Source organism: Lytechinus variegatus, chromosome 11, assembly GCF_018143015.1.
Source record: "Lytechinus variegatus isolate NC3 chromosome 11, Lvar_3.0, whole genome shotgun sequence".
Taxonomy (NCBI): Eukaryota; Metazoa; Echinodermata; class Echinoidea; order Temnopleuroida; family Toxopneustidae; genus Lytechinus; species Lytechinus variegatus.
Window position 1 is genome coordinate 6927944 of NC_054750.1, and position 72089 is coordinate 7000032.

A 72089-nucleotide genomic window follows, 5' to 3' on the forward strand; every position below is an offset into this window, starting at 1 on the left:
AAATAACAAAAAAAATCAAATAGTCTTAGCTTTCACGATTCAGAAAAATTAAAGCAAAAACAAAATTGGATGACAAAAATCCCCATGGACTTTTTGACAGCGCCCACTTTAGCAGCTTAAAAAAAAACCTACCCAATTCTAGAAAATCTTAACTATTTTTACTTCTCAATTCCCCTCAACGCTTTCTACATAATCAATTAAAACGGTGATTTAATTGAGTTCTGCATTCTTGTGCTTGCAAGTGTTTATTAAAATCAATTATGTTCAAACGTCACCAAAGGTCAAAAGGTTATGAAATTTGACATTAAATTAATCTAAACAGATAAAATACATTCTTAATGGCCGACATGATTATATACACATAAGTGTATATATTATCGTGATTGTTGTTATTTTTTATTAATACTTAGTTGATATGTTGTTGGAAAAATTGGTAGATTAAGTTTTTACTTAACCGGTGACGTAACTACGAGGGCACGTCCCCCTTAACGGCTGGCCAAACAAAAAAAAAACGTTGGGGGGTAGGGGAAAAAGAGGGAGAAAGAAAGAGAAACGAGGTAGAGGGAGAAGAAAGTAGTGTACATTGTATTATATTATGTTGTATTATTATACCATATTACATAAATATTTTTACATAACTCTATGAAGCATTATTTACTGAGGGCCTATGTGTCCATCGTTCCCGGTGCTCGCAATATCTGTTTGATGAGATATATAATCCTCTTGTACTAAAACATCCCGTTTTCAAGTCAATACACACCAAATATATTTCCTCGCACTTGGAGTTACATTATTTTATGTAGTGAAGTGCTTTTTTTATGACTACCCCTTTTATAGTATGAATATAAAATATTTCCAGTCAGTGCTCACGTTGAGGATTGGTGAGATATGTCTGCTCTTCATAAATGGTTAAAAACTGTCTAATAAAATGTCATCTTTTCTGGTCTGAATACTGTATCAAAAATTTTACTATCAAATTACTTTGAAACCAAACATGATGCCTAGTTTTGGATTGAGGAATAACACAACCCTGCGTGAATTCGAACCTTAGACCTCTAGGTCGAGAAAACAAAATATCCATTAATTTAAGCCATAATGCCTCCGACAATAAATGGAAATAGAAATTCTCTTTGATGTTCCGTTTTCGTGATAATTAATATTTGTTGGAAGCAAACAATAATTTATTGGGTGACGTATGATTTAATTCTTTCTTTTTTTTATTAGGGATTTTTTTTGTTGAATGTAGTTAACCCAACAATGTCTTTTCTGTAATGCACTTTTTCAGAAGAAAAAAAATGACCCCAAAGAAGAACGTATTTCATACAAATACAAGTAAAATAAAGGAGAATCATATTCAGGGGAAAACTAAAAAAAAAACATTTCATTTGAAAAGGGCATTTTCCTAAGAGAAAATGCCCCTCCCCCCTTTCCGTCGCCCTTGATAGATTTTATAAATACTTGCAAGTATAAAGAACTCAAACCATTTCAAGTGATCAAGTTGAATGTATTGATAAGGAATTGCAAAGTTCGTAAAGCGGTTACGGCTATCAAGGTGTCACGAGCCTAATTACATCAGGAGGCCTTCGTTCGACCCAATTACCCATTCGATTTTTTTCAATTTGATACTGCTGATTGACAAAAATGCATGAATATGATTCAAAATCTAACACTGATTCTAGAAATGGTAACCATTGAACTTCCTTCGCCCAAATTGGGAAGATTTGACTGGCGAAATAATTAGGGCTATTTTACTGTTTCAGGTGATGAATTCGATCCAATTATAGTTACCTTCATAAATGGCGATTTATTTTTAAAATAAGCTGGCTGCGGGACCCTTTCCTGGTCAGATTTGGAATTTCAGATGTATATCCTATGGTAGTAAACATTCCACCCTCTAATTTCACATTTATTATTATTATTTTTTTTTTAATGGGGAATGTTTTACGCGCGTGACACCTATCAAAGCTTCATTTTCTACTTCCGGTTTTACACGTGGGCGTGGTCAAAAAGTCTACATGGATATTTTTCATCAATTTCTTTTTACTAGGAACATTAACATTCTGATTTTTTTCGAGGCCTGTTCTAAATTGATTCGTTCTTTTTTAATCTGCTTTATGTCATTAAATTACGAAAAGTCTATTTTGCTCTGTAATATGGTTGAAGGCCTTCCTTTGATGGCCTTGATGCACATACATTTTAAACTAAACGCTTGCTCAAATAGTAGAACTTATCTAAACTGACAATTTGAGTTGCCGTATAGATACGTTGGTGCAAAGTTGCAAGGTGAAACAGTTTAAACCATCCATAGTTCTAATTTTGTGCCTCCAGTTGGAAAAGTGGGCGTGGTCAAAAAGTTCCTGGGGAGTAACAGCCACCACAATTTTTTTCTTGGCAACATCATTTTTCTGAAATGTTAGACCAAGGGCTAAAAGGAAATACCCATTACGTAGGTCACGCAGGGGGGGGGTGCACCATGACCCCCTCTACACTGTTAGAAAAAATAAAAGAAGTTCCTGCAGCAGAGTCTCGAGAACACCTGTAATCTTACCGAATTGCGTAATAATCATTCTGTAAATTCATAAAACAAGTATTTTTCTGCAATTTAACAGAACAGGTCTGTTTAAAAAGAGGGAAAAGGGTGTTTTATTCAAGGAAATTTGTAAGATTCCATACATCAAATACCAATTTCCTGTAAGATTACGCAATTCGGTAAGATTACAGGTGTTCTCGAGACTCTGCTGCAGGAACTTCTTCTATTTTTTCTAACAGTGTAGCCTATGACCGACATGATTTAATTTTATTCCTTGAATATGTTAAAGACATGCTTTAAGAAAATATGGAGAAATAACATGAAATGAAGTATTACACCACGCGGATGATTTCATACCTCATACCATTTATAGCTATATAACTTTCATAGTCTTTAGATCCAGCTTACACAAACCTCAAAAAATATAATTTCCAAGGGTTAACACTTTTTTAGCAACATCACTGTGATGTACCAAATTTAATAATAATAATTATTATACTTGCTTATATAGCGCATAATACTTACTTTGTCAGAAGTCTCTATAAGCGCTCCACAGTATATGCAGCATAATTACCCTGGCTTTAGCAGTGCAGCTGTTATGCCCGCTGCGTTTCAAGGAATAAATTCCTGCCAGGTACCCATTTACCTCACCTGGGTTGAGTGCAGCACATTGTGGATCAATTTCTTACTGAAGGAAATTACGCCATGGCTGGGATTCGAAAACACTACCCTCTTTTTCAGAGTCCGGAGACTAATCCACTGGGCTACAACGCTCCACAAATTTAGTATCATGGACTAAAGTAGAATGATGAAAAAGTTACAGCACAGTGAGCTCGTTATTGCCCTCTCTTCTAGTTCAAAGAGTGAAAAAAAATCAGCATTTGTGTGCAATCCAATTTCTGCGAGTTTTAGAAAAGGTGGTAGTGCACACCAAAGAGTAATATTGGGTGATTTCAAGTCCAGTGTTCGCATTGGTGATTGCTTCCCCTAGCTCCAAAACCTATTCTGAGTTTGTAAAACTAATCTAGATCACATTATTAACAACTCAACAACTAGTAAGTGACTTTTTAGGACCATTTTAATGGTAAGTTTTGGTGTTATACTCGTGTAAAAATTGTCTTAACACCAACACCAAAAGGTCAACACTGAACTTGAAATAACCCATTATGATAAGTATCATATTGCCAGGATTTTTAATAAACTCTTTATTTTTAAGTTAATTGTCTTACTTTTTTTAAGAAAGACTTTAATTAATAATTTCTCCACATATCATATCATATCATAAAAAATGCATTTAATACGTATTTTCATAGATTAACAAAATTAGTATTACAAAGTTTAATGTGCCTGGATCCATCAATATCTACAAAAAACTTAATTTCTTGCGTAGTGATATCTTAATGATGAAAACGGTGAAATTTTATTACCTTTGAAACATCAAGTTGAAAACTTATACGACTATTGACATGTATTTTCCCATAAAAATTGATTTGTGGAGGATTATTTTCCTTTTTCTGTTTCTTGATGTAGATGGTTAGACAGAGGCCAGAAAGAGAATACAGTAATATCTCTAGACGTTGCCTTTCCCAGACAGGGGGGCCTCGAGAGAGGAGGTGTAAAAAAAAGACAACTCACCTGAGTCATAGATGTTGGACTCATCTAAAGAATTTGACAGACTTGGAGTAAGTATCCTTATTCCCTTATTTTCCTTTGATTTCATTACTTGGATTTCATGTATTCCTTTTCTTATGTATTGACCACAGAGATATGTACTTTTTATGTTTTATTAGGAAATCACTATCAAATCACAAAATTTACAATTAGTCTGATTGGCGAATGTTAAAGTTAAAAAATCAAAGAATTACTTAAAAAGCAGCACTGAGAGTTATACATACAAATTTAAAAGTACATGAGACCAGGGGACCGTTTCATCAACATTTTTGTCCGACAAGTTGTCAGATCTGACATCTTTCCTTGATTGTGATTGGCTGAGAGGTACTGTTACTATACTGTAACTGTCGGATAAAACGTCCGACTAGTCCCTCAATGATACGCTCCCCTGAATAAATATAATTTTTATATGAACAATGTTTGCATATTGTAAATAGGCGGCGGAAGCGTGCATGGGGGAGGGGCGATGGGACGCGTCCCCCTAAATTTCAAATCGGAGGACAGTCCCCCCCTAAATTTCAAATTGGAGGACAGTCCCCCCTAATAAAGAAACAGAGAAAAAAAGGAAGGAAAAAAGAAAGAAGAAAAAAAAGAAAAGTGGAAAGGAAAAGAATTATAACAAGTGCAGGCCTACTGAACAGCTGAAACAATAAAAATTGAAACCTATATCATAGAATAGCGAAAAAATACATTTTTTACTTTGGAAAATAGTACACATATAGCTTAAACTCAGTTCTTGATTTTGTTCAGAAAAAAATTGACCTAAATGAAATTATTCAATTCAATTCAATTCAATCTTTATTTCGCAAAATAGGATAACATACAAAGAAACATCAAATAATGTGATTAGATAATAAAATACATTGCGTGGCTTTCCATGAAGGTTATCACACAATAAATTGAGTTTTGTAGTTTACATAATGATTTACATAATGTTTGTGAAATTTATTTTGGGTAAAAATTACATAAAAGTTACGGAGTTCCAATTTAACATCACTTTTTACATAATTTCTGTAAAACATTTAAATTAGGTAACATTTACACAATAAATTGGGTTTTATAGTTTACATAATGATTTACATAATATTTGTGAACTTTACTGTTAGGTAAAAATTACACAGAAGTTATATGGAGTTCCTATTTTAATCACTTTTTACATTATTTTTGTAAACATTTCTCTGTGTGCAGAAACCTGTAAGACTGGATCGCCAAAACATAGTGAAAAGACAATAGTATTAATAAAAAAAGAAAAACCAGAATATCATATCATTATAGTAAATACAATGTAGGAAAAAGGAGAGAGAGAAAAAAAACACAAAGAATACAAAAAGACACGAATCAAAGGGGGGGGGGTAGATAGGGTACAAATAATGCATTAATATCAACTGCAAAAATTAATAATCCTTCACTAGAAAATTTTTGTACTGTTTTCTAAAGGAAGATATAAATTGTGAATTAGTTATTATTTGAGGAATCTCAGTCCATTGTTTGGGACCTACATAACTTAATGATTTAGCTTCGTGACAAGACTTGATAGACCACAGATGAAATTCATTGGAAGAACGAGTATTATGGTTATGAATTTGATTATTATATTGAAAAGATCTGAAAAAAGAGTGGGTAACAACCTTTTCTTTTACTTATACATAAATATTGCGAGTTCTTGCTTATTAATATCATATGCAGTGCGTAAAAAAGTTTACAATTTGAAAAGACCTGGGAATCAAAAAATAAACAACATGTTAGTAATTTTTTCACATATAATCTTGGGTTTGGGTCTCATCTATCCAATGAAAGTTAAAATTTGACAGAATATTACACTAGAGTGAGCAATGTCCATTTTTGTAAAGCTCGCAGAAATCTGTTTGCGCGAAAATGCTTATTTTCACGCTGTGTCAAGGGGAAAGGGCGAAGTCAAACTTACCCTGCAAAACATTTCTCATACATTTCCCTTGCACTTTTAGTCAGTTGAAATAAAACGAATACGTTCAAGCATTTTGTAACAATTTTGGCACCGAAATTGAAATTTCAACACTTAGTAAGCACAACATTATTTTACCCTTTTTGTGCCAGCTGGATCTGAGGACATAACTGAATCTGAACAAAAGTTTATTTCAGACATCTGCATTTTTTTCACTAAGTTTTTATCACTTACAGGGGGTTTACGTTTCATTTTTAATTCAATACTTGTTTCTCCACACTTTTTCTCAAGCTTGATAATGATTAACAAAATGCAAATCAAGCCTTAGCCATTTCATGTAAATTACAGCTCAGTGTAAAGCAAATATCGTCACGATGGCCTCAGAGTGTGGGGGAGTGGGGTGGGGTGCAATGCCCTCTTCGAAGTGTTTTTGACAAGTTAAAAGGGTAAAGGATATCTTCAAATCAATTTTAATAGCTAAATTCCACGTGTTTTTCATGATGAAGGTCTACTTTTATTCGCATAACTATTTAAAAGTTCTGCGCAAATCATTTTTCACTAACTTTACAAAAGTAAGTGGTGCTCACTCAAGATGAAATATTTTTCGACAGTTATATCGTCATTTGCTTAAATGGATCTGTACCAATGATAAAATGTGAAAAAATGTTCAGGATATTACAAATGTATAATTTTACAAAGTTTTTCTAAGTGTAAACTTTTTTTGATACGCACTGTATATTAAGTAAAGACAATTTCTTAAATAAAGGTGCAGATGGTGCTAGGTAATGGGAATTAGTAATTATTCTTAAAAATTTCTTTTGAATATTGAGTCCAATTCATATTAGGTTACATTGTAGACCAGACAATATTGCAATATTTTAAATAAGGGAATGGTATAGAGTTATCAGATTTTTATGAAGCAAACTATGCTTAAGTTTGTAAATTAAACCAGTATTCCTACTTATGTAATACATTTATCATATGGTACTTAAACTCAAAAGATTATCCAATGTGACACCTAAAAAGTCAATGGAATTAATTCGATACGTTTATTGTCGATATAAATGTGAATAGGATCGTTGTCAATTGGATTATAATTATTAGATTTGTCAGTATGGGTTCGCGTAAAAGATTTTATTTTTTTATGTAATTCGGGAATTTGTTTATTACCCTTCATAATGCTGCAATGTTATAAGAAATATAACGAATAAGTAGTGAACAGACTGGAAACACAAAAATATGGAAAGAAATAGATAAGCTTCTGAAAATGCGCGCAACATTCCAAGCTCACTCTTTGTGCTAGGCTAAACTCGCATTTCCTCACTCCCCCCCCCCCCCCCCCATTTCCCACATTCATATTCGATTTGCTTAATTGCATACAAATTTCACAGAAATTCAATATAGAAAAATACATGGAATGAATACATAGACCTACTTGCGATTTAATAAAATGTAATCGAATAAAAACTATCAAAATTATTACAGACCAAGATTAAAGAGATGGTCCTGGCTGAAAATATTCATATCTGAATTAAAAGAGTAAAATTCACAAAGCAAAATTCTGAAAAATCTCATCAAAATCGGATAACAAACATGAAGTTATTGAATTTTAAAGTTTATCAATATATTTTGAAAACTGTCATAATATGTACATCATCGTAAATATTCATTAGGTGGGCTGATGATGTCACGTCCCAACTTTCCATTTTCTTATGCTTTTACAAGAACTCATAACTGTTTCAATTTTTCATACATGACCTTGAGTAAATGATTTGTCTCCAATGTGATGAAATAAGTTGCGGCGATAAATAATGCACTTGATCAGTTGTCAATCAAATTGTTTTAGTTCTTTGTAGAAAAATCTTGAAAAAACCTAATTTCATATAATAGAATACAAAAGAACAAGTGGTGATGGGACATCATCAGCCCACCTAATGAATATTCATAAGGACTTGCCGAGAACTGTTTTTGATGAAATTTTCAGCATTTTGCTCTGTGAAAATCACTCTGTTTATTGAGATATAAATATCTCCAGCATGGACCATCCATTTAATTATTGCACTTTAGGTTTATACAGCACATCATCAGTAATAAATATATATTTTTTTTAATTTTATATACATGTATGAGCATGGTTATTTGATGTTGCCTGGGTCCTGTCACACAAAGGTTAGCAATTAATCCTACGCTTGATTTTCACAATTGATTGAACATTGTAGTCAATGCAATCAATCGTAGAAAAATGTTCTACGACCATTGCTAAGCTTTAGTTGTGTTACGGGCCCTGCTCTTATATCTTTAAAAAATATCAGAATTCTGAAGCAGCCAGAGGCTTAGTTCCCTGCACCCAACCCGCAGTGGGCCTCGCGCTATGCGCAGAATACAAAAATGGAAAAAAAGGAAGAAGAGAAAAGTTAGAGCAAGATAAAAAAAAAGAAATGTGAATAAAATAAGGGGAAATGTAATAATATGAACAAAAAAAGTCACGCCCATAAAAATACACCAAAGCTATGTAATCAATTGCCTATCCAATTACACCGAATTTAATCAACAGAAACATTCGAGTCCCAGTTAAAAATAACAGCTTAATATTGAGTTTATTCACGAGAATCCAAGCTCTATTCTTTTTTGTTTTCTATTGTAGTTGTGTTTTGTGTTTATTTACCTTGAAGCGCCATAATAATAATAATAATAATAGGCATTTATATAGCGCCATCTATCTAGAAATATTCTATTCCGAGGCGCGTTGTTATTATTATTATTACCCCGGCTTTAGCTCGAGCCATGAGCACCGAAAGGTGAGCTATATAAGTTGCCACCATTATTATCATTTAAAAAATGCGACAACAGTTCCCCCGATAATTGCTCCACCGAAAATTGCTCCACTTATAGCTGTTTTGATTGAACGACATTTGCTCCGCATAATGCGACAATTGCTCCGCCGACATTTGCTCCGCATAATGCAACAATTGCTCCACCGACATTTAATCCGCATAATGTGACAATTGCTCAAAATCAATCTCAAAGTTAGATTCTCGTGAAAAGCTCGTTCTTTTTTCTCGCTTGCTCGGTACTTATATTATAAGCAACTTTTATGCTGTGCCCCTCTTTTTTTTGTTGGGGGGTACTTATCATGCATTGGGCTTCGCCCTAATGCTCGGGGCACAATCATAAAAAACCTTGTTCATACCATGATATCAGGGGCGGATCCAGGAGGGGGCCGGGCCGGCCCCCCCCCCCTATTTTTTGACAACCTGCAGAAAAAGTGTACTCTTTACCTTGATAGAAACTACGAAAAACAGAAAGAAAAGTAAGAAAGAGGTATTTTACCCATGATGTGTAATTTACAGCCTCGTAAGGGCCGGCCCGACCCCGAAAGGAAACCAAAAAAAGGTGAGGGGAAGAATTGGAAAATAGACTTGATATAAAATTTTTCGCTCGCGCTTCGCGCTCGCATTGCCTGTGTAATGAATCCCATTCAAGAGGGTTAAATGACACTAATATATAACAAATATATATACATGTACAATATACAATATATCCAGTTCTGATATCAATTTGCACACATTTTTTTAGCTCGCACATCAAGCTTTCATTATTTTGTTTGATTTACACAAATTGTTGATGACATTGTGTATCAAAAGGTTCAGCTCGCGCTGCGCGCTCGTATTTGATTTGTGAGAAACCTATGCTCTTTGGAAATTCTTACCAAAATTTGTCAAAATGCTCCTTTATCTCGCATTTAATTGTTTGAGACACACAGCTTGTTTATTTAAATAAAAACGCGCTAAGACTGTTCATTTTTTTCAGGTCGGAATATCAGAAATTTTGAACTCGCGCTTCGCACTCTCATTATTTGATTGGTGATACTTGTGTCCTCTTCATTAATCACTAAACAGTTCCTAATTGAGTCACTTTTCACGTTATACCATGGTCACATTTGTTCTACGGCGGCCGTACGGCGAGTCGAAAACAGCCGTTTTATCAATTTTGATTCAAACCACCTATATGTAGTTGGACAAAAAATGTTAAAACGGCTGTTTTCGACTCGCCGTACGGCCGCCGTAGAACAAATGTAACCATGGCATTACTATATGATAAAATTTCGGCTCGCGCTTCGCGCTCGCATTGTTTAGTTGGATACTTATCTTTGTTCATGATTATAAAAACTGCTCTGAATATTCAGTTCTAAGGATATAAAATATCAAAGATTTTTAGCTCGCGCTTCGCGCTCGCATTATATATTAAGACCACATGAGATACCGTATATTGTTTATAGCAATGAAAATTAACATATAATTAAAACTTCAGTCTTTAGTTAGTACTACCCCCTGAAAAACCAACAAAAAAAGCCAGATTGTAGCGGCCAATCGAGAAATATGTTGATCAAAATATTTTTCGGCCCCCCCTATTGGCGAAAGCTGGATCCGCCCCTGGATATGACCGGGAATTTGTTTGCCCCCCCCCGGCCACTGACCCCTGTTACGCCACTATCTATTCCGTAAAATGCGACAAATGCTTTACAGGCATAACCGATGAAATTTGGATCTGGAACATCTTTGTTATTCATATAAGAGCTGGTTTTCACTCTTTCTTTATCAATCATTTTTTGTAGCTTAATGCATGCACTGACGGACAATGTTTATTAGCATTATTATTGTCTGAAATATAATATAACTGCACAACGGACCCGTGTGTATTCTCCATACAATAGATTCATTTAATAGCACGAAACGAATTCGAATGCAATAACCCATTGATTTGTTTTCTAAACGAACTAAACAAAGTTCATCTTTCCAAACTAAGAAAATAAAATTTAGAATTTCGTTTGGATTCAATGCAATTTAAAGACAATCACAGATTTTGTTGTGAAAAATGTACACATCTCTGTTCTATTTTACATGCTAAACAACCATGCTTGATTTATTGAAGATTGAATATGTTTTACCATCGTTATTTAAGAGTTTAAACACTTCTTTAAAATGTACTGAATATATTTAACAGTGTTGTATCAAAATATTACAGTGTTTTAGATTAAGAAAAAAAACCAGTGTTATTGGGTAAAGATGTAAATAAGAATAACCTGAAAACAAAAATCAAATTATTGCATGTCGAGATTTTTCTCCAGATAAATTGAAGGTAATGCTTGGAATGAAATGGAACCCTGCGAAAATATCAAATTTGAAACGGGGTAGATGAAGTCAACTTGACGATTTCTTAGGTTCCACCGGCTAATTTATTATAACAGTTTGAAAAGTCTAAATTACATTCTATGGCGATTTTGGGGTGCGGATAAAATGCTGATGAAAATGGCAAGTTTAGTAGTATATACACCTCTTAACATGAAATAAGCCATTTCGTAGTTCCTTTCTGCGCATGATCAAAAGATTCTACGCATGATCAGAAGAAGGTCATTTGTACTAAAGTGATATGGCGTTTTAAAATCTAATCAGAGAAGCACCAACTTTGATGTCTTGATTATTTCTATATTCTTTTGAATTGTCGTTTTCATTTACATCCACAAAAAACGACAATACTTCCACGAACGACTGGTATTTCACAGTTTGCAAAGTACATTGTGCAACATGCTAAGGTATGCATTCAAAGAAGTTATGCAACAAATGCTTTCATTAAGTGTTCATTTGTGTGCTATTCTAGTCACCTGGTCTATTCAATTTCTTCATCCTGCTATGTAAGGCAAACTTACGTAATATCTTGCTTTGAAATCTGCCTATCATGATGAAAGAAATGAAAGGTCATTTGACCAAAATTGTCCATGAAGTAACTACGAACTGCATGGTCTATTCATATAACCTTTATCCCTGAATATCCTGCTCATCATTGTCTATTTTCAAGGAAACACCACACTGAAAACGTCCGTTCTTTTAAAGGCACTCGGAGTTTGTTTAATTAAAAAAAAAGTTTGCTACACAACAGTATTCATCCTCATTTTTATTTTGGTACCATCAATTGGATAAAACACAATTGTACAAATAACACAATGTCATTATTATACATCCCTTAAAACTGCAAATACCTCAAAACAGAGTACTAATAAATGTTTATTCACCTTTTCAATCGATTTTCCGGGTTTTTCTATGACGTAAAAATAAATTGTCTATTAAGATATTTATTAATAAATAATTTCCCCCTGACGTTTTGAGCAAAAAAAAGAGAAAATGCTGTAACCAATCATCCTTCATCAGGGGCGATCCTGGGGACAGGGGGAACAACGCCTCAACATTTCAAGCGTCAAAATGTAACCCTTATTTTTACTCAAGAAAAAAACATGGCAAACATGTTCAGTGCCCTTTCCATCTTAGAATGATACATTTCATGAGTTAACAAGTGCCCCTTCCTTCTAAGATAGTACCTTTTCTCATATGAGATAAGCTGTCTTTATTTCGCTCTTTTCATGTCCGATCAGCACCCGTTGTTCTTTTTAGCGTTCTGAAAATACATCTATCAGATAGATAATCGCTTTCAAAATATTTCTATTGTCCCTTTAGCATGTTAAACTCCCTTTGTCATAGTTTTCATGAGTAATTGGTTATGATGAAATTTATGATGAAAATGTCGATCAGAATTATTTTCTAAATCTCAGTAATCCTACCGGGTACCCATTCATTTCACCTGGGTCGAGTGCAGCACTATGTGGATAAAATTGCTGAAGGAATGCTTTATGTTGTCATGGTTGTTGTATGCTCTTTTTGTAATTGCCTAATCTTCGTAGGCAAATGCTACAACAATACTGTTATTATATTTTGATATGTTTGATTTACCCATGGATTGTAATTGTCCATATATCATGCAAGCTAAATGTTTGCAATACCAGGGGTGGATCCAACCTTCGCTAATAGGGGTACGGAATTTGTTTTCAGCCATATTTCCCCTACTGGCCGCTCGAAGTTGATTTTTGATTGTGTCTGCTAAGGGGTAGTCCTAACAGTCACTTTTTTGCTTTATTCTTATAGATCAACATAAATATCTTACAATCTCATAAACCTTATTTAAATACTCCGGACGCGAAGAGAATTTTCTTTTCAAATATCATGTATTTTGTCCTTAAATTATGGGCAAATATGTTAGTAGTCTTGAGCAGATGTGTATGCAACTAAGAAATTACTGCAAGCGCGAAACACTGGCAGAATTTTTTTGATAAACGTTTTGATCTGATCGAAAAGCGACCTGTTAAAGGACTGCTTGTAGTTAGACATAAAGACGTTACATATTTCAATGATCAAATAATGCGAGCGCAAAGCGGGAGCTGAAAATTTGTTACAATTCTACCCCAAAAAAGAGAAAATTCCAAGCATTTTTTGTAATCATGAACAGGATAGGGAGGTTTTATTACTAAACAATGGGTGCGAGCTCGAAGCGCGAGCGGAAAAAATCTAGATTTCGACTTTAAAACGGGTCACTCAATTAAAAATTCATGTTTTGTACATTAAATCATGAAAAGGATAAGTAATTCTGGATCTTCCTACCTTAAAGGGGAATGAAACCTTTGGAACAAATAGGCTTGTGTAGAAACAGAAAAATCAAAGAATAAGAATAAAAAAGTTTGAGAAAAAATGAGAAAGTTATGAGCATTTGAATATTGCAATCACTAGTGATATGGAGATCCTCCCATTGGCAATGCGACAAGGATGTGTGATGTCACTGATGAACAACTTTCCTTTTGGTGGATAAAATACCCTTAAATGTCTCTTTTTGCTTTTTCTTATGATGATGCAAACTCTTTATCCATGATGTATTCTTAAAAAATATGTATTACATGCCCTCATGTAGAAAGAACACATAATCTATGGATAGATGTGATAAAAGAGGCAATTCAAGTGAAATATATACTAAAGTAATGGGGAGAGTTGTTCATCAGTGACTTCACACATCTTTGTCGCGTTGCCAATTTGCTATCTCCATAGCATTAGTGATCGCAATATTCAAATATTCAATATTCACTTTCTCATTATTTGTCCGATTTTTCTCAAACTTTTGTTGATCTGTTTCTTTGATTTTTCAGTTTTCACACATTAAGCTATCTTGTTCCAATGGTTTCATTCTCCTTTAATTAATAATGCGAGCTAGTCCAGGATAGAAGAGGCGTAACCTTGTTCTTTAATATATATATATATATATATATACAATATTTTTTTATTGTTTCCTGTCAATTCGTGGGTGCTGATTACGAATCTGAATGATGCCACTCGTGTAACCTTGAGTATTTTCCGCAAATTGGCAAAATCCAATATGGCCGCTAAAATATGCAAATTACCCATAAAAATCCTAAAATTGTCCGCACATTATAGCTAGAAAATGCACGAAATTGTGTGGCAGGAGTGAGATACTCTCTGAAAAAATATTTTCAAATATATTCATATTCAAAATGGCCGCCATAGTCCATTGTATACTCTGCTATGTTCAATATGAATAGGGAAAACTAGCTTTCACAAAAGTGAGCGCTAAACTGCAAAAAATCGCGATGTATGAACGAAGTGATATATGCAAATCTTTATTACTAACGAGATATATCATTTATTATATCACAAATGGGAAGATTTCTGTATTTTGATATCTAAAATGGCCGACACTGGCCCAAACAGTATTGCGTACAATGGCAATGGGGGCCAAAAATTCACAAGAGTGATCACTAAAATGCATATTATTAAGATTAAACGAGTGGAATATTGGCTAAAAACATAATTGTTAACGAAATATAATTATTAATATGTCATGTATGTATGTGATGAATGTTGTATTTTGATTCAAAATGACTGCCAAAGGCCCTAAAAGTATTATGAACAATGAGAAAGAGGGGCATAGAAATTACAAGAGTGATCACTAAACTGCATGTGATAAATTAATGAAATATTATTTAAAAACATATTTTCTATAACGAAATGTATCATTCAGGTTTAAAGTTTGTGTTAAATACTGTATTTTTACTTTCAAAATGGCCACCATAGACATTCACAGTATTATGCATAATGCAAAGTTGGAAACCAATATCAGCACCATAAATGCAAGAATTAGTGATCTATAAAATATTGTCTGAAAGCATAGTTTCTATTAAGAGATATCATTTATTCTGCCAGTTATGTGATAAATACTGTTATTGGGAAGTCAAAATGGCCGCTACAGGCCCTTACGATATTATGCACAATGTGAATGGGAACAAATTATTTCAACGGAATTTGGCTTTGCTTGGCCAAATAGTGATGTATGAGTAAAATATCGTCTGAAAACATGATTTATAACAAAATATATCATCTTTTATGTAATTTAGGTGATAAATACTATACTCAACATTCAAAATGACTGCCATATGCCCTTTTTGTGAACATTTGTTTTCACTCAAATTGTATTTTATACCATAAGGGCCTATGGTGGCCATTTTCAATTTAAAAATGCAGTGTTTATTATGATATATCTCGTTGGAAACCATGGTTTTAGACAATATTTCACCCTTGCATCAGAATTCACAATATTATAGGCAATAATTATTTAGAGTCAAACAAAGCCAAATTCTGTCAAAATTATATGTCCAATGTTACAATGTACATAATACTTTCAGGACATATGGCAGCCATTTTGGACTTCAAAGTACAGCATTTATTACCTCCACAACCAATGTGATGTATTTAGTTAGAAATCATGTTTAAGACAATATTTTTACTTGTATTTCACAGTCATATGTATTTTATGATTCTCACTCTTGTGAAAATTAGTTTCTCCATTCGCATTGTACATGATAAATATAGGGATTACTGCAGCCATTTCGAATGTCAAAATACAGCATTTATCACATAAATGGCATATTAACAATGATTTTTTAGTCAGTATTCCACTCGTTTATCTTAATAATATGCAGTTTAGTGCTCACTCTTGTCACCTTTTTTGCTCCGTCCATTGTACATAATACTCTTTATGCCACTGGTGGCCATTTTGAATGTTGAAATACAGTATTTATCACCCAAATTACATAAGATATGATAATATATTTTGTTATAAATCATGTTTTCAGACGATATTTCACTCATAAATCACCATTTGGCCAAACAAAGCCGAATTCTGCTGAAAAAGTTTGTTCCCATTCACATTGTGCATAATATCGTAAGGGCCTGTAGCGGCGGCCATTTTGACTTTCCAATAACAGTATTTATCACCTAACTGGCAGAATATATCATATCTCTTAAAGGACAAGTCCAGCCCAACAAAAACTTGATATGAATAAAAAGATAAAAAATTCAACAAGCATAACACTGAAAATTTCATCAAAATCGGATGTAAAATAAGAAAGTTATGGCATTTTAAAGTTTCGCTTCATTTCACAAAAGAGTACATCTTGGTCGGTATGCAAATTAGGAACCGATGACGGTGACATCACTCACTATTTCTTTTGTATCTTATTATATGAAATATGAAATATTTTTTATTTTCTCGTCATTGTCATGTGAAATGAGGTTTCATTCCTTCCTGAACACGTGGAATTCCATTATTTTAACATTTTGTGCTTTTTGAGGCAAGGAGGTCCTAATCGTCAAATTGGTAAAAATTGAAATAAATAGTGAGAGAATGACATCATCGACTCTCTCATTTGGATGTAACCATGGCTCGTTCATATAACTATTCTGTTACAAATAAGCGAAACTTTGAAATGTCATAACTTTCTTATTTTACATCCGATGTTGATGAAATTTTCAGCATTGTGCTTGTCTGATTTTTCTCTATTGATTCAAATCAACATTTTTCTGAGGTGGACTTGACCTTTAATAGCAATTATGCTTTCAGACAATATCTTACTCATAGATCACTAATACCTGCATTTATGGTGCTCACTCCTGTGAATATTGGATTCCCACTTGCATTGTGCATAATACTGTTCATGTTTCTGGCGGCCATTTTGAAAGTAAAAATACAATATTTAACACAAACTTTAAACAGTATCCCATTAATTTATCACATATATATGCATTTTAAGAATCACTCTTGTGATTTCTTTTCCCCACTTTCTCATTGTGGATACTACTTTTAGGATCTTTGGCAGCCATTTTGAATATCAAAATACAACATTCATCACATACATGGCATATTAATACTTCGTTAACAATTATGTTTGTATTCATTATTCCACTCGTTTAATCTTAATAATATGCATTTCTGTGATCAGTCTTGTGAATTTTTTGGCCCCTATTGCCATTGTACGCAATACTGTTTGGGCTAGTGGCGGCCATTTTAGATATCAAAATACAGAAATCTTCCCATTTATGACATAATAAATATCTCCTTATTGATGATGATTTGCATACATTGCTTCGTTCATACACTGGGTTTAGTGCTCATTTTTGTAAAAATTAGTTTTCCCTATTCATATTGTTCATAAAAGAGTATACAATAGACTATGGCGGTCATTTTGAATATCAGGAAAATAAATATTTTGTCAAAATTATTTTTTCAGAGGGTATTTTACTCCTGCAAGAACAAGCTGCTTATCTGAATAATCATGCGCACGTGTGTTTCAGATTTAGACCAAGAACCTTGCCTTTCTGAATGCATTTTGTATCATGAAAATAGATAAAGCAAGCGCGAAGTGTGAGCTTAAATATTCCGATTTTAAAAAGGGTTTAATTTAAGCTCTTTTTTCACGCACTTTGTAGAAATATGGATCGCACTTTTTTTAATCATATAGAGCTGATATTTTTTTATTTTATTGCTTTTAGTTTTGATATATGAACGTGATATATATGCTAAGGACATTTTGTCATCATACGAAAATGATGAATAATTCCTGTTCCTCTTCCTTAGCACGAGATGAAACTTTTGAAACTTGACACTTTTTGATATTCCATAATTAAAAAAGGACAATTTAATTATTGAATTGATATCTTATTGACCGGCTTATTGCTTAATCTAATAAGCCTATATGGAAGCTCGAAATCTTTTATCATATGGCCTGAAAACTTAACATTTTAAGTACTTTTGAAATTATCAGTCCTTATGAATAGGATGCATGAGTTGATATATTTTTGACAAATAAGGCAGGCGCAAGTATCGAACCTAAATTTTTTATAAACTGTCATGACAAATCAAATTTTCCTAGCGCACAGCGCGAACAGAAAATATTTATATTCAGACCGTGAAACTGACATTTTTACAAAGCACTTTTTGAAACTCTATTTGTAAATGAAACAAAATAATGAAAGTTCGATTTCCGGGCAGAAATATGTTTTTGCATGTTGCAAAATATGCAAATCACCCGATAGGCAATGCGAGCGCGAAGCGCGACCGAAAATTTTATATAGTGACATGTTTTTCCCCCAAGTCTTCATTTTACTCGTCTTATTCCTCCTTATTTTTCCTCCTTTTCTCTCCTCTGTTTTCCCTTCTTTTTTTTCCTTTTTTTCTTTCTTTTCCCTTTTTTGCTAAGGCAATACGGGGAGGGGGGATGGCCCCTCGCCCCCTAGATCCGCCTATGCAATAGGCAATACTCCTCTTTTTTGTTAAAATTAACTAAACACGAACATAATCGAGTCCTTATTATAATTTCTTACCTTACAGGATTAGACGAGCGATTCGCGAGAATCGTGATCAGCCACCGAGGGCAGCGAGGCGGGCCCCTTTACCTAGGGCACGATGTGTGGCAAATACTCTGAGAAATGAAAGGTGCAAGAGGTTCGGGAAACCTGATCAAGAGAATATGTGCAGCCAGCACTGTAAGTAGTCTTTTTATAATTCTACTGCCCGGGGGGGGGGGGGGGGGGCCACTTACATTGGCGAGTGGATACCATGCGCGACCAAAAAACACTTAAAAAGGGTGTCTTTTTCACGATAGGGCACGTTACGTACGTAACGTGATAAGGGTGTCAAAAACACAAAAATAATGAAAAAAGGGTATCTATTTCGCGAGGCCAAATTACGTGTTTAGGGTCGAATATACGGGGATGATAAAACAAAATTAAAATGTTTTATAAAGGATGTCCTTTTTGCCCCAAAACTTCGTGTTTAGAGTCCGATTTGGGCGAGGACGACCGAAGAACCAGTAACAATAAAACATTCCTGTACTTGTTTAGGGGTTCATTTCAGGGAATACCAATAAGAGTATCGATTTGTTTCCAATACTTGTTAAGGGTAGGGTTTCACACGCCAATACTTGTTAAGGGGTGCATTTTCAGAAAATAGAAATTACGTGTTTAGGGTGCTTTTCGAGACCCCATGGTCGCGCATGGTATCCACTCGTGAATGGAAGTGGCCCCCCGGGCATTAGATCATTCACAAGGGGGAGGGGGGGGGGGACATCCGGCCATATTGGCTGAAAATGATTATATTTTCTTTATGATGAAAAGGGTAAAGGAAAAACTCAAGTAAACAAATTATGAGAATTTGGGGGAATTTTTATGATATGAAACACATATCTAACATAATATAGCAAATAGAATTTTGCTCGATTATCACAAGGTAAAAAATGAAGAAATTGACTTACATACCTTGAAGAGCCAGTTCTGGTAAATCCAAAATATGATCATCCAAAATAGCTGGCAATGAGTTAAGTCCACAATGCCTGGCGATGATGAAATTGATGTTGAAATGTGATGGATACCCTACTTTGGCAAAAGGAAGTCACGGGCGGAAGCAAGTTATAAAAGTATAATTTGTGTAAATGAGCAATGTGTGTTCGTCATTTACATAACGTTAATGCAATTGAACAACATATTTTCTTCAATATCTTTCCATAGAACGATCATTTCCTCCCCAAATTTTGCCTGAACGTGCAAAATGCAAAGGGAGTTTCAGAAACAACAATAACTCAAATTTGACTGATGTGTCACTTGCTTCCTTTTGTCAACTGAAAGTTGGGCAGATAAGTTGAATTGTCCGTAAAGACGAAGTTGATGATGACGATAAACAGTCGATTTCAGCGGACAAGCTGACTGATAATCGCGACGAGAAGTGAGAATTTCTCTCTCAAAATAATTTCGAACAGTTCATTGATGGTTTGCAAATAATTCCACAGAAGTTAATGTTGTTTTCAACATAGAGGTGAACTGTGCACTGATAAAGACTGGCTTGGAATTCTGAGTTCTGCTCTGACATCCTTGAAGCATTTTCTATATTTATAATACACTGGAAGCTTAATGTTATCTTTACAAAAGAACATATTCTGCCCCTTTTTTAACAGTCCAAGTTTACATGTTTACTGACATGTCCCTATTGTCCTTTTTTCCTCGCCAGCAATCTCTATTGTGTGCCAAGATCGTTTAAAAAATACCATTCTGTCACGCTCCTTTTACATACCAAAGTTTAACTGAGACATTCTGGGATAATCCTCAATCATAATTACGCAATGAATATCCTTAGAGAGAAAAAAATAACTAAAATGAACGAATGTAATTTCTCTTACAATTCAAGATACAGTATTTGATTGAAACCGGGATGTACATTACACAATAATTTTTTATTTTGGCATTATATGCACTGGCGTAAATTCCAGGGGATGGGGGGTATATCCCCCACACTTTTCGAGGAGGGGGATGTCCTGTATAAACATCCCCCACTTTTTACGAAAGAAATGAAAGAAAAAAAATCACAAGAGATAATTGTTTTATTGGTGAAAATTCTTCCTGAAATACCGCTTAACAAATAAAACAATAATATTGAATCATAAATGCAAATAAAGAGCCAGTTCACCATTTCCAAACGAAATACTTATGTCCTTATTATCAGGGGCGGAAATCTATCTTAAAAGGTAGGGGATCACAGCGGCGGATCCGGCCTTCGTCAATGGGGGGGGGGGCGGAAATTTGTTTCAGTCCTATTTTACCCGATTGCCAAGCTCCAAGATGATTTTTGTTTGTTTCTTTGAAGGGGTAGTCCTCATTAGTCACTTCTTTATTCTTTATTTTTATATATTAATATATAATATCATAATCCTTATTGATATGATGCGAGCGCGAAGCACGAACTAATTTTTGAAAATTTTATGTATTTTTTCCTAAAATTGAACATTCTGAACTATGTTTGTTATCCTGAAAATATGTGTATGCAACTTAATACTTACTACAAACGTGGCAAGCGCGAGCAGAAATGAACTGATGGAAAAGATACCTGGGGGCTGTTTCATAAAGCTGTTCGTAAGTTAAGAGCGACTTTAAGAACGACTTATGAACCTTTCTTACGCGCTAAACCATCGCAAATGATGTATACCATTTACCAAAATAAAGGATCACCAGTCGTTCTTAAAGTCGCTCTCACTTACGAAGAGATTTATGAAAGACCCACCTGTTAAAGAAGCATTTAACAATCAAATAATGTGAGCGCGAAGTGCGAGCTATTTTTTTTTACATTTTCTTCTAAAGAATGGAAATTCTAACCACTTTTTTAACTCAAGCAGAATAGGTATATAAGTACAAAATTGATGCGAGCGCGTAGCGCGAGCGGAAAATTCCGAGATTTAGTCCTTTAATATTTACTAAACGAGACACTCAATTCGTGTTTTTGAAAAGGATTAGTATTAATAATGCGAGCGCAAAGCGCGAGCAGAGAACTTGATAAGGTAACTGTTAAGGACTGCTTGCACTTAGCCATGAAGGCGTTACATATTTCAACAATTAAAAAATGCGAGCGCGAAGCGCGAGTTGAAAAATTGTGAACTTTCTAAAGAAAGAATGGAAAATTTTAACCAGTTTTTGTAATCGTGAACAGGATAGCTATATAATTTAATTGATGCGAGCGCGAAGCGCGAGCAGAAAAATATCGAGATTTAGACCTAAAAATGGGCCACTCTGTTCATGTTTAGTAAATCATGAAAAGGATGAGTAATATGGGGTCTTCCTACATTAATAATACGAGCACAAAGCACGAGCAGAAAAACATTGATATTGTGATCTGAAACAGGATAATGATTTAGATAGAAAACAATTTGAGTACTAGTATCTAAATAAACATGCGCGCGCGTGTTTCACATTTAGACCTAGAATCTAGATATTCAATAGATCTTTAATCATGAAACTTTGATATTAAAGGGAAATCCAACCCAAATAAAAAATTGTTTTTATAAGGAAAAGAAAAATCAGACAAGTTGTTAGGTGAAAGTTTGAACAATATCGGACAAACAAAAAGAAAGATATGAATTTTTAAAAGTTGTAAATATTGGGAAGCACTATACCCATGGAGTTTTCAAATTGGCCGCATATGGGATGTCATAGTGATGTAAGGCAAGGACTACTCTTCCATGTACTCCAATACATATTATGGCTAAAATGTCATTTTTCCCAAAAGTTTTATATAAAATTATATTTTTCTTTCATGAGGGCATAAAACAATATACTACATGGGTTATATTTAGATTACTGCCCCAGGGAAATGGGTACTTAGGAGAAAACCACAAATCCCTGCTAATAAAGTACATGGCATATGGGAAAGTTGTCCTTGTCCCTTGTCATAATTTACTTACCCAGTTGCCAATTTGAAATCTACATAGTATTAGTGATCTCAATTTTAAAGCAGCTATAACTTTCATATTGCTTGTCCAATTTCTATCAAACTTTCACCATTTTGTTCAATTTATTTTTCTCCTTCCCAACACAACATTTTATGGCCAAGGCTGGATTCCCCTTTAAGATCTGAAAAAGAGTCAAATCCATTTTTTTAAGCACTTTGTAGAAAAATTGTAAGGTGGATATGGATCGCACTTGAAAAAGAGCTGATATTTTCATTGTTATTACTAAGTTTTGACATAGGACCGGGACATCCTTACGACATGCCATCATATAAAAATGATGACTATCTTCCTATTCCTCTTGCTAAGCGAGATGAAACAAACGGGACAATTTGATTATTAAATTAATATATTTATTAATGCCTAATGAGGGTGCGAAATCTGATGATATTATGGCATAAAAACTGGACATTTAACTTTTGTCATTATGAATAGGATGTATAAGTTAATATATTTTTAACCATTAATGCGAGCGCAAATCGCGAGCTAAAATTTTTGATAAGCAGTCATGAACAGGAGATTTTAAGTAGTTTGTTGTATAATCGATATTGAAACATATATAACTTGGCAATCAAAATGCGAGCCTGCAGCGCGCTAGCTGATACCTCTGAACAGTATTAGACCTGAAAAGGATATTTTGAAAACTTTATGAAATACACGAAAATAATAAGTATACCTGATAAATCAAAATTTGCGAGCGCGTAGCGCAAGCAGCAAATGTTAATATTCAGACCATAAAACTGACATTTTACAGAGCACTTTTTAATAATCAATTTGTAAATCACACAAAATAATGAAAGTTCGATTCTTTGTTTTCTTTTCACCTTTTCAGGCTCTTTCCCTTTCCCTTTCTTTCGATCCCTCCCTTTTCTTTTTCCCGTTCTTTTGTTGTTTATTTTCCCATTCACGGGGGAAGGGTGATTTACGGCTACAATTTGGTCATTTTTATCTGGGGCGGATCCATGCACCTAACAAGGGGCGTGATATAGGGTGGGGTATTAAATGTAAATGTATATCATGTATTTCTGCAGACCTGTAGACCTGGGGAGCGTTTCATGAAAGGACTTGTCAGACGTTTTATCCGACAAGTCCTATGTTATCCGACAGTTACTATAGTAAAAGTGCTTCTCAACCAATCAGAATCCAGGAAAGTTGTCAGATCTGACAACTTGTCGGACGAAAATATTGATGAAACGCCCCCCCCCCCTAGTGATTAATATTCTAAGCAGTTGTAGTAATCAGGGGCGGATCCAGCTTTCGCCAATAGGGGGGGGGGCGAAAGATATTTTGATCAACATTTTTCTCGATTGGCGGCTACTATCTGGCTTTTTTTGTTGGTTTTTCAGGGGGTAGTCCTAAATAAAGACTGGAGTTTTAAGTATATGTTAGTTTTTAGTGCTATCAACAATATAAGGTAAATCTCACGTGATCTTGATTTATAATGCGAGCGCGAAGCGCGAGCTAAAAATCTTTGATATTTTATGTCGTTAGAACTGAAGATTCAGAGCAGTTTTTATAATCATGAATAAAGATATGTATCCAACTAAAGAATGCGAGCGCGAAGCGCGAGCCGAAATTTTATCATAGTAACGTGAAAAGTGACTCAATTAGGACTGTTTTTAGCGATTAATGAAGAAGATACAAGTATCACCAAATAAATAATGAGAGTGCGAAGCGCGAGCTCAAAATTTCTGATCTTCCGACCTGAAAAAATGGACAGTCTAAGCGCGTTTTTATTTCAATAAACAAGCTGTGTGTCTCAAACAATTAAATGCGAGCGCGAATTAGAACGAGCTTAATTTTTTTATATACTGACATGATAAAGGAGCATTTTGACAAATTTTGGTAAGAATTTCCAAAGAGGATAGGTATCTCACACATCAAACAATGCAAGCGCGCAACGCGAGCTGAACATTTTGATATACATTAACAATTTATGTACATCAAACAAAATAATGAAAGCTTGATGTGCGAGCTGGAAACATTGTGTGCAAATTGCAAAACTGGATATATTTTATATATATACTGGATATGTATTAGTGTCATTTAACCCTCTTGAATGGGATTCATTACACAGGCAATGCGAGCGCGAAGCGCGAGCGAAAATTTTTTATACAAAGTCTATTTTCCAATTCTTCCCCTCACCTTTTTCTTGTTTCCTTTCGGGATCGGGCCGGCCGTTACGAGGCTGTGAATTACACATCATGGGTATGATACCTCTTTCTTACTTTTCTTTCTTTTTTTTCGTAGTTTCTATCAAGGTAAAGAGTACACTTTTTCTGCAGGTTGTCAAAAAAATAGGGGGGGGGGGCGGGACCGGCTCGGCCCCCTCCTGGATCCGCGCCTGGTAATCATGATGAAGAAGAAACATAGGGCCCTGCATTGGAAAGAGTTGCAATTGATCCAATCAATCGTAACTATGGAAAGCCAGCAAAGGAAAAATAATTATAAAATGCTTGTTTTTTTTTAATTGTAGATGATGATTATTCATAAATTCGTCGATTTCTTAACAAAATTTGACGTGTTCTCCTCGGGGGGAGGGGCATGCGGGGATGTGTCGCTGGAATGGGTCGCATTTTGGGAAGAAATCCCGAAACATGGGGTATGGTTTTATACTGGAAAATAAATGGCCCAATTTTTAGATACTGGCCTTAAACATGGGTCCATAATTATCCTCCAATTTTGGGTGGTAACCTTTTTTTTGCTTGTCAAATTTTAATAAATCATTAATAATGTGTGCCATTAGCCAAAATGGCCCCTAAATGTGGGTTTGCTATTATGTTAGCTCCAATTACCAAATGTTTTGTTTATATGTGATGTATTCCTTGTAATTGTAATTGACAGTCATATTTGGTAATAAATTCAATTCAATCTTCAGCCGCACATCCCGGTCTAACCAGATCTACGGTACCCCCTCCCGGGGTTCTAGGGATATCCCCCACCCCGCCGCAATTTCGGTGAGAGAGTATAGCATGTATAGAATCACCCCGTTTCACTTTTCAACCTTGATGCTCTGCAACATTTGCTCCGGTCTAAGTTATTGGGGTTCCCGTACGTGCACCATCATGATGTGTGTGTGCCGGAGGGGGGGGGGGGGTCTTGACGAGTTGATATACCATGCGTGATCCCCAAAACACGAAAAAGGATCTCATTTTCAAGTTAATTATATAGGGCCCGCGTTACGTAAATTAGGGTGTCAAAACACTAGAATAATGGTGAGAGGATAATTTCGCGAGGAAAGCAAACTTGCGATGATATGACTGAAATACTTGATAAATTATATTCTCTTTGCACCAATAGGTCCTACTATTGTTAAAAATCTGTTAACCCATTCATGATGCATCCTATTCTTCATAATTTTCAGTTTTCAGGCCTTCTTTCGCACTCTCATTAGGCTTAAGTAGATAAGATAACATAGTTAAGGAATTCAATTAAAGTGTCCCCTTTTCACATTTCAGTTTCGACAAGTTCCATCTCATACTTATAAGAAGAGGAATAGGGAGATACTCGTTTTCATATATGTGCGATTTGATCTGTAAGGTTTTAAATGGCTTTCTATCAAATGGTTAATGAGGCTCCGCCCGGAACCCCACCCGCATAAGAGTCGGATAGGATAGCATCAGGGTTAGACCATGGCCCTCAAATGTCCTTCAACCAAGAACAACAAAAAAAAAAGAAGAAAAGTTATATGCTGAATGTCATAAAATATCTCAAACTTAGATTCTCATGAAAAGTTTTTTTTTTGCTCACTTCGCTCACTCGGGACTTATATCAAGCAGCTTTTTGGCACATAGGTCACACTGTGCCCCTCTTTTGTTTTTTTACTCCTAGCGCTTCTGCCATGCAGACACCCCCCTGAGATAAAAGGATCGACTGTACATAGAAAGAATTTCGAAATATGCCAAAATCAATTACAAAATTTGATTTTTGTCATGAAAATGTCAAAAATTTTGCTCAATACACCACTGAAATCATGACTCATATATGACCGGGAAATTAAATTCGGTTCTTGCTTGTGCATGCCATCATTCCAGGAAGTGAGAAATTCCAAGAAGTTTTCCAGGAAGTAATATTTTTCTGAATATTACATCAAAATCTATCACAATGAATTGGACCTCTTTATTAAACTGTCAAAATTTTATATCGTATACTCGCTTCGCTCGTTCGCAACTCTTTATAAACTTTGCACGTTATCACGTTATATATAACGTGATATGTGCAAAGTTTATGAATATACATCCGGGATATATATATATATATATATATATATATATATATATATCATGTTATATTATATGTCAATTTCGCCCCCTATTGCCCCTAATTCATTATTGGGGCCCTATATTGGACCTATATTCCATTTTTTTTGGTGTGAAAGAAGAGAATTATAATTTATGGAAGACTGGATCGGTGACTGGATTCAGAAATTCCAGGATATTTTGATAAATTCCCTGGAAAATTCCAGGAACTTGAAATCACTCAGTCAGAGCTTAATTCCGTACGTAGGTAGGTAAACTCCGTCCGATCCGCTGCGCTGCGCCGATCCGCTATCTGCGCTGCTGTAGTCCAGATTGGACCTTGTTGTTTGGAAGTGCCCTTTCCCAAAAGCTAACATAGAGGGCACATGTCTCCCAATCTCTAATCAGCGACAATCCACTCATCTTCGCTCCCCACCAAGTTTTGTACTGGACCTTGGTGGGGAGCGAAGATGAGTGGATTGTCGCTGATTAGAGATTGGGAGACATGTGCCCTCTATGTTAGCTTTTGGGAAAGGGCACTTCCAAACAACAAGGTCCAATCTGGACTAGCGCTGCTGCCGTGCTGGAGTCGAGTTTAAACCCAGGGAGCTCCCTGGGTTACTAGTCGGAGATAATTTGAATTCCAGTGTCACTTTTAACCAAAATGGTGAGTTCACCATTACAGGATAAGGCCGACCTAATGTTGATAATGAAAATTATTTAGAATAAGTACGGTACCGGTACCAAAACAGTGATAATTTAGACTTACTCGCACGGGACAGTAGCAAAAGTTACAGCTCAGTCGTGTCGACTGTTGCTTGGGCGGGGCTGCCGCAGCTCAGGCGCAGAACCAGACCCACAGCACAGTCATGCCAGCAGTTGTGCGACCGGACGATCAATTTTAGAAAGTCATTGACATTTGGAAAAATTTACAAGCGAAGTTTCATCATATTTTAGTACACAGGGCTGCCAACTTTTGAGAAGAGTGATGGTGTGTACTGTAAGGGGGGTGTACCCCCTTCCACGGTAGGGAGCTTTTACAAGTTTGCAATTTAAATGGTGCAATCTGGCACTTTAACTCTGATTCCATAGGCATAACTTCATAAGTAAGGCAGGATTCAAATAGGTTGATTATTTTTAATGAAGTTCACTTACCTTAAAAAAATTCACATTTTTAAGTGCATTATTCCATATCAACTCTCCTTATATAATAGCAGTGAAACCTCAACCTGTGATTATCTGCTGACTTAATTTAGGCTTAATTGTTTCCTGCACTCCCCCCTAAATTTTGTTGCTTCCGCTAGTGCCACTACTATTCATCATCTGGTCATTATTATTGTCAATTATTCACTAGAATTGAGTTTAAGATACCAATTTACGAAAATATAGGTTCTTGAATTATACAGAATACACCCAACATGCACAGTCACACAGCTAGACTAAATAAAAATTCAAATACTTTAACATCTAACGCAGATCGTCAGCCACACCGTCGAGCTAAGTTAGGTCGGCGCTCGTATAGTACAGAGACAGTCAGTGTCACCCTCAATCACACTCGTTTTAGAGAAAATCAAAATTTCGTTCTCAATAGAATACACACAACATAGTTCATAGCACTATATCAATTTATACAAGCATTGGCGGCGGAAGCCAAAAAATTTAGGGGGTATCCAACTATCCACCTGAAATTTTGGGATGAACACATGTAAAAAATTGGACAAGCGCCCCAAAAATTTTTGACAAGCAAAAAAAGGTCATCAACCTAAATTTTAGGGGGGGACAACACACATTTCAGGGGGGGTCTATGTAAATTTAGGGGGGACCCAGGAAAAAAATTGACAAGCAAAAAAAAAAAGAAAGGTTATCGAAAAAAATTTAGGGGGGACCATCCCCCCACCTAAAATTTAGGGGGGGACACATCCCCCCCCGCTTGCGCCGCCTATGTATACAAGCATCCTTCCAAAGTCAGTCTTACTATCATAATAATGGCATATAAAGGATCTGATCAAAACATTTTCAAGACAAGAGACAACTTACATACCGGCTGAAATCTGAAGTAGAAGTATACTGAGTTGCGCGGGCACCGGCGCAGCATCTCAGCGCGGTGCTGGCCGGGCTGGCGGGCTATCGCATGGCATGGCTGCTGGCATTGCATTGACACTCGATCGCTCGTTGTGCCTCGTGCGCACAAAACCCCCGCTTCATAGTAAAATTTTGACGCCATCCGCACTCACACGCGGAATGCAGTAAGCCAATTATCGCAACTCAATATCTTGTCTTTGCGCGGCAAACCGAAACCAATTTGCATTGATGGTATATTAGCTTTGCACTTGTGTGGTTAAAAACTTTGAAACTTTCGCCTGGCCAGGTTATAATGTTATTGAATATCCGATATAGGCTAATAAACTTTTTTTCTCTCTATTTTCGGGGTTCAGCGTGAGAATAGAGTGTGAGAATCGGGTGAAATGCGTTAGTTGGCAGCCCTGAGTACAAAATTTTAGAAATATTATAAAGAACAAAATAGAAGATGATTTGAATTTAGATTTTTAGTGTACCGTACCGGGGGTAATCCAAAGTCAAAAAACAAAAAAGGAGGCTTCAAATTTCAATTTCAAAAAGATAGTGTCCGGATACCCGACCCCCCATGCACTCGTAGACAATCAAAATGCAAATTCTACTAAAGTTACAACTTCACGTTAGCATGGTTAATCAGGCCTAACGTTAATGCCTACTCTCCCAAGTTTGCAGCAATTCTCTCAATCACGTAAGTTTAGTTTAGGGCCTAGCTTGATGTAGATCTAGCTAGGGCTAGTGTCTAATGTGAATTTATATTGTTGGCAAATACCACTGTCTGTATACGGTAGGCCTACCCAGTTGTGTGTCTGGCTTATCAATTTTAGAAAGTCATTTGGAAAAATTTACAAGCGATGTTTCATCAATCAAGTTTAATATTACTATTAGGAAATATAAAGAACAAAATAGAAGATGATTACAACTATTATTGAATTCATGCTGTTATATACAAAGACAAAAAAAGAAAGCTTCAAAAATATAAAGAAGGTTTCCAGACACCCAACCTCTCATCCTACTAACGTTAGGCCCTAGATCTAGTCACTCTAACTTAGGCCTACTCAATGAATTCTCAATGTAAGTAAAAACTGCTGCTATATGCTATCTCACCCAGATGTAAAACTATTAAGTTCCCCCAAGTCTGCGCAGTCCCCCTTGTCTGCGCACACGCGTATCTGCGTGATCTATTAAAAGAAGATATGCAACGAGCACAAGCTTTACACATGCAATACATTGACAGATATTCATTGAAAAAATCTGACTCAAAATGGTAGGAAATAATTTTAGGGCATTTCTATGTGACGGCCTCAAAATACCTTTCTCATCAAAATCCTGAATAGTGTGCAAAGTGAATGAGTGCGCACAAATGGGGTACCTTTTTTTTCAATCTGAAAATGACTGCCCAAGGTTTCTTCAAGAAAATCCTATATTTTCTTTCATTGTTTTTGAATGAGAAATTTGGTACACTAATACTCTTAATAATATAAGGAACATTATTAACTAAAAGATTTTGTGAAATAAGAAATTCATGTTAAATCTTAACTCAAATTGTTAGGTGCGCAGACTTGGGGTCCATCCCGGGGGGGGGGAGGCACTTCCATTGATGAGTGGATACCATGCGTGACCAAAAAAGCATGTAAATAAATAATGCTAAATTCTTGTATAGCGCATCACACATAGCATAGGATGTTCCTATGCGCTTAAAGAAGAAATAGTGTAAGGTATTAAGAATAAAGTAATCAAGATATTTTTATTGGACCATTAGTTCAAAGTTGGCATTTTATGCATTGAATAGATATGTTTTAAGGGATCTCCTGAACCTACATAAATCACTTTCTCATTGAATTAGGTAAAGCATTCCAGAAGACAGCATAGGCATGAGTAAAAGCACGCTCACTCGCTCAGCATATGACTTTGGAAAGACAGAGGGAACAATGAATAGTGCTTTTGAGCTTGATCTAAGATTTCGGGATGGCTGGTAATATGATACTAAATCAAGTAAATAGGATGGGCAATTTTATGAAAACAGTTGTGTGCAAAAACTAGAAGCTTGAATACAATTTGGGAATGGACAGGGAGCAAATGTAATTCTCTGGGAACTGGAGTAATTGCTTCATACTTGCGGGTATGTGTTACTAATCTCGCAGCTGAATTTTGAATGATTTTCAATTTTTTAATTTGTTTAAGAGGTAATCCTGAAAGGAGACTATTGCAGAAATCAATGTGACATAAAATAAAAGCATGTACCTATTTTTCAGTGGTGGGTTTGTTCAAGAATTCACGAAGTTTACCAATTTTGTATAAGGCATATGATGCAGAGCGACATTTTTGGGATATAAATTCATCGAATGTCAATTTCTCATCAAATATAACTCCTAGATTTCTACAAGAAGTACTTGCGCGTATGTCCATTCCACCAAGTTTTAATATCTGGATTGATTCTGTTTCTCGAAAACGTGAGGAAATGTGTAAAAACTGTTTTTTCACTGATTAGTTTGAGGTTATTCATCTGTAAATGTAAAAAGGATGTCTTATTCAAGATAGGGCACGTTACGTATGTAACGTAATAAGGGTGTCAAAAACACTAAAATAATGAAAAAGGTATCTATTTCACCAGGAAAGCTATGTGTTTTGAGTCAAATTTGTGAAGGTATAAAAATCAAGACTAGGATATACTCTAGAGTCTAGGCAAGGCTCCACACTAACCCATTTTTGCTGCTGGTCCAACCTATTCATGTCGGACCAGTAGATACCCAATTTTTCAAATTTTTACTGGTCCGAACCTAAAATCTACTGGTCCCCAAAATAAAGAAAACATAAAAAAAGGTGCAAGTTTATTTTTCTAGCCTTTTGTTACCCCCCCCCCAAAAAAAAATGAAGGACAAACAGAAAGCAAGACGGAAACAAAGAAAGGAAGGAAGGAAAAATAATGAAAGGTAAAGAAAGGATAGATGTGAAGGAAGGAAAAAAGGAAAGAAATAAAGAAGAAAAGGAAGGAAGGAATAATGAAGGAACAAAAATAAGAAAGAAAGAAAAAAAAAGAAATGAAGGAAGAAATGAAGCAAGCAATTAATACAGAAAGAAAGAACAAATCCAGAAAGTATAAAGGAAAGAAAGAAGAAGCAATAAAAAAGAAAGGGTACAAGGAGAGATGGAGAGGACAAAAAGAAAGAAAGAAAGAAAGAGAGGAAGGAAGGATTAAAAGAAGGAAGAAATAAAGGATAGGTAATGGTAGATAGAAGGAAATAACTAAAGTACGGGAAGGAAAGAAGCAAGCAATTAAAAAAAAGAAAAGGTAAAAGAATAGATGAAAGAAACTGAAAAAAAGAAAGACTGAGAGATAAAAAAAAGAAGGAATGAAAGAATAAAGGAGAGAAAGGAAGCAAGCAGTCATAAAAAGAAAGGAAAGGTCAAATGATAGATTTAATAGACAGTCAGGACCATATTCGATTTTCCACTAAGGAAATATTAGTGTGGAAACGTTCATGGCTTACTTATGCCCATAGAGGGATTTCGATCGGCGTCGGCGTCTCTATCGATACGCTCTGTGCGATCGAAAAAAACTAGCATTTTCACAGCCGTTTTCTCAAATGCGAAACATTCTACGATCTCGCATCGGCGTAACTCCCGTGTGCATGGTGTGTATGAGTATGAGAGTACATTGTGTACCCGTCTGCCCTTATCGTCTTGTATACACATAAGATTATCCGTTCTCTTTCCCTCTCACGCTCTCTCTCTCCCTCTCTTCTGTATCCTCTCTTCCAGCCCATGGAGAAATCACATGGGTAGCCTAGCTTAGCTCAGCATTTGTGAAATAAGTGCATAACTATGATCATTAAACCACAGGAGTTCATGTATCCTACCTTAAAATGAAATCCATTGCTAACCTGCCATTAGAACAGCAATACTTCACAGAAAATTATGTTATTCCAAATCAGAGTATTCCACGCTTGTCCATCATGAGTCAATCACTGAGAAATGCATTTCATTAAGTTGTTCCAACAAATAACAAGTGGCACACTTTTCTTCGATCGTCCCAGTTTGGGACCAATCGCTTCCACAGTCATTGGTGATAAACCCAAAAAATAATATATATATGGTAAATGAAAGTTAATCTCTCCATATAGCCCCTGTTCATGAAAGCACACACAGCAAATATGGCACAGGAACACCAACCGAAGAGATGTTGGCGGGAGTTTTATACTCTGGCATATCTGGGGTCTGTTGCATAAAACTCAACCTGCCAACTGATTTTCAGGTTGGAATCCCCAAATTCTGATTGGAGCCCAGCCTCCATAATATTACCAGTTGCTCTCAGAGTACTGCCAAACTAAGCAGCTGATTCGACCCGAAAAAAAAACAAACTAAATTGCAGTTTATGTAACAGACCCTTCTCTTATCCGTAGATTGATAGTCTTACCGTTGAAACATCTTATCGTATTTTTGCCAATTATTTGAGTCGTCACAAAATAAATATTTTTCACCAATTCTCCTCTCACACTCCAATGATACAGCGGTTGTCTTTTGTATCATTTTCATTAGGAATGCCTTAATGATATCTATTTAAAGAACGTGAAGAGGGACGGGAAGATAGTAAGGCACAGTGCAAGGTATTACTAAAGAATTCGAATGAAAGACTATTCCGAAAAGACAAAGCATCAGTGTTCATCATGTTCATGGTGTTATGCAATGCCAGCATACCAAGCTTGCATGTGAATAGCGCGTGCTCGCAGTCAATGCATATTGCATGCTACGCATACGTCGATCGTGTGCTGGCTGTATGTGTTAATATGGGTTGACATTCGAACTTACGACTGTCCTTCCGAGACTAGTGTACGAACTACCGTTGAGGATTTCTTAGCCAAAATTCAAACTTCTTGTTTCGACGCGAATTTCGCCCAATGTACAGGTTGGTTTATTCTGAACCGCTAGTTCATTTATTCATCTTCCAACACAGGGAACTAGAAAATAAACCAACCTGTACATAGCGCGAAATAATTTTTTGTTTCATCGAATGTCAAAACCGGAGGTCGGTTTCCCATAGCTATAGCACAGCGGCCAAAGTATTGCGCAATGTTGCATAACAGGTTGAACCTCGAAACTAACGTTTTCGCATTAACATTCTCGTTAGTGGTATATCGAATATGGTCCTGACTGATAGAGGGAAAAGGGAAAGTAAAAGACAGATAGAAGAAAGGAAGGAATGAATGTAAGAAAGAGAGAAATGGCCGAAAGAAGAAAGAAATAAAAAAAGAAACAAAGGGTTAATAAATTGAAGATTTAAAGAAAGATTGAAAAGAAAGAAGGATAGAAAGAAAACAGAGGAAGAAAGCTAAAAACTATCTTCATAAATAATTCATCAGTTTCTTTTTCGCTCAATTAAAATAGCTACGAAGAAAGTCAGAAACCAAATGTATCAACACACACAGAAATGCATATGTGGGGCTATTATGTATTCAGACGATATCACCCAAAACCCGATCTGTTTGAACCAGAACAGAAGTGAAAATTTCTCCTTTTACTGCTTATAAATGACAGAGTTACTCCAATTTTTAGAAAATATGGATATTATAAGAGCCTTTCATGAGTATGAACCGTGAATTTTGACAGTTCTGTGAGAGATTTCTGCCAGAGTTTAGCCAAGCTTTGTTCGCGCAGCCAGTAGAGAATTTACCGAGTGGGTTGTGTGGCTGTCTACACTGTATGCATGCTACTCTAGTAACACTTACGTGCGTCGGACTGCCGCTAGTGCCCTGCCCTGGCTAGGCTATCTGTTATGTTACCATAATAATCTGAAGATTCGGACACATCAAAGTCATCACTGTCAGTCTACACTGTCAAAATTGAAGCCATGAGGTCATAATTAACATTAGATTGATTTATCTCTGAAGTTTGTGCTTTTCCTTTTGGAATTTTTGCAGCTTCTAAATTCGATTAAAGGTGTAACCTACACATGTACAACTATATTTTATCTCTTTTGATACATCAGACAGTCACAATTTCAATAGTGTTATTTTCATGATTTACATGTACATCAATTGATTATTAGTTTTTTTTTATAATTAGGTATCCTTTAAACTAAAAAGTTAAATTTGACCAACTTATGATTAAAGAATAAGCAAGTGAACCCCAAAACAATTACATATTTAGGAACTGTGATTTTTAATGAAATAAAATGTATGCTCTCGTCTACCACCTCGCAAAAAATGGCCAATTGATGTTACATAATTGCTAATTACTGGTAAATGAAGTAATCTCAGGTATTTCTTTTTACTTCAAGTAGTTTAGGTATAAAGATTCCCTTTGATGTGATAGCACATCTATTTCAAGTTTTATACCATTAATCATTTTCGTGTTTGTCGTGCAAATGTAGCGATGCCACCTATTTGGTGGCCCAGCGTAAAACATTATGGTTTTAACTCCCCCCTACAAGCCCACCTCTTTAAATAAGTTTGACCATCCCATCCATCCCTCCAGTAAGTGATTTATTATATGAAAAAAATATATGTCAGTTAATTTGCTTTGAAAATCATTTTGGCCAATATTCTAAACTCATGATTGTCTTCTAGACTGTGGTCTAATTTCTTGGCTGAAATAATGGGAAGCCAAACATGATAAAACTTCTTCACATGGTATGTTTGTTATTTTTAATGTGCTCTGTCCTACATGTAATTCTATAATGGTAGATAAGATTTTATAAAACCCCCGATCGGGAGTATCAGAGTCTCAACAAGAACATATTTCCATTGTACAATCATGAATCTGCTGAATTTTTTTAGATTTACTGTTAAAAATTCACATTACAATTGGCTATCCATAGTTAAAATCTTTAGACCAGAGTTTTAAATAAACCCAATTTCAGAATAGGGGCCTTTGTATTTACAGTTTATGATTTCAATAATTAGTATTGATTGAACTTGAAGTGAATTGTATCACATATTCATACTTTGTGTCAGATATTTATCAATTATTTCTATTTTGTGTTCCTAATTAATTCTTTGAATTCCTACATACCTTGTATTATTCTTCAATACTGTTTTTTTCTTAATGCTTTGAAACATATAGCGCCTTGTAATGAATGTGTTTTTTTTCATGTTTTATCTCGGTGATTTGTTCATTTTGGAACTGGTAACACTGTCATATTAACTGTGTGCTTCTATGATAATATTTATTCTAATCTCTTCCAGATAACATGCGGCGGCGGCAAGAGATGGAAGGAGACATGGAGGAGGTGATGATGGAGGAGGCAGGAGGCGTTGAAGAGGTTGGAGGTGTGATGGAGGGAGGAGTAGGGGGTGAGGGGGAGCAGGGAGGGGAGGACGAGTGGGATATGGTGGTGCCGGAGGTTGGGGCGGAGGTGGTGGTGGGCGATGTGGGCGGGGAGGAGGTAGTTGGTGACGGGGGAGTGGGTTTTTTTGGGGGGGTTTGGGGGTTTCTATCTAATTTATTGCCAGGTCATAGTTCTTAGGGTTTGTTAGGGAATCACCCATGTGAGCAATATGTTTCTGGAGGATTTTTCTTATTGATTATTATCTTATTGCCAATTGGGACAAGATTTTTTTTTATACACAAGCAAGCCACTGTGATTTTTGATGGGCAATAGAACAAGATATGACAAAGTTTCATCCTACTAGGTTATAGGGTTCAAAGTTAACCACAGTTTTCTTCCTACCTACTGTAGGTCAAATAAAGAACATGACACAGCCCTGATCGGATCAGGGGGCCGGGGGTGTTTCATTTAAATATTTGTGTTCGACAAGTTGTCAGATCCGACAACTTTCCTTGGTTTTGATTGGCTAAGAAGTAATGTTGCCATGGTAACTGTCGGATAAATAGGGACTTGTTGGAGAAAATATCTGACAAGTCCTTTCATGAAACGCTTCTCTGGTCAGTGATACTTGGTGAAAATGAATATGAGATCATCAATATTTTTTTCTGACTACCAGTAGGTTGTCAGATTTGACAACTTTTTTATGACTCTGATTCGCTGAGAAGTACTTTTACTATGGTAACTGTTGCATCAAATGGGACTTGTCAATGAAAATGTTCAATGAGTCCTTTAATGAAACACCCCTCAGGTGCAGATTGACACCTGGATAATGTACTATAAATGAATTATTTAGAGATATGGAACACTGTGGTTAATTTTGAAAGGGGCTACTACTGGATACCTTGCTTTGCATTTCAAACCAATATTTTATACTTTATAGTGAACTCAATGTTTGAAAACTGCCAAGGCTTTTATGAGAAGCCTTATACACCATTGATCATAAACTGATACAATTTTTGCTTCTGCTTGTGCTGGGTACAGCTTTTGTGTTTAAAGTGAGTCTGCCAAAAATCTTTCAAATTTGTAGGTTATTTCAATTTGAAATGAAGAATACATAAAATTAACTAGTTTTGTTATAATACGTTTTATAGTTTCAGTTAGGAATAGAATGATATAAAGCTCTTGGTATAATTAAAGATCTCATTATAGGGCTAATTTATTTGTATAATATTCAAACCTTCATCTACATGTATCTGGATCAGCTACAGAATTTTTGTGTTCATCACATTCATCAAATTCTGTGTCCTATATTTCTTTGGCATACAGTACATATCTCTAAAATCAGCTATATTTTTTCCATTAATATTCAGATATACTTTGGTAGATCTGAATTATTTTTGAAAAAGTAATTTATGAACTGGTCATGATGAATGTTGAATACGATGATTATAAAGCGTATAATTTGTACATTCACAGGTATTACATATGTACATTGTACACTTTGATGTAGCACAAGGCAGATTTTCTATTGGGCATACATGTATCACTGTTGGTAAAATTGGAAAGGGCTTTAAAGGCCTCAGGCTGCTCCCATGCCAACAGGCACAAAACATGCTCATAATAGGTACAGCGAACAAGCAAAATTTTGGGGTGGCTCCATCCGTTTTTCATCTATTCCAGACAATTGACAAAATGGGTGAACAGTGAAATCACTGTGGACGGATGCTAGATGGATATAGAGCGTATCAACATGTATGCAAAGAGTACACAGCAGATAGGCCTACATAACATTTTTCAATGGATGGCAAGATTTTGGAATGTTTACATGTACATTCTCTCTGCATCCTTAAGTGCAGTGGGACCATAAAGCCTTTAACAATTACAAGACCAATTGTAGAAAGGCATTGATGCATGTCAGAAAAGAGAAAATGAGCATGACGCGAAATCGTCGTAGAAAACAAACCCCGATTACGAACCATGGAAAATATATCATTTACCCAGGGCCAGTTATTTAAGTAGGCCTATCTAAACATGTGTTTCTTGACCTCGATAGGTCTGAAAAAAACTAAACCTCAGCCACATACGCAGCGTGCCAATTCAAGCAAATACGCTCTCCATGGCATGCAGTTATTTTTATTTCTCAAAGTCTGCAATGAGGGTTTGATGTAATGGAAAACTAATTTAAATAAAACTTCAAACTATACACAACAAAAAAAGTAAGTCCCCCCTAAATCAAATTGCTGTAACTTTTGAACGGAATTATTTTGAGATATTATATTTCGTAGGTGGATTTCTACACTCATTAGGCAACTCCTGGGGAAATATGAAATTGATCGGTTGAGTCATGCATGAATAATCAAAGATTGAATTAAAAATGACCATTTTTGAAAGTCACAAGAGTCGTGTTTCAGATTGTGCAAATACAATGTTGGACAAAAGTTGTTTTTTAGGTGAATTTTATGGTGTTATACTGGTTTACTATCCATCATTTAGCCACTCCACACACAATTTTGATACCGTATGTTCATGGTTGAGTGAGCACATTGTATTGCAGGGGCCGCAGAAGCAGGGGGGGGGGTTCAGCCCCCCCCCCACTTTTTTCAAAAAGCGTGTACAAAAATGTAAAAATGACCATACGATTGGGATTTTTTGCATGGTCAGCCCCCACCAAGGTTAGCAACGGACCTCCCACTTTTGGCTCAGCTACCCCCACCTCCCCCCCCCCACATTGAAAACCGTTCCGCGGCCCCTGTATTGTGACGTATCATCATAGGGGGTTGTGGTAGTATCCTATACAACTTGCTATAGATCATGTTAAAATTTGAAAATGTTGGTGGCTCCCCCGATTATAGGCCCCTCCCCCATTTTAAAATTCTGGGTCCACCACTAATTTGCCCATAAATTAAACTGATCATGAAAAATTGTTACGAAAAGAATACATTTATGCCGTATAAAGAGTATTTATTCCTAAGTTTTCGAATGTGCTCGCTCAACCATGAAAATGTTTTAAGTTCGAAAAGTGTGTGGTGATAGAAATGATGAATGATAAAACAAAAACATTTGAAACCGAATTTGCCCTCAATATGCGCTTTATGACCCTTTAAAATGAGTCTGTGACATTGAAAATACCATTTTTCCCACTTTGATGCGTGCTCACTCATCCATGAATAAACATATCGATTTCATTTTTGCACAGAATTCTGCCCATAGGTTAATAAACATTACTGCTAAATGACATTGCAAAAGACAGCCTTGAAAAAAAGTTCCACCATATTGAATGAGGGTTTACTTATTCTTAAACATATGCACTCATAATGTACACAAGTCTATGAGAGAAGAAGTAAAATTTTTCACGAATATGAAATGAGGGTTTGTTTCATGGACGATTTTTGCTACTTCTGCCAACAGTTTTTTCATGAAACTTCGCACATGGCTTCAGAGTAACACTATCCAAAAGGCGCGCACACCAAAATAACCATTCAACACGGCACATGATGAGGCCAAGGCTTTGAACTTTCTTCTCATTTGCATAATTTTCGAATATTATGTGCTCACTGATGCATTAAACATCAGGATTTTCATAAAAATCAAATCAAATGAACTATGCAAGGAGGTTTTTAACAGATATCCATAGTTATAAATTGCATTTTTTCCAATAACGTAAAAAAGAGAGCATCACATTCCACATGTTCATTCAAGCGTGAATATTTAATTAAACGCCTTTGAATCATTGAAGCATGATAAATGGTCGTGAACATAACGAAAAAGTTGAGAAAAGATCATTTTCAGTTACCAAAATGAAACAATACTTGTCTATGATATTTGAAAATCGTATTTTTTGTTTTTAATAAATGTTCATTGAACCGTGAAAAGATGAATATTGTTGAAGATACTCTTCCCAACAATAACTGTCATCATATTCTTTCATTCATAGTGATATAAATGTGTAAAAAATCCAATTATTGCAAATTTGGACTTGTGTTTATTCAACCATGAAATTTAGCAAAAAAGTTGTATCGTACTTTAGAAAGTACCTTTTACAAGCCTTCTGACTATTTTTCATGATGAGAATGTGGAATAAGTTCCAGTAAAATGGAATCAAAGTCACGATATTTGGCTTGTGACTTTTGAAAAGTGACATTTTTGCCTTCTGACGGTGCTCACTGAAGCATGACGTAAAATGCGCCCATAACATTTACTCAGAGGGTAGCCTATAAAATTATCTACACGCTCATGTAAAAATATATCAATAATTCGAATTGGTTCGGAAATTATTGATGTTTGTTCAAGGGGGGACTTACTTTTTTTGTTGTGTATATATGATATACAGGACTGCATTTTCTTTTCTGCGTATAGTATATATGCAGCATAACAGTGCTCGCGTGGACAAACGTACATAATGCATGTATCCATCGCCTATCAAATCATTCCTACCTAGATTTTAAAAAGATTTTTTTGAAAGAAATCCCTGTAAGATGCGTTAGTGAGCACATTTGATTTTTTTTTTTGGCAATGTCACTTCTTTGCCACATTCCTCCTGGCGGACTGGATTTTCATTGGTTGAGTGAGATGGTATAGAACAGCCTTTTTCATTGGATATTGCTTAAAAAATAAGTGTGTCTTTTAGAAATATATATATATATATGTAAAATGAAGATATAACTGGTACTCAAAATATAAATTCAGACATTTCAGAGAGATTTTAAGGGTACTTTATCTCGCTGATTTTGATCAAATATTTTATTTTACTGGATATAAAATGGATATAACAATACTACTCCAAGACTGTAATTTGAAATTCTTAACTCTGTTTTATTTTTATAAAATAAGTTTAATGGTTTTGCCTTTAACTAGCAGAATGCTATTTTGCTATTTTTTTCTTCGATCAATCTAACAATTCTACAAAAAATGCTTAAACATGATTTATTCCTGGGTACCAGTATTTTAGTGTTTTTTAAATCTACCCTTTTTTTAGCTAATCTGGCCTGAAGCCAGGGTGAGATGAGCTTATATGCCTTTGCAGGTCGTGCGTCGCCTGCCAACAATTTCAAAGTTCTTCTTCATCCTTTAAAAGGGGAAGTTCACCCTGAAGAAAACTTTGTTGCAAATATAGCAGAAAATCCGTTAAAGAGTAAGAAAGTTATTAGAGTTCAAAGTTTTGGATTTGTGACGTCATAAACGAGCAGCTGCCCCATGTGGTATGTAATATAAAATGCATGAATTTCAAATTTTGCATGGTTCCTGATGACTTAATTTTGTTTTCTATTCATGATCGGGTGTGAAATGATTTGTCTATTGATATACAAAAGGTACAGTGAAAACCATTTTCAATTTTCTGAGAAAATGACATTTCATTGATTTTTTACCATTCTCTATGTAGGAATGCTGCTCGCATATGACGTCACAAATCAAATAATTGAAATTCTAATAACTTTTTAATTATTTGATGAATTTTTCTCAAATCTTCGGCAATATTTTTTATTATTTTTTCTGCTATTTTTACAATAAAGTTTTTGTCAGGGTGAACTTCCCCTTTAAGTCCAATTTCAATTCTGTTTACTTTGTATGATAGCACTTGGAGGGAGATTCAGACCTCCTACACAGAATTTTGAATATTTGACTAGAAAAAATATTACCCTATAAATTTATGCCTATATTTCAAAATTTACACAAAATGCCTTTTCTTCATTTGTTGACATATTTTGATTTTTTTTCTTTCATCTGGTAGAGCTTCATGAGGTTTACCAAACTTCTTCACCGATTTTGTTAAATTTTGATGAGAAAATCACACTTATGTGAAATTTATTCATAAATCACAGAAAATGCCTTTATTTCTTTATTTCTTGACCAAGTTTTGTTTTTTTATGCCCCCGAATACCAAGTCTGGAGGGGGCAAATTAAGCATTGCCCCTGTCCGTCCGTCCCCCAACTTGGTTTCCGTGCAATAACTTGAAAAATATTCAATGGATTTTTAAAAAATTGGTGTGTAGGTACATGTAGATGACACCAAAATACAGGCTAAGTTTGAACTCAGAGTCCGCAGGTCAAATGTCACTGTTCCTTAAATGTGCGAGTTGGTTTCCAAATGATATCTTATGAAATATTCAACAGATTTAAAAAAAATTGGGTGTGTAGGTAGATGACACCAAAATACAGTCCAAGTTCGATTTGGGAGTGAGTGACGGGGGTGAGTCTCTAGGCAAAAGGTCTAAATTAATTCATTATATGCAAATAGGTTTCTGCACGATATTCAGTTTAATCATATTGAATGAATTTCTGATGGCATTAATCTGGGGCATCCAAAGTCTTTGGACACTTCAAATTTCTAGTTTTTCTTCCATCTGGGAGAGCTACATGACGTCACTAAACTTCCACATAGATTTTAAAAATTTTGAATAGATATTTATTTATGCAAAATTTATTCATAAATCACAAAATGCTTTTTCTCCTTCATTACTGATCAATTTCAATTTTGTTTGCTTTATATGATTGCTCTTGGTGGGGATACAAAACTTCTACACGGAGTTTTGAAACTCATTGAATATGCTAATTTCTGCATACAGTCAGTCGGCAAGCATTGAAAAAGTAGCTTCTTTTATCCAAGTGATATTCATGACTAGAGGGTTTTTGCATAGTTAATGAGCTTGGTGCGAACCAAAACACCTCTTTTTATTCGGCCATTGCTGCTCTAAATATTGACCAAATTTCATGTTTTTGGTATCTTTGTAAAGAAGAAGAATCATTCTTTCAGGTCATGTGTTCGGATTTTTAAAAGGATGTTGTAATATAGGAAAAACTCTTGATCTAAAACATGAAACAAAATATTTTTTAATGCAACAAAAGTTGTTATTTTCACACTTAATTTCTGTTTGAGCACGAATGATTTTTAAATCATGATAAAGCTGAAGATCTCAGCTTTAATATGATATGATTTTTATAAGAAGATGCATTTTAGATGGGTCAGCAGCCAGCTTTTCATAGGGCAAGTACATTTAGCAGCTCAAAAACAAGAATACTGCGCTCTGATTGGTCATATAGACCACACACCCACGCAAATTCCAATGTTCCCCACACTGGGCCTCTGCAAGGTCACACTCACCATGTGGTAATCTCTTCAAATTACCCGCGGCTGTTGTTTTGAAAACATTATTCAGCCAATCAGAACTCTGGATTTTATGTTACTCAGAAATTTCAGAAATCTCGTCTTGCATCTTGATGGAAAAAGCTGGCTGCTGACCCATCTAAAATATGCCACATATCAAGAGTGACATTGTAAGAAAGTATAGAGTTTGAGCTTTCTGATGATATAAATAATGTTGGTGCCTAAAACACAAAATGTTGCACAATGTTCAAGTGAAAACAGAGGAAGAAAATTCTGTTTGATGCATCTTTTCAGGTAAAAAATTCACTTATTTATCAAAATATTTCATTAAAAATAAATGACCAATATACAAGAGTAACATTTACTCTTGCCCATGGTACAAAAATGATCAATATTACTCAAGGAGAAAGTGGTTAAATTCTTTGAGAAAGAAAGTCTCACAATTCACGAGATTTTGCAGGGACATGAATTCAGCCACGAGAGGACTTGGATAAATCTTGCCCATTTGCTCATTAACACAGGGGCTTGCCGACTGACTGCATATTTTTCAAAACTCACAAGAAATGCTTCTTATTTACTTGTTGACCAATTTTGATTTTTTCCAACTGAGACCTACATGAGGTTCACCAAGGTTCTACACAGAATTAAGAAATTTTGACTAGAAAATTAAGTTTTCTCCTCAAATTACGTAACCAATATAATGCACTGTAGGCCTACTGTCAATAAGCCAATTAGTAGTTCCTTTCTGCGCATGATCAGAGGAAGGTCATTTGTACTAAAGTGACATGGTGGTTTATAATCTAATGAGATAAGCACCAACTTTGATGTCTTGATTATGTACATATTCTTTTGAATTGTGTTTTTTCATGTACATCAACAAAAAAACAATGCGTCCACAAACGAATGGTATTTCACAGTTTGCCAAGTATTGTGCAACATGCTATGATATGCTTTCAAAATAAGGATGCAACAAATACCTTCATAAAGTGTCCATTGATGTGCTATTCTAGTCACCTGGTCCATTCAATTTCTTCATCCTTCTATGTAAGGCAAGCTTGCGTAATATCTTGCTTTGAAATCTGCCTATCATAATGAAAGAAATGAGAGGTCATTTGACCAATATTGTCCCTGAAGTAACTACGAACTGGTCTATTGGGCTGAAATTAAAAATTGTTTTAAATTTTGTGGCAAGATACCAGATGAGCCAGCACCACATCTTTGATGTGTTAGTTTATTTATGAATTGACATTGTACACACAATCATATTCTTTAAAAGCAATTTTGGGTCTGACAAGCACTTAGCAAATGTTAGTTACTCTCGGAACTGTGTACCTGGTCGTTGCATATTGTGTCTAAAAAAATTTGAAAGTAAAAAATTCAGCTAACGGCTCAGTGACAAAATATGCCCCCCTGTAATTGAATAGTAACCCTATGTAAACTGTATTTCAGACCAGATTTTTCGAGGGAAGGGGGTCAATTTGACATCCGATTCAGATCTCAGCCACTCTGATTTTGTGATCGCCTAAAAAAATATGCACATGCACAGAACTGAATGACACATTTTCATTATATTTCAAAAAATATATATTCTTTTGTTTTAAAATGATTTATTCAAATACATGTATGTGTTTTATTTTTTTTTTGGGGGGGATGAGTGTAACCCTTCTTAAGATCTTGGCTGGTGATCATGTGATTGCCTTGAAAGTTTTCACACCAGTAGAGCTGGATGTATACAATTTTCAAAAATCATGCTGATAAGTAAGGTGTAGGACATGGTTTTTGTATCGCCTGCATGGTAGAGTGAGACTTTAGGTGCTGCTTTTTTGATTGGCATCGTGAACATCAAATCTTAACCAAAGGTTTAGTGTCTATCATCATGTGAATGGTGTTTTTTGTGAATAATTATTCTAAAGTCACTTTCAAAGCCAGCACTTGCTACTCCATTGAATGCGATGTGTAATGTGATTAGTAAGGCACTTCACTTCTTTTATTATGTATTTTATCAATGAACTTGTGTTCATATTTAGAATGCAAATGAAAACAGATTATCGAATACTGGTGAAAGATCTTTGAAGAAAAAAGCAAATACTATAACCTGATTTTCTGTTGAATGGTTGTACTCAATAGCAGTGTATGATATTATTCACCGACATAAGGACACAACCCTGTTTCAAAGAAACTTTAATAACATTTGAGATGAACTTTATTTACCACTAAAATCTTAGCAATCACAATTCACAATGGTGGTATAAGGACTACTGAAATTGAAATTAAGTCTAATACAAGACTTGAACCCTGTAGATATAAAAGGATATTCAATTTCAATTCCTAATGATATCATCATTGGCTGCTACACTTTATTATTTCTATTATTATTCTATTATTTTATTATTTCAGACATAATGCCAAACTTCAAATGAAGTTTTGGAAATGCAAAATGTGTTTTATTAACATTTTGTGTTGCATCGGATCATATAGTTGCAGTTGGCTTTAGTGATTTAGGAAAGTTTGTCATTGCTTATGAATAAAGTTGGACTTGCTTTTAAAACATCTTCATTCCAAAAGTTTGGGGCTATGCAGCATGGTTGTTCTCAATATAAATCTACATGTATGATGCCATGAACTGACAAAAGGACACAACCCTGTGAAATTATTCCTTAGTAAATGACGAGAATATGCCATTGCTGTTGGTGCAAATCTGTTCCCCAGTATATATTGATGCCTAGATGGTGTAACATTTTGCACCGGGGGGGGGGGGGGGGGGGGGTGCACTTCCATTGACCAGTGGATATCATGCATGACCATGGGGTTTCAAAAAGCACCCTAAAGTAATTTCCATTTCCAGAAAATGCAACCCTTAGCAAGTATTGGAAATAAAACGGTAACCTTGACAAGTATACCCGAATGGACCCCTAACCAAGTAAAATCATATCTTAATTGTTATGTCACGTTTTCACGGACATGATAACAGACATTGGCCTTACCTTTGCTTTTCATTGGGTTTACATGTAGTACCACCCCACACACCTCGCTCCAGTCGGACACAAATTATGTACCCTTTTAAAATTATTTTAGTGTTTTTGGCACCCTTGTTACGTACATAACGTGCCCCATCTTTAAAAAGAGATCCTTTTTACAATTTTTTTTGGTCATGCATGGTATCCACTAGTCAATGGCAGTGGCCCCCTGGGACATTCTGCCCAGGGTGCGCTCCTATAGGCTTTCTTCCTTCAGATTGTATCCCCTCACCTACATGCCATTGGTCAGTTGATTTAATCTTTCTTTTCTTGTGTTCTAATTTCAGGGGTATCTCCAGTGATCTCATGTGAAGATTGTACAGAATGAAATCTGTATTTACAGTCATCAACAGTTTCTCTGGATCCTGCTTGTCACCCAGAATGTGAGGACTCAAGCATCAGGTTCCGACACTGGATGGATGAGAAGCAGATTTCATTGGATCAGACTGGTAAGAAAGTCATGTGCATCAATTGTTAGGGTCTTCTGAGTATGGGCCAAATTACAGAATCCACAATTTTCTGGTTGTTTCTTGCCTAAAGCATGAAACATTTTCCCTGGGCTTTTTTTCTGGCCGAGTTACCCATATGCAAACCATGGGTGTTTTGTTTTTAAATTATGTTGCAGGGAAACACAAAAGGGATGTGTGGATTCTGTGTAGATGGATTGCATTTCTCTAAGAAGCATGAAACTACCAAACATTGACATTTAATCTGATATCAAAATGGGGGTCTGTTCTAAAATCTTTCAGCCATTACTACTTGATTATTTACTAAGGTGATCAATCTCTCTTCTTTCCCTTTGAGAGATAGCTCCCCGAAGATAAGTGATCAATTGCAATGGTTTGACATTTCCTTGAACAAGTTCATATAGTATCAGATTATCTGCCAAAATTTGGGCATTTCATATTTCTTAAAGACCTTTTCAGAAGGGAACAGATGGTAAGTATGCATTATTGCTCAGACCCTGTTTATATTCTTTCATCTATTGATTTGTCATACATGTAAGTTATAGAGTTTATCCAGTGACTTGTGTGTGTTTTTAGGGGGCGGGGGAATGGGGGTTGTCTTTTCACTTCTGATGGGGAAAAGGTGACCTGTGAGTGATGATCCTACTTTGCATATTTTTTTTTAAATACAATACACTCAATTAGGTTTGTTGGGATGGTTGTGCAGGGGGTGGGGGTCAGATTGCAAGGTTCATTGCGGGGGGGGGGGGGGGGAGGTAAGGGGAGGAAGCTGTAGGTATTTAATTATTTTCGTATTAAGTAATCATCCATAATATTTTCTTCTTTACTGGGGAATGGGATGGTAGCAAGTGAACGGCAGGCCCAGTGATTTACATTATTGGGAAGGGGGATGGGGGAGTGATTTTTTATTCCTGACTGGGAGATGGTGACCTGTGAATGATGTGCCTACCGGGCAAAGTTCCTTAAACTGTAGGCGAACGGCACGCCCAGTCAGCTTTTTTGGGATTGTTGTGAAGGGGGGGGAGAGGTCAGGTTGATTGGTTGATTGGCGGGGGGGTGGAGTATTTGAGTATTTATTTAACTTTAGATATTCAACAATAGTGTGTTTTTTCCTAACTGGGAGATGGTAACCTGTCAATGATGATTCTTCAGTGAATAGCATGCCCAGTGACAATTTATTTTAGGGGGTGGGAGTATTTATTTTTCTGACTGGTAGATGGTGACCTGTGAATGATATCCCAACTTTTCATTGTTCATTTACTTCTTCATAATTTAGGGGAATTCAGCCCAGTCAGCTTTGCTGGGATGTGTGTGTGTGTGTGGGGGGGGGGGCTGGAGGGATCGTGTTATTTTAGTATTTTGTATTGATAATATCTTCTTTATTCCTAGCTGGGAGATAGTAACCAGTAAATATGTACATGGATCTTACATATAGTTCATAGTTCCTTTCATCATTCATAATGGAGATGAACAGAGGCAGCTTTACTGTGATGCGGGGGGGGGGGGGGGTGGGTGGAGGGATTGGGTTATTTTAGTATTTTGTATTCTTTATTCCTTACTGGGAGATGGTTACCAGTGAATATGTATCTTACATATAGGTGAACAAAATGCCCAGTGACCTTTGCTTTTTTGTGGGAGATGGTAACTTGAGAATAATGATCCTTCAAGGAACAGCATTCCCAGTGACATTTTTTTGGGGGGTACTGGGTACTGGCAGATGGTGACCTCTGAATAGTAAGCCTACTGTTCATAGTTCCTTTAATCATTCATAATGGAGATGAACAGAGGCAGCTTAACTGGGATGCTGGGGGGGGGGGCGGTGGAGGGATTGGGTTATTTTAGTATTTTGTATCAACCAGTGAATAGTATCTTACATATAGGTGAACAAAATGCCCAGTAGGTCCATGCTGGTAGGTCCATGCTTTAATCATTCATAATGGAGATGAACACAGGCAGCTTTACTGGGATGCTGCTTGGGGGGGGGGGGGTGGAGGGATTGAGTTATTTTAGTATTTTGTATTGATTATATTATCTGTATTCCTTACTGGGAGATGGTAACCAGTGAATATGTATATTATATATCTAGTTGAACATAATGCCCAGTGATCTTTGCATTTTTGTGGGAGATGTTAACTTGAGAATAATGATCATTCAAGGAACAGCATGCCCAGTGACATTTTTTTGGGGGTGTGGGAGTGTTTTTTATTTTCGTATTTTGTATTGATAATATTATCATTGTTCCTAACTGGGAAATGGAAGCCAGTGAATATGTTTCTTAGGTGAACAAATGCCCAATGACTTGTGCTTATTTGCAGGGAAGGGGCGGGGGGGGGGGGTAGTGTTTTTTTTTATTCTTGACTGGGAGATGATGACCTGTGAATAATTAGGCTACTGGGCCAAGTCCATAAAACTGGCATCCCCAGTCAGTTGTTGGGACTGTTGCAGGGGGAAGGCAGGGGCATGAATGATCAAATTATTTGAGTATTTATTAAGTTATTTATAGTATCAATTTATTCTTTATTCCTGAGATTGAGATTATAACCAGTAAATAATGGTCCTTCGGTGAACAGCATGCCTAGAGACTTGTGTTTTCTTTTGGGGGGGAAGGGATGGGGGGAGTGATTTTTTAAATTCCTGATTGGAAGATGGTGACCTGTGAATAATGTGCCTACAGGGCCAAGTCCCTGAAACTGTAGGTGAATTGCATGCCCAGTCAGCTATGTTGAAATGGTTGCGAGAGGGGGGATCAGCTTGTTAAGTGGAGGGCGAGGGGGTGGATTTCCTCTCTCTTAACTGCTTAGAGGCAATTTTGCGATTTTGCGGTATATAAAATTGTTATTATTATTATTAGATCATTTGAGTATTTATTTAATCTATTCAACAATAATATTTCTTCATTCCTCACTGGAAGATGGTAACCTGTAAATAGTGATCTGCAGGCAAACACCATGCGTTGTTACTAGTGTTTTCATGGGGGGGGTGGAGGGATTTTTTCATGACCTGTGAATGATGGGCCTGGGCCAGGAATGAAGGCAAACAACATGCTCAGCCAGCTTTATAAATCTTATTTTGTCATCACTCACTTGTCTGATTGGCTACTTATTGGGGGCTGGTGCCCTTATTTGTTAGAGCTCCTGTGAGTAATGTGCTGACCGGGCTTGTCCCTTAAATTGTCGGTGAACGGAGCAGCAAGCATGAAGGCATCAGAGTCAGACCCCATTAGGATTAAGCTGGGAAGTCCAGTGAATGATGAAAAATTATATTTGTGCTATTGTCTGCATGGGAGCTGGAAAATTTATTATTTAAAAAAATCTATATATTGTACATACACAAATTTTATCAGTTTCAGTGGAGATTTTTTTTTTTTTTGGGGGGGGTGTCAAGTACAGTATAAGTATCTGTCAGTCGTTGGCTACAAATACCATTCATCTAGATTAATGCACCCTGATCATGTGATTGGTTGCCAGTATCGGAGGGTTGAATCATTCCTTTTAATTCTGGTCTGAAGTAGCCCTGTTGAAATAGAGCTAAATGCAAATCCTTTGTATTTGGTTTCATATTTTGTGATGCTAGTAGGTTGGGAATGATTGAAAGAATAGTTTTTATGGTGAAGCTGAATGAAGGAGAAGAGATGGAAGGAAAAGAGTTCAATAGCAAGGGGTAGTGTTTCTTTGGGTAGTGATTCTGGGCTTTTTGAAGATGAAAGAGGTAAGTCATATTCCTCATCCTTTTAGGGACTTTTTTATCACAGCAGTAAATTTGGGATGATTATTGTTTTCTGCACATGGCTTTCTTATCTGTTTGATTCATAGAAATTTGTACCATCCATGCAGTGTTTAACCTTTTGTTTTAGTCTCATCAGTTATAGTGACGAGAAGGCTTTTGGGAAACTGTTGGTGATTTGAACTATAGGTTTCCTTCTGTACAATCGGAACATGGACTTTATATGGAGACACCCCTGAAGGCAGAGAGCAAACAGAGAAAGATTCAAAGTACCAGCTGCTGATGGTAATGTTTGTGAGTGTATGATATTGAAAGTGAATTTGTGAAACGTATGTTATGTATGTGCACTGTTTACAGTGCTCATATTTAGCAGGCTTAGTTTTACACATTCTTTTTTCAATAACAGTCAAAAGTGACTGAAGGCCAAATAGGTTCATTCTTTGGGGAAGATATCAGTTCTAGTCATTGTTATCATGGGGAATTTATATGAGACTCTTTGAAGGTCCAAAGCCTTTACCTCCATATCAAGGAGCCAAAACTGGCAACAAAATTCATTGAAAAAGCTGTCTCTCAATTAGGCACACAATAATTGACAAATGTGCATTTCCAACGTTGATACTAGAAGGATGCTGTTGATCTGCAGATGTGGATTTTGAAATGTGCCTTTACAGAAGAATCTGCAGATGTGGATTTTGAAATGTGCCTTTACAGAAGAATCTGCAGATGTGGATTTTGAAGAGTGCTGTTGCACAAGAATCTGCAGATGTAGATTTTGAAGAGTGCTCTTACAGAAGAATCTACAGATGTGGATTTTGAAATGTGCTCTGACAGAAGAATCTGCAGATGTGGATTTTGAAATGTGCTCTTACAGAAGAATCTACAGATGTGGATTTGAAGAGTGCTGATGCCCAAGGATCTGCAGATGTGGATTTTGAAGAGTGCTGTTGCACAAGAATCTGCAGATTTGGATTTTGAAATGTGCTCTTACAGAAGAATCTACAGATGTGGATTTTGAAGAGTGCCGTTGCACAAGAATCTGCAGATGTGGATTTTGAAATGTGCTCTTACAGAAGAATCTACAGATGTGGATTTGAAGAGTGCTGTTGCACAAGGATCTGCAGATGTGGATTTTGAAGAGTGCTGTTGCACAAGAATCTGCAGATGTGGATTTTGAAATGTGCCTTTACAGAAGAATCTGCAGATGTTTATTTTGAAGAGTGCTGTTGCACAAGAATCTGCAGATGTAGATTTTGAAGAGTGCTCTTACAGAAGAATCTACAGATGTGGATTTTGAAATGTGCTCTGACAGAAGAATCTGCAGATGTGGATTTTGAAATGTGCTCTTACAGAAGAATCTACAGATGTGGATTTGAAGAGTGCTGATGCCCAAGGATCTGCAGATGTGGATTTTGAAGAGTGCTGTTGCACAAGAATCTGCAGATGTGGATTTTGAAATGTGCTCTTACAGAAGAATCTGCAGATGTGGATTTTGAAGAGTGCTGTTGCACAAGAATTTGCAGATGTGGATTTTGAAATGTGCTCTTACAGAAGAATCTGCAGATGTGGATTTTGAAGAGTGCTGTTGCACAAGAATCTGCAGATGTGGATTTTGAAGAGTGCTGATGCACAAGAATCTGCAGATGTGGATTTTGAAATGTGCCTTTACAGAAGAATCTGCAGATGTGGATTTGAAGAGTGCTGTTGCACAAGAATCTGCAGATGTGGATTTTGAAGAGTGCTGTTGCACAAGAATCTGCAGATGTGGATTTTGAAATGTGCCTTTACAGAAGAATCTGCAGATGTGGATTTTGAAGAGTGCTGTTGCCCAAGAATCTGCAGATGTAGATTTTGAAGAGTGCTCTTACAGAAGAATCTACAGATGTGGATTTTGAAATGTGCTCTGACAGAAGAATCTGCAGATGTGGATTTTGAAATGTGCTCTTACAGAAGAATCTACAGATGTGGATTTGAAGAGTGCTGATGCCCAAGGATCTGCAGATGTGGATTTTGAAGAGTGCTGTTGCACAAGAATCTGCAGATGTGGATTTTGAAATGTGCTCTTACAGAAGAATCTACAGATGTGGATTTTGAAGAGTGCCGTTGCACAAGAATCTGCAGATGTGGATTTTGAAATGTGCTCTTACAGAAGAATCTGCAGATGTGGATTTTGAAGAGTGCTGTTGCACAAGAATCTGCAGATGTGGATTTTGAAGAGTGCTGATGCACAAGAATCTGCAGATGTGGATTTTGAAATGTGCCTTTACAGAAGAATCTGCAGATGTGGATTTTGAAGAGTGCTGTTGCACAAGAATCTGCAGATGTGGATTTTGAAGAATGCTGTTGCACAAGAATCTGCAGATGTGGATTTTGAAGAGTGCTGTTGCACAAGAATCTGCAGATGTGGATTGTGAAGAGTGCTGATGCACAAGAATCTGCAGATGTGGATTTTGAAATGTGCCTTTACAGAAGAATCTGCAGATGTGGATTTTGAAGAGTGCTGTTGCACAAGAATCTGCAGATGTGGATTTTGAAGAGTGCTGTTGCACAAGAATCTGCAGATGTGGATTTTGAAGAGTGCTGTTGCACAAGAATCTGCAGATGTGGATTTTGAAGAGTGCTGATGCACAAGAATCTGCAGATGTGGATTTTGAAATGTGCCTTTACAGAAGAATCTGCAGATGTGGATTTTGAAGAGTGCTGTTGCACAAGAATCTGCAGATGTGGATTTTGAAGAATGCTGTTGCACAAGAATCTGCAGATGTGGATTTTGAAATGTGCTCTTACAGAAGAATCTGCAGATGTGGATTGTGAAGAGTGCTGTTGCACAAGAATCTGCAGATGTGGATTTTGAAGAGTGCTGATGCACAAGAATCTGCAGATGTGGATTTTGAAGAGTGCTGTTGCACAAGAATCTGCAGATGTGGATTGTGAAGAGTGCTGTTGCACAAGAATCTGCAGATGTGGATTTTGAAGAGTGCTGTTGCACAAGAATCTGCAGATGTGGATTGTGAAGAGTGCTGTTGCACAAGAATCTGCATTTGAAATCTGATTGGGTAATAGGTTTTTACTCCTTTATATCCAATTGGAATTTTCCCCCAAATGATGTTAAACTGTACTGCACCATCTGAAAAAGTCTCTATGCTAATATGAATGAAAGCTTATTTTACGCATTCTGAATATGAAGAATAATTTTCCCCACTCTCCGCATTTTCTTATACATGGTCCAAAATTTAATGACTTCCTTCTTTGGGAAGATCTTATGCACGGTCTCCTATAATCCTTGGAGATATATTCCTGTCAGTACGTACATGCACATGGCTGTCTTTAAAGTTTTAAGTCAGTGGGGCATTAGCTTTCATGTAGAATGGATTTTAATTTCCTGACCCTAGACTTTGAAAAATGCACTGGAAATACCTGTAACAGGGACCACCTTAGGAAAAAGAAAACTTAGTGTCCCATCGACAAATCTTTCCAAACCTTATTAAGCCTTGGGCATTAGAGTCAGGCCAGGAAAAATGACTTTACCATGAAAGCGATCACAAGTGGCATTTTGTTATTTTTGCTTGCCATAAGATCTACCTTGGTTTTATTAAGAGTGATTTATATCCAAATGGTGTCAAACTCTCCAGGAATGCTGAAGACCCACTCACTTTAAAACAAACAAGAAATTATAATCAACAAACACAGGTGTCTACAGGCAACAGTGTTTGATGCAAGCACAATGCCTTCATTGCCACTAAAGACCTAATGATTGTTGAAAGTTTCATAATAAGAATCAAGTATTGCATTACAATGCATTCTTTTACAATCCAATCTGACTACTAGATTATTTTGTTTATTGTTTTTATTTTGTTTATTCTCTTGGGACAATTTTATTTTACTTTTGAGGATGTTTCGCACCCTCTCTCCATGAATGAGTTGGAGGATGGCACCCCCTGCGTTTTTGCGAGAAATCTGTCATTCAGTGAATATTTCTGTAAATCTTGTGCAACTTTTGAAACCTTATTTGCCTCCCTTTTATCAAATTCAACATTTCATTGGTGAATGTCAGACCCAAAGTTGCTAAAAAACCCAACATGAATTCATCTACAAGTCTAGTGCAAATTGTGTTTTTAGCCAAAATACATTACTGATTGAATCTCAACAATTTTATCTGGTATTAGAATAAAATTGGCAACAAATTCCATATTAAATAGTAGAAAACAAAAATGTTGAAAAACAAAGAAATAATTAGGAAAAAAAGGAATTCATTGTTGTGGCTGCAGAGCAGAGCAAGATTGAAGGTGCCGCTGTTCTGACGGCGGTGTCAGTATCAAAATTTAAATCTTACTCAAGGTTTTGAAATTTCATAAATCTAAAAGTATATATGTACTTTTTCCCTGAAACTTGGACATTGAAATAATCATGTATCACTCATCATTTTGCATGAGTTTCAGGCCACATGAAAAAGGTCAGTTACCATCAATGAACTTTGTCTATGTTTATGGTATCAACATTGAAATCTTAACCTAGGTAAATTTTTTAAATGATATAACTTTCACCAATCTAGTTCATGAAACTTGGATATAAAAGTAGTTTTTTTAACTTTGAAAATTTGTTGAGTTATTTTATGAACTTTCATAACTTCGATCTAGTCATGACATAGATCTTTTTAAATTAAATTAAATTATTTAGCTCATCCAGCCGGAAGGACCAGATGAGCTTATGCCATATGACGTTCCATTCATTATCTGTTGTCCGTCCACAATATCAAATTGCTTCTTCTTCGTATTTCAAGTCCGATTTCAATTCTGTTTCCTCTATATGATAGCACTCGATGGGGGATTTAATTCTTCAACACAGAATTTTGAAACTCATTATAATGCTAATTTATGCTTTTATAAAATTCATATGAAATACCTTTTTTGACCAATTTTGATTTTTTGGGTTCCATCTGTTAGAGCTTCACCAGGTTCACCAAACTTCTACACAGATTTTTGAAATTTTGAGGAGAAAATAATATATGCTAATTTATGCGAAAATCATAAATCACGGAAAATGCCTCTTTATTTGTTGACCGAATTTTAAAAAGCTTTTCTCTTTGTCATTTCAAGTCCAATTTCAATTCTGTTTGCTTTATATGACAGCATTAGGTGGGGGATTCAAAACTTTTACAAAGAATTTTGAAACTCATTCAATATGCTAATTTTATCTGAAAAATGCTTCTCCCTCTGTATTTGTTGATAAATTGTGATTTTTTTGCTTCCTTCTCTAAAGATTTATAAGGTTCACCAAACTTCTACTCAGAATTTTGACTCAAATTTTTGTATGCTAATTCACGTGAAATTAATTTATGTGTGTTTTTAAAAATTCACATAAAAGTTTTTCTTTATTTGTTGACCGATTTTGATTTTTTTTCCATCTGGTAAAACTTCATGAGGTTCACCAACTTCTACACAGAATTTTAAAATTTTGAGTAGAAAATCATCCTACTTTGTTCATAAATCACAGAGATTGCCTGTTCTTTATTTGTTTACCAATGTTTTTATTTTTTTCATCCATCTGGTAGAGCTTCATGACTGTCACCAAAATACTCCTTCAAGATTCAACCCCCATACCTACACTTTACCTAGACCATTGCAATGATATCTGTTTTACATGGAGCAGTGATTTGCATAAAGTAAAAGGCTTGAGTTTTCTTTTGGTATTTCTTTTCATGCCTTGGGAATTGAGAAACAAGTATGACATGTAGTATGAAATTTAAACACCCCTTTAAATGACACAACTTAATAGGTAAATGATTGAGATGTCTGAAATGAACTTTTTGTTTCATTTCATGTTGACATCCAGGTGGTATAAACAATCTTAAAGTTGTGTTTACCCAGGCAAATCCAGGAAATTTCATTTCCATTGACCAAAAATGCTCCCAGGATGTTAAATATACAGCACAGTGACTTTGCATTTTTGACTTTCTCACTGACTCAATGTAAAAAATCATCATTTCTGGGCAATCTGGATTCTATGAGCTGTAAACAAATGGACAGTGCTCACTGAAGCGAAAGAGTCTGTCAAAAAGTATACTTCCATCTTGTAGATGAGACCAAATCCTAAGAATGACAAAATCATGTCCATTTATATTTTTCAATTAGGGTGACTTTTTTATTGATAAGGACTTTATATTCCGCAGCATTTACTCTTAGGTATGGGAATTTTCCTTGTGATTGGAAATATTTTGAGCACTTGCAATATTTTTCTTTTTCACCCTTTTCCTCAGGCATTTCATTGGCAATGAAAAGGAACAGATGATCAAATGATTATTGATAATACAATCATCAATAAACACTATGAACTGACACGTATTCAAAATGATTTTGCATGCAACAATTAAACAAACAGATTCTATTTTATCTTAAAATTTTGCATTATTTGTGTACAATGTATTGGTCATATTGTTAATGATTCATTATTGAGGATTTAAATGATACTGAAAACCAGTAATGTATTGTTTATTTTGCTGAATTATACTATGGTATATGCAATTGAGCTTACAATTATTGTTTCCCCCAAATCTCAATATTTTATTTTCTGCTAAAAATTTAGTATCTGTGGTTTTGGTCCTAATTCTGTATTTAAACTTTCCCCAAATGTGATTTGTCTGCATTCCGTATATGTAATTGGTTTCAGTTTGGTAAATAACTTTCTTCGCAATAATTGCAATATTTGAAAGTTTTCTTTAGATGAGATAGGGCTGTACTTGTGAATGGATTTGTGTCCCATATTTGAATTTATTTTCCACCTCGATTTGACAGACTGCCATCCTAATTTCATATTGAAACAATGTTTAATGTGATATATGAATTAATGTTCAAAATGAGTGACCCAGTCCTGTTATTTACCAAACAGTACATTTTTGGCTTGCTGAATCATAAACAAATCAAAATGTGGGAAAATGCTAGATTTGTAAACTATAACTTCAAATTGAATTCTCATGAAAATGTGTAAGGTGGGTAACTAGAAAGCCTTTTACCTTAGTAATTTTTTGGCATATTTTGTATATGTAAAGATATTCAATTTATTTTTTAATCAAGTCATATTTCCAGATATTTATCATTGTTTAGTTGATCAATACATTCACAAGATATATTTAAAATTGAAATATTATATTTCTAACAGCACTGCTGTTCCAGTCCAAAATATCAAACTGGTCAGTCATTATTAAGACTTTGTTTTTAACCGTATAACCAGTTATGAATTTCATGTTATTCAAAATCAATAATCTTTTCCAAAATATCTTTTTTTATAATAAATACAAATCTGATGATATGTCAGCTGCAATTTACATGTTTTTTTTAACTTGTGTAACAAGATCAGATACTATATAACTCTGTTTTCTGCCTTTTTTGATGATTTTTCTGCATATTTTGTCTAAATATGTAAAGATATTCAATATATTCTTTAATCAAGTCATATTTCAAGATATTTAGCATTGTTTTGTTGATCAATACGTTCACAAGATATATTTACAATTAAAATATTATATTTTGAACAGCACTGCTATTCCAGTCCCAAGTAACACTATCATTTTTTTGTTATAAAGACAAATCCTAATGCTATATCAGCTGCACACAGGCGAGCCGGAACACTTTCAGTTTTGGGGGGGCAAAATCCCGAAGGGGGCACAATATTTTTTGACAGCGTGAGATACCGAAGCGATCAAAAGGAAGAGGGTGTGGGACCTACCCTCCCCCGGTAAGGACTTTGTGTAAAATTGGAGTATAAAAGTTGCATTTCTAAGAGCATTCAAAAATAAATTTCTTGAGAATTAAACATAGAATTCATTATGAAAGACTATACTCATAATTTATGAGAACCTAATGAAATCTATGCGCAAAACGATCGCTTCGGAATGTGGTTTTCGTGTCTGATTAATTAAATTACGTATTATGCTTATATTGACTCAAAATACCAGAAATTACATTTTTCATGCAATATCCTTTCAGAAATATTTATTTATGTACAATTACATACACGGACGATGCGAGAGTGCACAATAAGTTTTTCAGTAATTCTTGTCAGAACAAGGAGTGTATTAAGCAGAAAAAGCGTAACAACAGAAAAAAATTAATTCTAATGAATATCTTTTCAATTTCAAAAGTTCATAATGTACATTATGTAACATTATTTAGAAGAAAACAATTACATTCCAATAGCGGATGTGGTTGACGGTACACCATGTGGAGTTTTCGAAAAAGTGGATAGAAGAAGTAAAATTGATAGGGGAGGAAGTGGACAGTTGATAGTCGAGTAATTTATTGTTTAAAGGGATGGTCCATGCTGAAAATATTTATATTTAATACATAGAGTAGAATTCACTCAGCAAAACGCCGAAAATTTCATCAAAATCAGATAACAAATAATAAAGTTATTGAAGTTTAAAGTTTTAATTAGCAATACTTTGTGAAAACAGTCGTCATGAATATTCATTAGGCGAGCTGATGATGTCACATCTCCACTTTCAGTTTTCTTATGTTATTACATAGAATCATGATTTTTTCATTATTTCATACTTGTGAGAATAATATGTCTCCTTTATTGTTTGTTTTTTTGCATTTATTTCTGCGTTCAAAAACACAATAAAGAAATATTTACAATTACAATATACAAAATAATTCACAATATAAACAATGTGGTCATATTACATAATAAATACAAATAAGGATGTGAGTATAAATTAATCTTTTATAAATTATGTAACGATATATATATATATATATTACATAGGTTATGTAGATTCGAATCAGTGATAGGTCAATACGCCTTCACGTGACCATAGCTGCAAGGATCGCATTTGTTATATTCTAGGTTTTGACGTCATCTCAGGGAATATACCGCGTAGTATTTTCAATTGCGGCGTTATATCCACTAAGGTGCCGTCACTCGCTGCATACAGGTTGCGCAACAAGGTAGTTGATGTACGCGCTAGTGTTAACGCGTTGATTGCATGAAGAACGCGCTTAATATATTTTTTTTTTAAAACTATTATGACGTAGATAGATCAGAGCTGTAGCAAGAATTTCGGGTTTGAGCCAGATGATGAATGCAATTTCTGATGGCGAATCCACATATAGGCTACTATATAATATATCAGATATTGCCTGGTCTATCGTTTAAATAAATAACATTTCAACTCCCCTCCGAAGCTATATTTTCCCTCGGGATAATATTTTCCCTTGGGAAAAATATAACTCCGCCGGAGAGAGGAAATGTTATATTCAAACTCTAGGTAGGCAATATCTGTATAATATATAATGTAAAAAGTGAACGAAGGAGACCACCATCGTGAGCGATGAAATAAGTTGCAGCAATAAATATCTAAATCAGTTTTCAATCCAATTTTTCTAGTTCTTGGAGGAAAAAAATTTGGATATTTCATATAATAAAATACAAAAGAACAAGTGGAGATGTGATATCATCAGCCCATGCACCCAATGAATATTCATGACTATTGTTTTTACAAAATATTACTAAACTTTGAAATTCAATAACTTTGCTTTTTTTATCCGATTTTGACGAAATTTTCGGCATTTTGCTTATTGAATTCTACTCTATTTATTGAGCTATTACTTTCAACCTGGCCCATCCCTTTAAATGAGCGTAGTCCTGATAGATGAGTACTCCTGCTCTGCACTCAATTCGCCGACTCAAGCTCCCGATAGAAGTAAAATTGATAGGCGAGAAATTGGAAGATTGAGAGTAGGTCCTAGAGTAATATACGACGACGTCGAGATGTTATGGTTTCTTGGCTTGACAGCTATGACATAGATTCCATAATACGTTGCTCGAGTAACAAGCGTTCACGCGTGTTAGTGATATCGGGTCGGTCTGAGCGTTTCTGGGCGACCGCGCATTACTTAGCAGACAATGCCAGCATTTTGTGAACCACGTTTTAGTCTGAAATGTATTCATTGAAAGGTTAAACGTTATCACACAGTATAAGATGGAAAAGGGGCTTATCAAAGGTATGTTTCACAGAGGGACATGTTCGTCAAAAGACGCAAGGCTTACTATGATATGTAATTGCCCCGTCAGGGGCGAAATAATTTTTTCATTATTGACAAGGAAATGACATTTTTTAGGCAGAAAAGTGCCTTCATCGTTTACTTTTGTCCTTAAATAATTTATAATTTTTCTACTTTTAGGGGGGGCACATGGGGGGGGCAAAATCTCATTTTGCCCCCCAAAATTTTTATTTGGGGGAGCAAGTGCCCCCCCCCCTCCAGCTTCCGGCACCCTTGGCTGCACATAGGTGCAATTTACAGGGTTTTTTTTCTTTACTCGTGTAACAAGATCAGATATTATATAGCTCCGTTTTCTGTCTTTTTTTATTTTTTTCATATTTTGTCTAAATATGTAAAGATATTCAATTTATTTTTCAATCGAGTCATATTTACAGATATTTAGCATTGATTTGTTGATCAATAAATTCACAAGATGTATTTACAATTAAAATAGTATGTTTCCAACAGCATTGCTGTCCCAGTCCCAAATATCACACTGGTTCATAGTCAACATTAAGACTTAGTTTATAACCAGTTATGAATTTTATTTTATTCAAAATTTTATAATCTTTTTCAAAATCTAACGCTGGATCAGCTGCATAAAGGTGCAACTTACAGGGTTTTTTTTTTCATTTTACTTATAACAAGATAAGATATATTCAAACTCCTGTTTTCTGCCTTTTGTTGTATCTGATATTCATAATTATTATTGCCAGAATACTTGTCATTCCCAGCGGTTGTTTAACCATGCCATGTTGTATTACCTGCCGAGAGGATGTAAAATGGAAAAGAATCTTGCCATCCATCAGAAAATCGTATATATATCATTGCGTACTCTTAGCATACATATTTCATACACTGTATATCCATCGAGCATCCGTCCACTGTGATTTCATCGTTCGCCCATTTTGTCCGTTGTATGTAGCAGATGAAAATGGATGAAGCCACCTGCGAAACTTTGCGTGCCTGCTGTATACGTTATGAATATGATTTTATATGTGGCAACCAATGGTTAATGAATCGGAGATCACAAATGTGCTCCCGGCCTTTATCACTTATTACCGATACCTGCCTTTTTAATAATTTTAGCATTCATTTTATAATTTTTATAAATTTTACTATTTTAACTGTTTTTTATCACTTATTAATTTAGCTGACTTTTAGTAATTTTTTATTTTAATTTTAATTTTTTATTATCAAATCAGATCATAAATTTTTGTCTAGCCTGCACATAGCAGAGCAAGACTGTACGAGCCTCTTCTTGTTATCAACATTTAAATTTAAATATCATAATTTAGAAAGACCTATTTCATAATACTAGTACTTGAATGTAAGGATAATCAAATCAGCATGTATGATTCACTGGTCACTTGGCCAAAATAAATGAACTTTGACCATGTTATGATTGACGGTATCAACATTGAATTCTTAAACTGTAGTTTTTTAAATGTCATCATAACTTATAAAGTCTATTATGGACCTAGTTCATGAAACTTGGACATAAGAGTTTACATCCTGCCTGAGTTACAGGTCACATAACCAAGGTCAAATGTCATTTAGGGTCAATGAACTTAGACTATGTTTGGGGAATCATCAAAAAATCTTCTCCTATGGTTAAGTTTTTGAGATGTCATAACTTTAAGTGTATTGAGCTAGTAAAATAAGCTTTTCCATATAAGCATATTAATCAAGTATCAGTGATCAACTGGAATGAGTTTCACATTGCATGATTCGAGTCAAAGTGAATGTACTTTGACGATGTATGAATCTTGGGAATATATTTGCACATTGGTATCCAGTAGTAACCCCTATCCCTAAAATCTCTTTTAAGGTATTGGTAATTATTCATTCAGTCAGATAACAACCAAATAAATTGGTTTTTGAGGGTTGCTTACTAAAACAGCACAAAAATCTGCCTTATATTCTCTCAATGCCTGGAATTGTAATCTCGGCCAAAATATTTCAATAGCTTCAATGGTACATTTATTTGTTTTCTTTTACATATGATTTCTCCACAATGCTTGCAGCAAAGAAAGACAGAACCCCAGGGGCGGGCACTCAGTATATAATGCATAGTGGGTATGTGCCATGGGCCGCGGAACCGGGAAGGGGGGCTGGGGGACTTCAGCCCCCATTTTTTTCCAAAACTGTGTACAAAAACGCAAAAATGACCATACAGATGTGATTTTTAGCATGGTCAGCCCCCCACTTTTGGCTCATCCCCCCCCACTTTGAAAACTGTTCCGCAGCCCCTGAGTGCCACGGAGGGGACCCCCATTTTCAGACTCAAATTTCCTTTCCAATGCAAAGCATTTCTGTCTTATTGAAAACAAGAACAAAGAAAGCCGCTCCAAAGCATAGCATTTTCTTCTTATCGAGACAAAAGAAGAAAGAAATATGCTCCAAAACTTCGCATATTTTCTGTTATCCGTTCCGTCCGCATTCCGGCAACAGAATGCCGTCCGACCATCGCCTCTGTGCTAGTGCACCCTGGCGCCGGGCTAGCTGCATGGGGTGCATATGCACTCAAACACAGGCGGCCCTTTCCAAGGACCCCCATTTTCAGAAACTTATACTTCTGAAGCCCGTTCTGAAGACCCTCCTTTTTACATTAAGCCCGCTCCAAGCCCTCCATTTTTTTGTCTCGCCCGCGGCACGTACCTACTACTTTTTTGATGAAACGATGAAATCCATGTTTATTGTTTGAAATGAGATACTCCGAAAATTTGCCCAAATGATAGTGGGCCTGGCAACCGCTATGCAGCGCCAGATCGATGAGGCTCTGTCCCTTTAATAAACGCCAAACAGGGTAGCAGCAACTCCCATCTTTTAACGGTTTTCGGTCTGATGCGGCCGGGGTTTGAACCCCCGACCTCCCGGTTGTGAGAGACGCTCTACCAACTGAGTTCACACACCGGTTGATCAAACTAATATTTGATGTACAGAAATTAAAACCAGTTCTATTTGAGACAATGGCATTAATTACCAAAATGGCAGAAGGGAACAGTGAACAACCAAAAGGCAACAATTCAACAAAATCATGGATAAAGTAATGATTAAAAAATCAATGAAACTCTTTTTTCATTGGTTGATTGCTTGTAGCTATTCTTTTAAATCAATTTTATTTTTTTATCTAGGGGATACCCAGTTCACCTTTTTATCTTTTTTAATACCATAACCTCTTTTTTATTACATGAGAAAATGAAAAAAAAATCTCAAATATGCTTATAATGAAAATATAAATGAAAATAAAGATATAATATGAAATAAGCAATAATGACAAGTGTTTTGATTAGTTAGTGATTTCATGTGAGGTAATACAAGATGGAAATAACAATAATGACTAATGAGTTTGAAAATGGTAAAAGTATTGAAATGATAAATAAACCAAAATGGACAATTTCCATTCCCTTCCATGAAAAGGTTGACCCAACATGAACAGAGAGGAAAGATGAAATTTAAGCAAATTTCTACAATCATTTTTACAAGAAAATGATTTCCTCTCCCCCCCCCAAAAAAAACTCTAATTCTTACAAGGAACTCATCAAAATGATGACAAATTATATTATTTAAACTCTGCCATGCTGTGAAATATGGCATATGTAAATGTCACCAGACTGAAACGCGCAAATTTTATATTTTATTATGAAATACATGCATGCAATATTTATTTCGGCAGTTTTGACCACAAGAAAGCATCTGTATTGAATCTCAACAGGTTACAGAAATGAAATGCAATTCCACATTTTTTCATATAATGAGCATGAAAAATGGCTCATAATTCATATAAATACAGCTTTATTCTTGTTTGGTCATTCTGTTTTATTCAAATCAACTTTAGTTGGGTAGATTTACTCTTATTTAGTTATTTAGTTATTTTTTTCTTATCCAGAGTCATCTTATACAAGATTTTAATTGGCAAAACAAAGAGCACATGTTATTTATCTTGAAAAATGCAAGTGATAAAACAAAACGACCCCTTATTTTGCAAGAAAAATGTAATTTTTTAGTTAAAAGCGTCTGTTATATATAAAAAAAATCCTTGATATTAAAATAAAATAAACAGAAATTAAAAAAAGAACACCACAAAATTTTGGTTTGTCACCAAATAACTTCAACTTTGAGAAAACTTAACCAAAAATGAAGAACAGTTGCACAAAATTTAGCTTTGTCACCAATTCATTCTTAAAAAAATGATAATCCTATATGTAATTATAGTTCAAGACATTCATTTTTTCTCATAGATTAAATGCTTCAACCACCCTGAATGAACCACCCCCTGCCCCCCAAAAGATAAATATTTGCTTTGTCACAAAAATTGTCTTTTTTAAAAGTATTGACCCTTTATACCTGAAAGCCAGAATACCGGCATCAAGTCATGTTCCTCGAAAAGAAAAGGTTTTACATGTCAGATGGCTTTTTAAAAATGTCATCTTGGAGATATTCATTCGATAACATCAGTTTATTATTTGTTGATAAATGACTTTCATTTGTAAGGTTTATATCATAAGCAATGGCCAAAATATAGTGGAGGCTTGTGCAATAACACCCAAATTGATGAATTTTACTTTCGTCAAATGAGTGATTTTTTAGACAACATAAACTGGACCTGGTGGGGTACCAGCGGATGGTGCCGCTGGCATGGCTGGGCTTGAATCATGAGAATAGCTATTTAAAATGTCATTTATTTATTAAATTTGCTGATAAGCTTGATTTCTGCAAATGATTCTGGGTGAGGGTCATAACCATCCTAAATAATTCATGGTTCAAAGGGTTAAGGCTATCAAAAAGATAATTTTAGTTCAGGGCATTCAAAAATGACTTCATAGATTAAATGCTTCACATGAAAGAAAAACAGTGTTTGAAAAGATAAATAAAAATGAAAACATATCCACAAGGTATTTCTTTGTCACAATTCGTTGTTGTCATAACTGAAACTATCTTAAATCATAATGATTACATTTTTAGGACATTCAAAAATTAGATTCTTTGATCAGGATCTTCCAGTTTTCTAAAACTCAATGTTTGAAAACATTAACAAAAATGAAGAACCCCATGCACTCTGTCACCAAACTTTTTTTTCTTGATAAATGGGCCTATTTGTAAATTATAATTTTCATTCAGGACACTAAATTCTTATTTTCATCTAGATTAGATACCTCAAGTCTTATTAAAGTGCAATGTTTGAAAAGAACCCACATTTTTTCATGAACTTGCTTAGTGCAATATATATTTCTGCAGTTTTGACCACAAGGAAGCATCTGTATTGAATCTCAACAGGTTGCAGAAATGAAATGCAATTCCACATTTTTTCATATAATGAGCATGAAAAATAGCTCATAATTCATAAATACAGCTTTATTCTTGCTTGGTCATTCTGTTTTATTCAAATCAACTTTAGTTGGGTAGATTTACTCTTGAAAGTTATTTTTCTCTTATCCAGAGTCATCTTATACAAGATTTTAATTGGCAAAACAAAGAGCACATGTTATTTATCTTGAAAAATGCAAGTGATAAAACAAAACGACCCCTTATTTTGCAAGAAAAATGTCATTTTTTTAGTTAAAAATGTCTGTTATATATGAAAAAGTCCTTGATATTAAAATAAAATAAACAGAAATTAAAAAAAGAACACCACAAAATGTCACCAAATAACTTCAACTTTGAGAAAACTTAACCAAAAATGAAGAACAGTTGCACAGAATTTAGCTTTGTCACCAATTCATTTCTTAAAACAAATGATAATCCTATATGTAATTATAGTTCAAGACATTCATTTTTTTGTCATAGATTAAATGCTTCAAGTTTTTATTAGAGCACCATGAATGAACCACCCCCGCCCCCAAAAGATAAATATTTGCTTTGTCACAAAAATTGTCTTTTTTAAAGTATTGACCCTTTATACCTGAAAGCCAGAATACCTGCTTCAAGTCATGTTCCTCGAAAAGAAAGGGTTATACATGACAGATGACCTTTTAAAAATGAAGTCATCTTGGAGATATTCAATTGATAATGTCAGATTATTATTTGTCAATATTACTTTCATTTGTAAGGTTTTAGCATAAACAATGGCCAAAATATATGTGGAGGCTTGTGCAATAACACCCAAATTGATGAATTTTACTTTCTTCAAAGCAGTGATTTTTGAGACAACACAAACTGGACCTGGTGGGGTACCAGCGGATGGTGCCGCTGGCATGGCTGGGCTTGAATCATGAGAATAGCTATTTAAAATGTCATTTATTTATTAAATTTGCTGATAAGCTTGATTTCTGCAAATGATTCTGGGTGAGGGTCATAACCATCCTAAATAATTCATGGTTCAAAGGGTTAGGGCTATCAAAAAGATAATTTTAGTTCAGGGCATTCAAAAATGACTTCATAGATTAAATGCTTCACATGAAAGAAAAAAAATGTTTGTTTTTTTAAAATACATGACAAGTCGTACATAGACTAGGCTGTCTCTTAGTTAAAAGCTTCTGTTATATAAAAAAGTCCCCCATAAAAAAAGAACAACAAAAAATTTTGGTTTGTCACCAAAGGGTCTTTTTGTATAAATGAGCTAATCTGTAAATCATAATAATATTTTCGGAATTTTTTTCATAGATTAAAAGCTTAAAGTTTTAATAAAGCACAATGTTTGAAAAACACAAATGAGAAAAAAGACAATAGCTTGCTTTCTTATGAAAATGGTCTTTTTTAGAACTAAAGGTATCCAAAAACATAATTATAGTTGAGGTCGTTACAATATCTTCATAGATTAAAAGCCTTACGCTTTATAAAACATAATGTTAGAACTTTGAAAACATTAAGAAATGAAAAACAACTCCACAAAATATTGACTTGCCACTGAATTTTTTTTTCATAACTGAAGTTAGCTGAAAATCCTAATTTTAGTTCAGGACATTCAGAACTAGGGTCAAAGTTCAGACGTTTTCAATATTAGACATTTAAACAGAACACCACAAAATTTTGGTTTGTCACCAAATAACTTCAACTTTGAAAACATAACTAAAAGTGAAGAACAGTTGCACAAAATTAAGCTTTGTCACCAATACGTTTCTTTAAAAAAAATGATAATCCTATATGTAATTATAGTTCGAGACATTCATTTTTCTTTATTAAACCACCCTGAATGAACCACCCCTCGCCCCCAAAAAGATAGATATTTGCTTTGTCACAAAAATTGTCTTTTTTAAAAGTTCGACCCTTTATACCTGAAAGCCAGAATACCGGCATCAAGTCATGTTTCTCGAAAAGAAAGGGTTTTACATGTCAGATGACCTTTTAAAACTTTCATCTTGGAAATATTCATTCGATAACATCAGTTTATTATTTGTTGATAAATGACTTTCATTTGTAAGGTTTATATCATAAGCAATGGCCAAAATATATGTGGAGGCTTGTGCAATAACACCCAAATTGATGAATTTTACTTTCGTCAAAGCAGTGATTTTTTAGACAACATAAACTGGACCTGGTGGGGTACCAGCGGATGGTGCCGCTGGCATGGCTGGGCTTGAATCATGAGAATAGCTATTTAAAATGTCATTTATTTATTAAATTTGCTGATAAGCTTGATTTCTGCAAATGATTATGGGTGAGGGTCATAACCATCCTAAATAATTCATGGTTCAAAGGGTTAAGGCTATCAAAAAGATAATTTTAGTTCAGGGCATTCAAAAATGACTTCATAGATTAAATGCTTCACGTGAAAGAAAAACAATGTTTGAAAAGATGAATAAAAATGAAAACATATCCACAAGGTATTTCTTTGTCACAATTCATTGTTTTCATATCTGAAGCTATCTTAAATCATGATGATTACATTTTAGGACATTCAAAAATTAGATTCTTTGATCAGGATCTTCCAGTTTTCTAAAAAAACTCAATGTTTGAAAACATTAACAAAAATGAAGAACCCCATGCACTCTGTCAACAAACTTTTTTTTTCTTGATAAATGGGCCTATTTGTAAATTATAATTTTCGTTCAGGACACTAAATTCTTTTTTTTTTTCATCTAGATTAGATACCTCAAGTCTTCTTAAAGCGCAATGTTTGAAAGGAACCCACATTTTTTTCATGAACTTGCTTAGTCACCCCAAAAAAATATTTTGGAAAATGATACAAGCGCACTATTCCTGCTTGTCTCATATTGAGTGCTCAACAGATGCCTGATGATGTGTAGCAATAGTGCACAAAAGTCATGATCACCATATCCTTATGGACCACCCATTGATAGAAAAACAAGAAAAGTAGCATGTAATATAATTACAGTTCAGCTCATTAAAAAGTTGACATTATAGATTAAAAAGCATAATGTATTAAAATGTAACTATTAAAAAATGAAAAATCAATACAACGAATTTGGAGTCCGCAGGTCGGAGATCACAGCTCATTGAATATAAGAGTTGGTTTCTGCATGGTAACTTACAAAATATTCAACAGATTAAAAAAAGTAGGGTGTGTATACAGGCTAAGTTCAAATTCGGAGTTCACAGGTCAGAGGTCACAGCTCATTGAATATGCGAGTTGGTTCAAAGGTCTGACTAAATTTATTTATGACATACATGTACAGCGTATTGGTTTCTGCTCAATAAAAGTTCGATCATATTGAATGAATTTCTGATTGCATTAAGCGGGGGCATCCGTGTCCTTTGGACACGTCAAATTTCTAACTTTACTTTTGTCACCAAAATTGTCTTTATCATACCAAAAAAATCATAATTGTAGTACAGGGCCCCATTGTATAAAATTTACTATTATGGTAACTTTGCCATCCAATGGTAACCATGGTAACGCTGATCAACAGCCAATCACAATCAAGGATTCCATGCAAGTTACCATTTTAAGGCAAAGATACCATAATGGTAACTTTTATGAAACAGGGCCCAGGACATTAAAAATTGACTTCAAAGAGCTTCAAATTTAAGAAAGCACTATGATTTTGAAAACATAACCAAATGTATAAACCCACTCGCACAAAAATTTAGCTTTGTCATCAGAATGGTCTTCTTCATTTTGCTTTGTCACCAGTGTCTTTCAGAACTGAGGCTATCGAAAAATCATTATAAATCATGACTTTCAACAATTAACTTCATAGATTAAAAACTGCAAGTTTTATAAAGAAGAAAAATAGTTTGAACACAAAAGCAGTTTTTTTGTCTCACCTGCGAAGCAGAGTGAGACTATAGGCGCCGCTTTTCCGACGGCGGTGGCGGCGGCGGCGTCAACATCAAATCTTAACCTGAGGTTAAGTTTTTGAAATGACATCATAACTTAGAAAGTATATGGACCTAGTTCATGAAACTTGGCCATAAGGTTAATCAAGTATTACTGAACATCCTATCAAAGTTTCATGTCACATGACCAAGGTCAAAGGTCATTTAGGGTCAATGAACTTAGACCATGTTGGAGGAATCAACATCGAAATCTTAACCTGAGGTTAAGTTTTTGAAATGTCATCATAACTTAGAAAATATATGGACCTAGTTCATGAAACTTGGACATAAGGTCAATCAAGTATCACTGAACATCCTGCATGAGTTTCACGTCACATGACCAAGGTCAAAGGTCATTTAGGGTCAATGAACTTTGGCCGAATTGGGGATATCTGTTGAATTCCCATCATAACTTTGAAGGTTTATGGATCTGATTCATGAAACTTGGACATAATAGTAATCAAGCATCACTGAATATTTTGTGCAAGTTTCAGGTCTCATGATTAAGGTCAAAGGTCATTTAGGGTCAATGAACTTTGGCCGAATCTGGGGTTTCTGTTGAATTACCATCATAACTTTGAAAGTTTATTAGTCTACTTCATTAAACTTGGACATATGAGTAATCAAATATCACTGAACATCCTGTGCGCGTTTCAGGTCACATGACCAAGGTCAAAGGTCAATGAACTTTGGCCGAATTGGGTGTATCAGTTGAATTACCATCAAAACTTTGAAAGTTTATGGATCTGATTCATGAAACTTGTACATAAGAGTAATCAAGTATCACTGAACATCCTGTGCGAGTTTCAGGTCACATGATCAAGGTCAAAGGTCATGTAAGGTCGATGAACTTTGGCCATGTTGGGGTTTTTTGTTGAATAACCATCATATCTCTGTAAGTTTATTGGTCTAGTTCATAAAAAGTGGACATAAGAGTAACCATGTATCACTGAACATCTTGTGCGAGTTAGAGTAGTATTCAAAGTCAGCACTGCTGCTATATTGAACCGCGTGATGCAGGTGAGACGGCCAGAGGCATTCCACTTGTTTTTGGTTGTCACCAAAATGGTGTTTTTTTTTTCATATATAACCATTTTGGTGACAAACCAGTCTGTACATGTAAATCACAATACCTATAGTTCAGGACATTCAAATTTTTCATAGATTAAACGATTCATGTTTGAAAAAGTTACAAAATATGAAAAAAAACATTAAATTTAGCTTTGTCCCCAGAATGGTCGTATTATACCCCCATCAAAAAAGTTCGAAGGGTAGGAATGTGTATGTGGTCAGTCGGTCTGTCGGCCATTTGTGTACCTCTTATGACATTTTATACACTTATTAGTATTTTGGTAATTTTCTGCAAGATATATTTTCCACATGTGTCGGAATTTGTGTTGCTATGTTCACAATATATTGTAAAAATTTGGTGAAATACTTGCTGTAACTCATTTTTTTCCAATTCTAATACAATTGGCGTACCCATTGGTCTTGATGTAAAGGTGTGCAAGACTTTTTTTATGTGTGTTAGATATTTTGTTGCCATGGTAACAATATATATTTAGGAAAAATCTTGTGGGTGAAACTATTCATCAGTTTTTTACCGATTCTAATGAAATTTGGCTAGACATTGGTTTTGAACTAAATATGTGCGATACACATTTTGGGTGTGTCAGAAATTTTGTCGCCATAGTAACAACATATTAAGCAAAATGTTAGGTAAAAAATCTTGCGGTTTTAGTGATACTTCCATTTTTATAACTAAATCTATCCAAAAATCATATTTCTGATTAAGGACATTAAAAAATGATTTTATAGATTAAAAATGCTGAAAGATCTATTAAAACTTTGATAACATAATTGAGAACCCCTTGAATATTGCTTTGTCACCAAAATGGCATTTTTTATAACTAAAGCTATCCAATATTGATCTTTCAATCTGAAGGGTGTGTGCATCCCCACCCCCACCTGAATCCACCAGTGTTAGATCATGTTTGTCCTGATTCTCTTTGATTTTGCCCCCCCCCGGAAAAATTACTTTGGTTCTGTTCACAGTAGACCTCTGGTCCATATTCACACTTCATATCACCCTCATGCCCCTATGGGTTACTGGGCTTTACATTTTTCTCTTCTTATTCTACTCCTTCAGGGCAATCTCTGGGAGTCCATGTGAAGATGATGCAGAAGGTAGCCTGTTTTTGAGGTCATCAGTTACTCTCCTGGACCCTGCTTGTCACCTAGACTGTGAGGACCCAGGCATCAGGTTTCGACACTGGATGGATGAGAAGCAAATTTCATTGGATTAGGGTGGTAAGAAAGTCATGTT

General features: G+C 35.3%; 1 protein-coding gene across 1 annotated transcript; it reads left to right on the top strand.

Moving 5' to 3' along the window:
• The first annotated feature begins 3860 nt into the window (after positions 1-3860).
• LOC121424182 lies at positions 3861-51479 on the top strand. Its single transcript, XM_041619792.1, has 5 exons — positions 3861-4212; positions 18681-18835; positions 36113-36312; positions 46658-46763; positions 51376-51479. Exons 1-5 carry the CDS (start codon positions 4061-4063, stop codon positions 51477-51479), a joined length of 717 nt encoding a protein of 238 aa, XP_041475726.1. The 5' UTR covers positions 3861-4060.
• Positions 51480-72089: the final 20610 nt, after the last annotated feature.

What these genes read in the sequence shown, in the direction of transcription:
- LOC121424182 (XM_041619792.1), top strand. Translation starts at nt 4,061, where the DNA reads ATGGTTAGACAGAGGCCAGAAAGAGAATACAGTAATATCTCTAGACGT. An exon ending in AAGAATTTGACAGACTTGGA is followed by an intron (nt 4,213 to 18,680) that starts GTAAGTATCCTT and finishes CTTACCTTACAG; the next exon opens with GATTAGACGAGCGATTCGCG. An exon ending in GAATATGTGCAGCCAGCACT is followed by an intron (nt 18,836 to 36,112) that starts GTAAGTAGTCTT and finishes AATCTCTTCCAG; the next exon opens with ATAACATGCGGCGGCGGCAA.